The sequence below is a fragment of the Pygocentrus nattereri genome, chromosome 23 (assembly GCF_015220715.1).
Source record: "Pygocentrus nattereri isolate fPygNat1 chromosome 23, fPygNat1.pri, whole genome shotgun sequence".
Classification (NCBI taxonomy): Eukaryota; Metazoa; Chordata; class Actinopteri; order Characiformes; family Serrasalmidae; genus Pygocentrus; species Pygocentrus nattereri.
This window is the reverse complement of record NC_051233.1, coordinates 28,144,427-28,216,515: the sequence shown is the minus strand read 5'-3', so window position 1 is coordinate 28,216,515 and position 72,089 is coordinate 28,144,427. Positions and strand designations below refer to the sequence as shown.

At 40.6% G+C, this 72,089-nt stretch overlaps 3 long non-coding RNA genes across 5 annotated transcripts; all 3 read right to left on the bottom strand.

Moving 5' to 3' along the window:
- Positions 1-29,657: 29,657 nt before the first annotated feature.
- Positions 29,658-45,099, bottom strand: LOC108414580. 3 transcript variants are annotated; one of them, XR_005129487.1, is made up of 4 exons: positions 45,025-45,088; positions 39,279-39,404; positions 32,240-32,377; positions 29,658-30,470 (listed from the first exon to the last, which is right to left on the bottom strand). It is a non-coding gene; the product is annotated as an uncharacterized LOC108414580 (long non-coding RNA). The 3 variants fall into 3 exon arrangements; XR_005129488.1 differs by lacking the exon at positions 39,279-39,404 and having other exon boundaries at positions 45,025-45,099; XR_001856880.2 differs by lacking the exons at positions 39,279-39,404; positions 45,025-45,088 and adding an exon at positions 32,513-32,591.
- A 3,932-nt stretch (positions 45,100-49,031) lies between these two features.
- On the bottom strand, positions 49,032-51,386 carry LOC119262293. The gene is made up of 2 exons (XR_005129527.1): positions 51,204-51,386; positions 49,032-49,743 (listed from the first exon to the last, which is right to left on the bottom strand). It is a non-coding gene; the product is annotated as an uncharacterized LOC119262293 (long non-coding RNA).
- A 14,204-nt stretch (positions 51,387-65,590) lies between these two features.
- On the bottom strand, positions 65,591-67,267 carry LOC119262294. The gene is made up of 3 exons (XR_005129528.1): positions 67,120-67,267; positions 66,804-66,862; positions 65,591-66,270 (listed from the first exon to the last, which is right to left on the bottom strand). It is a non-coding gene; the product is annotated as an uncharacterized LOC119262294 (long non-coding RNA).
- Between the last annotated feature and the right edge of the window lie 4,822 nt (positions 67,268-72,089).

The following is a 72,089-nucleotide window of genomic DNA, read 5'->3' as shown; positions in this document are numbered from 1 at the left end:
CTGTATTATTAACAACATTGGATTATTATTATATTATTTATTTATATTATTATGATTAATTATTATTATTATTGCATTATTAGTGTAACATTGGATTATTAACTGCCTTCAGCTAGTCTCACCCCTATTACATAAAAGTATGTTTGACTGATTGAAGAGGCCAAAAATTAGAGTGTAAATAATAGATCAGCCCTGCGATGGACTGGCGACCTGTCCAGGGTGTATCCTGCCTTCCGCCCGAAGACTGCTGGGATAGGCTCCAGCATCCCCCCGCGACCCTGACGGAGAAGCGGCTTAGAAAATGGATGGATGGATGGATAATAGAACAGTCTGAGTGAGGGAGCCCATAAAAGATGTTTCTACATTTAATCACACAAAACCATGACCTTTTCCTCAAACCTTGAGGACTCAGGGGAAAAATGACTTTTGTTTTTTAAACTATTTACAAGGTTTAGGTCTGGGGGAGGTGATTAGGGGCCACCTTATCAAAGTCCCCAGAATGCTTATAGAGTTATACCAGGTTTTGGGTTACACACTTCAAGTTAGTGCACTAACTTTTTTCATAGAAGTGCTGCTTTGAGATTCACTGTAACAAAAAACAGTTTTAACTAAAAAGAGTAAATAACCAGACTGCCTTTGAGTTGCTTGAACTTCTGTAAGCTAATAGAACATCAATCTCTGTTTTACATTCCTTTAACTTAATATTTGAACTCAGGCTGGCTGTTGAACTTTTTCACTTCATCACTACTTCATGGTACTTCTTGTCGGAGAGAAAAGTTCAGTCGTTTAATTTTTTTAATGCACTTTATGAATTACATTGAGGGATCTAACCATTCACTGAGGTACAGCTTATCAAAAACAAACACAAAAAAATGTAAAAAGAAATTATGTCAATGTCAAATATGTCAAATACGTCAAGATCCAACTACATTACTAAAAGTGACTGACATCCAATATAAATAACAAACACTGGGCTTCTGTAACTATAAATGCCATTTAATTAAATAATGAAATAATGTACCTGTCAGTCATAAACGTAACTCATCAATTTTATCAATGGAAGTTTAAACAGGTAGAATATTCAAGCCAAGTTGCTTTAATTTCCCAGCAAACAAAATGCTGAGACGATTCATATTGTAAGTTATTAGAATCCTAAACAGGTGTTCATTAGAATCCAACAATCAGCAATACACAAATTAGCCTTTTCACATTATTCAAACCACATGTGTCAGGGTCCAGACCTCGCAGGCCAAAACTCTGAAGACTTTGAAGCACATTGCTTCAATAAATACACCTGATTCAGCTCATCAAACATACCTGTCCTGCAGACTATCAACATTTGATGCTGAGTGTTTTTGCAGCTCAGCTCATTTGCTCACTAGTGGAAAAATAGTGAGTTTTATACATAGAAGATCCACGTTAAGAATTTCCACTTGTGTTTGTAGATGTTGTAGATGTTCGTGGATCTGGATAAGCTTCCATGTAATATGTTAATTCAGCACTATGTAAATATACAAGGCACAAATGAGATGACACCTCACTGAGGTTGTATTTAAAGTCTTTCTCAGCCAGCGTTCAGTACTTACTCTTTGCACTGGTAAGTTCTCTTTATTTTTCTTTTTACTTCCATACGTTTTTTTAGTTCCTTGTAATTTTTTTATGAAGTTAAAAATATTTTTTTGAAAATGTAGTCCTTGTTATAATATAATATAATAAAATGTAACATAATTTAATATAATGTAATTGTCCTTGTTATTATAAGTATTATGACAAAATGACTCTTGAATTGCTGATTTTGTGTCCCGTGCAAAAATTCTGGTAGAAGTATATGAGACGTGCATATATATATATATAATTTTATATAAAATATATCTTGATGAATTAACCAAGAAAATGGTCCCAAACTACTTGTTACATTGACTTTCATTCAAAGTTAAGAACTTTTTTTTGTCCCTTCTCCTGTAAAGTTACAGTTTTGGAGATATGAGGTTTTGTTATGGACAGTATAGATTGTGGAATTCTATTTCTAATATGTATACATCTACAGCGCTGATCCATAACTCTGGTTTTATTTTTTACCCAGAACACACCTTATTTTTGAGGAACAGCAGAAATGGCTTCACTGAGTGCAAAGTTCCTCCTGGTCACCGTGCTGGTGCACCTTGGTCTCGTCATCCTGGCCGTGCATGCAGAGAAAGAGGTCAGAGACTTACCAGTAAACCGTCATCTGATCTAGAACTCCACAGTTTACTCAGGCAGAGCAGGTTACCTATTTCCCAGTGGATCACAGTTTTAAATATGATGTGAGAAAGTGCTCATGTGCTCTGTGGGCTTGATTCTGTATAAAAGAAGTGGCTTGACTGCTCCACAACCTTTACCTTCTTTTCTTCTCATCCAGGAGGAAACAGAACTGGAAAACCGTGGGTTTAAGACTATGAAAAAGATAAAGTGCAAACTGGTGAGTTTCTGAATTTTACATAATGTTTTGTGGAATATCAATATATGAACACATGTAAAAATAACCATATCTTTGGCACCATGGAACTTCTGATATATTTATTTGGACAAATAAAATTCTTGTCAGAATAAAACTTTGCATCTCCATTTTTGCCTTTTTTTTGGAATTTGAAAAATGGCAGCAGCCCTTGAATGAACCAATAAAAATGCTTCAAATGTATTTGGAAAAAAAACGTTTTCCATTAACTTTTAATCAAATAGGAGGTTTTGTCACAGTGAAGATAACCTGACTTAATGATCTAGTGTTATACATATGCTTCTAGGATTTCACAGTTTTATCTTATTGTCTTTTTCATCTTCTAAGGGTCTCTGCAAGGGCAAGAAAGGTGAAGCTGCTGCTCCTCCTCCTGCTGAAGCTGCTCCTGCTGCTGATGCTGCTCCGCCTGCTGAAGGAGCTGCAGCATGAGAACCTCACTTTACTTGTTGCATCTTCTTTGTCCTCTTTCTACGTCAGTTCTTAATAAAGACAAACATCTTGTGCATAAGTTCTGCTCTTTCATTTGAAAACGTCTCATTATTTATTATATTATATTATATTATATTATATTATATTATATTATATTATATTATATTATATTATATTATATTGTTTTGCAGGCGCCTGCTGCTTTCACTAATTTACAAAAACAAAATATTCATCAGAAATATTCAGTCAGAATAACTTTTAACTGCCCAAATATTTTGTGTACATGGTGGTTTTTGTACATGTGATGCTACTTTTCACAAAAACACAATACAAGGTCAAGGATTACAGTAACATGGATACACATTAACAGTAAATTAAGATTGATTATAGATGCAAAAATACGCAGTGTGATTATATGCTGTAGGCTATGCAGTACAAATATGGAAGAGCAGGTACCAAGGGCTCTGCCTGGTCTGGGCTTCTGGGGTCACAGCCCTAAATATTCTTTAACCAGCTCCTAACATTGTAACATCAACATGTACATGTTTTATTCCAGCTTGCTTTGGTTTGGTTTGTTTTAGCAAATTTTATATTTATATAAAAATATATAGCTTTGCATTATAACTACTACTATTAACTGTACTGCTGTTCTACTGCTGGAAGAAAACCTCTTATCACCAAAATGATAACTTTGCAGGAGAAGGATAGAACATCCTGTACTGTTAATGTAAGTCAGTGGAACCAGAGTGTCTCCCAGTCATTTTGGGTCATTTCTTTTAGTCCATTCATCACGGAATTTACACACAATGTAAATGGTACCAGGTGTTTTGAAGTTGATACAAGGTTTTTTTTATACAGCCATATATAGTTTGGTCTAAGAAAGTCGTACTGATTGGCTATTCAGCATTTTGAAGTATCCATGAAAGACACCAAATCTCTAGACAAATAGTTTTTCTTAGCAGGACATTTGAGAGGAGATGTGTGGGAGAGATGGTAAATGTGGAGAGAGGTAAACGACACTACTGGTTATTAGAAGCAGCTCATTTTTTAGGGCCTATAATGTATAAAAATAAAATCATGTTCTATACAAATGCAACACATTAACACTCAGGAGGCTTGTAACAACTCATAAAAACAGAAGGTGTGAGTATATAACATTTATGAGTGAGTCTATTGCGTCTTCCAACAAATGTCCTGCTTTTGGACAGTTTCCTCTATGTTAATGTATTTGTGATCAACATACGTGTGAGTGCAGTTATCTTACAGCTGTGGCTAATCTTGTCAGATATGTTTTATTAGTTTTGTAAAATCTCTCACATTGCAGTTTTCTGAACTTCAGAAGTACAAACAGAACTCAGAAAACCGACTCCTACCATAAATTCCTCTTATTTTTCTAATATCCTACATGAATCTATTAAAAAGATGTAAACAAAATCATTCGTGTTGGTTTGATGTGAAATGTGAGGTGATGTGAAACTTACCCGTTCTAATTTCTTTACAGTGGTGCTGATGGGGACCAGGGGTTGTGATGTATCCAGTTTAATTACTATTCAAAATGACCAGTAAACCAACACCTGTCCTTTTATATGTAATGCTGATAATGGTAGAAGTTTGTATGAGATCTTAACCGTTTAATTACGCAGAATTTTGCTTTAAACACCACAGACGCAGGAAACAGTGGAGTGAATAAAATACTAGTTATGAACTGTATCAAAAGATTTACGCTCACCGGCCACTATATTAGGAACACCTTGCTAGTAAAAGGTTGGACCCCGTTTTGCCTTCAGAACTGCTTTAATTCTTCGTGGCAGACTTTCAACAAGGTGTTGGAAACGTTCCTCAGGGATTCTGGTTGGTTATTTGAGTTTCTATCATCTGGAACCAGACTGCCCATTCTCCTCTGACCTCTCACACCAACAAGGCATTTCCGTCCACACAACTGACCGCTCACTGGATATTTCCTCTTTTTCGGACCGTTCTCTGTAAACCCTAGAGATGGATGTGTGTGAAAATCCCAGTAGATCAGCAGTTTCTGAAATACTCAGACCAGCCCGTCTGACACCAACAACCACGCCACGTTCAAAGTCCCTTAAATCCCCTTTCTTCTCTGTTCTGATGCTCGGTCTGCACTTCAGCAAGTCGTCTTGACCACCTCTACATGCCTCAATGCAGTGAGTTGCAGCCGTGTGATTGGCTGATTAGCTATTAGTGTTAACAAGCAATTTATTGTACCTAATAAAGTGGCCGGTGAGTGTATATGGTGTGAACGAGAATAAATGCAGTCATTCTGATATGCATGTATTTTATTAGTTTCATTATTTGGTACAAATATATAAAATATGATGTTTTAAAAGAAATGACATAAAAGACATGAAACCAACTGTAACTCCAACTGTTCCCAAATGAGTTGGGATGAGCTAAAAAATCTCCATCTAACCTTTCTTTGACCTTTTATTGGCCTGCAGGTGGAGGTCCATAATGCACTGGACGGTAGTTTTGATCACATGCCACAAAAATTGGTTGTGTCTTCTTTTCTCCTCTGTAGTTACATTTGGGTGGTCTACTGTTTTTTTTTAAAAGGCATTTAACTATTTTAAATTTGCGATTACTTTGAAAATAATTATCTCTCAAATTGATGCCGTTAGTGCAAACCTGCCTGACAGTTTTAATACCAGCTAGTATGAAAGTATTAACTGGCTTGCATATGGTTTTGTTGGCTCTTCGTGACATGTGACGGTTTAGTCTGGCCATCTCTGAGTTACATTTCCGTGGAGTCATGTAAGGTTTTACATGCTTTCTCCTGAAGGCTCTCTCTGTTTGACCATCAGTGGGCAGCACAGCACACAGAACCAGCAGCAGGACTAGAGTGAAATGCGTCTCCATGATGATGTCTGTGGAGAGAGAAACGAGTGCTGTGCAGGGAGGTGCTGTGTCAGTATCAAGTTTCCAATAGTTTCCAATTTCATATGAGTTATTAGTGGGAAGAAATACAGAACATCAGTGCAGGATTACAGTCCACGTTCTCTTTTCATAAAAAAGCATAACTATAAAGATCCTGTACAGTATCTTAAGGAATAATTACAGAGTTGAGTCCTTTTGTGATACTATAAGGAATAAATGGTATCGGCATCCAAAGAAATTCTTATAAAATACTAAAACTTACGCTTTATGTGACAGCAGGAATTGCCCAGTTGAATTTTCAAAGTATATGAGAGCAGCTTCAGTGCTGACCTGTCTAGAAAATAGAAAGTTTTCCATAAAAAAACATGTAGTGCAGTAATACTGAACTGCTGTTATCAGATTTGCTGGCTATAGCTGCAGGAAGGGCTACTGTCCACCCGGTCAGTGGAGGAAAACAGGAAAACAAATATTTTTGGAACGCTGGATAAAAGTCTAAAGAAAATCAGTGCTATGAAATATTGGGTTTGAAACTTGGCTGGACAGTGTGAGAAAAATGATCTCAACAACTCTTCGACCTCATTTACTCCTGCTTACTTCATGCATCTTAAGTATTAGGATTATATCTGGAGACTAAGCCACATCAAAATGCAGGTGTAAAAGCCCCAAAACACATTTAAAATGGATACAGATCTGATTGCTGAAGCCACTTCATGGCTCTGATTATAAACAAACGCGTCTCTGTCAGAGTCAGAGCCTCTGAAGTGAGTCTTTAGGGACGCTTTTTCTCTTCTTTTTAGTGTTACTAAAGTAAAACATAAACATATATAATAAATGAAAAATCAATCTTACCTGGTTTGAGTTTGCACTGCTGTGCTGGATTATTGTGCCAATCCAAATCCCATAAGAGTCCTGTTGAAGGCTTTAGACTCAATAACACCTCACAGACCCTACACTGCCTTTTATATTGTTTTAGTCTTGCCTCAACAAGTGAGCCTGAGAAAGAAAGAGAGCTAAAGAGATAAAAGAGGCCACTTTACGACGGCCTCTTTCAGCCCTGACCACAGTGTCACTGATAGATAGATAGCTAGATACACTGAAATGTCAAATGTCCACCCTGGTAGTTCCGCCTGGACTGTGGTGTGAAAACATCTTCACAAGTCAACAAACTCTACTTTAAGCCTCTATTAAACATTAAGAAGTAAACGAAGAGATGTGTGAGTGTTGAGGCCTGTGTGATAATGAAACAACAGACAAATACAATTAAGAACTGCATTATACAAAACTGGCAGAGCTAAGACTGGTTTGGGCTTTAGGTTCAGTCAAAACAACAAACAGAACCCAACACTACTACACAGATTACTTGACCTCCACAATACAAGACATACAGTTTCCCTGACTAACCATTCACAGGCTAAACCCACAACCCCAACAAAAAAACACAGTCAAACGTGTAAGCAATAACTCACCGGCCACTTTATTAGGTATTGAATTGCTTGTTAACACTAATAGCTAATCAGCCAATCACACGGCTACAGCTCAATGCATTTAGGCATGTAGGGGTGGTCAAGACAACTTGCTGAAGTGCAGACCGAGCATCAGAACGGGGAAGAAAGGGGATTTAAGTGACTGTGAACGTGGCGTGGTTGTTGGTGCCAGACGGGCTGGTCTGAGTATTTCAGAAACTGCTGATCTGCTGGGATTTTCACACACAACCATCTCTAGGGTTCACAGAGAACGGTCCGAAAAAGAGGAAATATCCAGTGAGCGGTCAGTCGTGTGGACGAAAATGCCTTGTTGATGTGAGAGGTCAGAGGAGAATGGGCAGACTGGTTCCAGATGATAGAAAGGCAGCAGGAACTCAAAAAACCCACCAGAATCTCTGAGGAACGTTTCCAACACCTTGTTGAAAGTGAGCCACGAAGAATTAAGGCAGTTCTGAAGGCAAAAGGGGGTCCAGCCTTTTACTAGCAAGGTGTACCTAATAAAGTGGCAGGTGAGCATACATAAAGCTAAATCTCAGTGTAATTATACACAGCATACCTCTTTTGTTCATAACTGCCAGGTGATCAGAGGTGAGTGAATGAGCCAAAATTGCCCTCAAGTACAAATATTATGAGCTTCATTTAAACTTACTGAAGTAGAAGTAACGTAGTGAAGTCATTACTTAGTAATCATATAGTTTTTATTTGAAGTATATTTAAGTGAGAATAAGGAAGTGTCTTAACACTTTAGTTGGAGGTTGTAGTGATAGTTTTTTTAGCTGGCATTAGGTGCTGTCATAACACTTTCTTAGGTGAAATAATAACAGTACATGAAGAAAATTGACTTTCAATATAAAATCACATTCAACACAAATGTAACACCTAAACCTGTAGGAGGTTTGGAACAACATAACATGTGTGAGTATATAGCATTAATGTGTGAACCTGTTGCATCTACCAATAAATGTCCCAGTTTAGGATAGTTTACTCTATCTTAACATATTTTAGATAAATATATCGCTGCTGTCAACAATGACTGTTTCATTTCATCATATCATTTACAAAATGATAACTTTACAGGAGAAGGAAAAAACTCACTTTACTTTTAATGTAAGTCAATGGAACCAGACTTTTTTCAGAGTTCCTCTCCAGAGAAATCCCTTCTGCACACTTTGGCACCGTAACTGTTTACAGAATTTACAGGTAAAAACATGAACTGACATTGAAACATAAAAGGTGGCCTGTACAAAAGTCATGACACAATGTGAAATTACTGGAAAATGCGACAAAAATCAACAAAACTTGTAATCTGACCAGGGTGCTTAACAGGTGGGGCAGAGAGCCCCCGCCCGTGGCCTTGCCACCTGCCACTCCAGCTCTGCATCTTATTAACATTACGCAAATGTGTACAACATATTAAGTTAAATGCAACAAGTCTGCACTCCAACAGCACATGAAGCAGACGTCTGGCTGTCTCCGATTCCTGAGAGGCGGCTCTCTGCCTCCCTCTAGTGTTGGCTTTAGGTCTTACCACAGGCTGAGTGACCGTGACCCCTGCCTGCGGCAGACCGAGAGTGAACCCTCACTGAGATGGATCATGGTCTCACAAGGCCCCTGGACACAAGCATCTCTGAAGACCCCCCATCCCCTCCCTCTGACATTAACACAAGAAATAGTGTGAACCACAGCTGTATACAAAAGTATAGTCACCCCTAATGTATTAGGGAACAATATAAAACATAAAACGTGGCCTATGCAAAAGTAATTAACATATATTTTAATATTTACATCTTTTCACAATATGTTAAACAAATATATAGAAATTGTGCACTAAAAATTCCAAAAACTGGCTGTAGAAGATGCGTGAACTTATTTTCACTTACAAAATCAACAAAACATGCAGCTTGACCAGCGACGCTCAAATGTTTGCACACAACTGTATTTTTTGCAGATATTGTTTGAAGACGGCAGCGCGGTAGCAGGACGGTCAGAAACACCTGTAGATGTTTAAGATCTAAAGTCATAGTGGGGCCTGATTTTCTCCTCTCTCTCAAAGATGAAAGCTTTATATTTACTGTTCATCTAATGGAGACAGCTTCTTTCTACATCTAGCATCCGTTCTTTATACATCCATCATCTCTTCTTAATACATTCAGCACCTCTCCCACCCCCCTCAGACACAATAACTCACATTACATACAGCTGCAGTGGCTTGGTGTGAAATGCCCTGTTCTAAAGTCATAATTGTTCACTGTGGTGGTGATGGGAACCAGATGTCTGAATAGTTTAATGCTCTAAAAGCTCCTTCACGGCAAGTTATTACATTACATGGTTATGAATACACAGCCTGATCACTGGGACATGAGTTTGAAGGCCAGCAAAGCCACAGCTCTCTATCCAAGCCCAAGAGGAGGACATGTCTAAAAGGTCTATGTGATGGAAAGTATGTGAGAAAACTGAGTGAAAGACACCAATTCTATAATGTTCATCTAGCTCAGATACAGAGCTAGAAAAAGGAGTTGGAAGTGGAGGGTCCTCAAGTTGAGTTACCTCAAGAATAATGCATAATCAGTTATATAATCACTTTAGTTGTTCAAGTAACTGATCAGTTAAGCGGACTTCTCACTTTTTACAGTGAGCTCACTTATTGGGTAGGTTTAAATATTTCCACTCTAAAAATTTCTAAAAAGTCTCCTACAGCTCAACTTGTGAAGTGTGATGTTCCACTGTTTCAGCATTACATCTGGCCTTACCCATAGAGTAGGCTGTAACATTTCCACTATATATATATATAACAGACCTATAGGGTACATTGTAACATTTGTACTCCACAAGGTTAAACGTAACAATGTCTGTTACAGTTGACGTCACCTATGAAGAACGTTGTAACAGTTCCATCCCGAAAGTTATTAATGTTCTCAAATATTTTGAGCTTCAGTTGATTTATTTTACTTCGTCATTGTCATATTAGTGTTTTACAGTGATCAAGTTGACGCGATGAATTAATGTGGCTCAGAAAGTGAGCGTTAAGTGTCTACAGTACGTTCCACAGACTGTAGCTGTAGTGTGTTCAGAATGCAGCATGTATAGTTCAGTATAGTAGAACTTTTACAGGGTGTGTACGGTTTTACAGTTATACTCATTTGAATGTGTACATCAAACGTACAGGCTTAGACCTACAAGTGAGGTGTTTTGAATATGTTATGTCCCAATAATATTATCTTTATATACCACCTTAGCCTTTGTCAGCCAGTGAGTTTTGGTTCTCCTTTTATATTTGCAGCAATAAAACATTTACATTTACAGCCTTTAGCAGACGCTCTTATCCAGAGCGACTTACAAGAAGTGCTTTGTCAATCTAGAGAAAGTATCTTTGCTAGTTACCAATAGCTTAGAGAAAGACAGTCCTGAGCTCAGATACTGCTAGAAACAAATTTCACTGCAGACACCGAGAGAAAAAGAAACAGAGTTGAGCACAGAAGGAATGTGCCATTCAATGCAATACAATAACAATAAACTACAGTACAATAAACTACAATACACAGTGCAGTACAATAAAATATAATATATAAGTGCAGCTTATAATTCAAAAATGGCCTTCGGACAATTTAAACTCAACACATGATCGATATGTTGACTGTACATCAGTGCTTGCTGAGTAAAATGTGCTGATATGTGGGACAAGCTGAGGTTTGATACCGGGAGCTGGTCTTATAATACTATACAGTAAAAGGAAGTATTACATTCCCCTATTAGGCCTATTAGTGTCTTTTAACTCCAGCAGCACCGTTGAGTCAGGTCCACTCATACCAGCGTAACACACACTAACACGCCACCACCATGGGGCCCATAGATTCCAATGGCCTCTCAGTTCCCAGGGCCTTCAGAGGGCCTCAGACAAAAAGCCCTGGGGTGGCTCACAGACTCAGGACACATCATTGCAGATGCAAAAATTAAATGAACGATTAGCTTATGAACATGTGATGATTAAATAATTTATAATAAGGCTCCTCAGATCATATTCAGCCCCCTATTGCATATTAATTGAGAATTGGTCATTTGGTTTGCATTACATTTTTCTTCAGTGCTGTTTCAAGCACACATAAACACAAGCTGTTTATTAAAGACTTATTTTTCAGGCCTGTTGTCTGTTTTTTCATTTCATAGTATGGCGGTAGGCTGGCCTCCAAAGATACTCATGTCCAGGGATATTGTATGATCTGTCCCTGGCTCAATTCCAATTTTCTGCTCATATTCGGCTTAGGAAACGTGTGTGTGTGTGTGTGTGTGTGTGTATGTGTGTATTCTGCTTTTCTACTCTAATAGCCTACAACTCAGATTTTTTTAAACAGATTAATATTTTGCATTCACACACCTCAAAAAACATCAGATCAGTGTCACAATAAGGCAAAATATCAGTAATAATATGAATGTAGGCTTAATCAATGGTTACAAGGACCAGGTTATGCTGAAGGAATCTCATTTTTTTTTTAAACCACATACCAAATGCTTGTTATTGGTGCATTTCCACATCGAACTATACATAGATAAGCATTGGGATGAACCTCCTAATTAATGAGTTCAGGTGTTTCAGACACATCCATTGTTAACAGGTGGATAAGATAAAACTTATACCCTTGCAGTCTCGATAGACAAACACTGGCTGAAGAATAGGTCATAGTGACGAGCTCAGTGACTTTAAACATGGCACTTTCATAGGATCCCACCTCTACCACAAGCCAGTGTGTGAAATTCCTGTCCTGCTAGATTTGCCCCTGTCAACTATGTCATTATTATGAAATGGAAATGTCTAGAAATAACAACAGCTCAGCCATGAAGCCACGCAAACTCACAGAGTGGAGCCAGCAAGTGCTGAAGTGCACAGTGCCTATGCTCTGCTGAATCACTCACTAAAGAGTTCCAAATTGCTTCTGGAAGCAGCACCTGCAAAAGAATTTCATTTTAGGAGCTTCATGAAACGAGTTTCCATGGACAAGCAGCTATACACAAGACTAAGATCAAAATGCACAATGCCAAACAGATGGTTGGATGGGTGCAAAGTAGTGTAAAGCATGCCAACATCGGACTCTGGAGCAGTGGAATCGCATTCTGTGGAGTGACGAGTCACACTTCTCTATCTGGCAGTCTGATGGATGAGTCTAAGTTTGGCAAATGCCAGGAGAACATAACCTGCCTGACTGCATTGTGCCAAGTGTAAAGTTTGGTGGAGGAGGGATAATGATAAGGGGCTGTTTATTAGGGGTTGGCCTAGAACCCTTAGTTCCAGTGAAATTTTAATGCTTCAGCAGACCAAGACATTTTGGACAACTGTGTGCTTCAAACTTTGTGGGCACAGTTTGGGGATGGCCCTGTACTGTTCCAGCATGGCTGAGCCCCAGTGCACAAGGCAAGGTCTGGGTGTGGAAGAACGTGGCTGTCCCTCACAGAGCCCTGACCTCAACTCCAACAAATAGCTTTGGGATACTTTAAAATAGATTGTGAGCCAGATCCTCTCGTCCAACATCAGTGACCTCACAAATGCTCTTCTAGATGAACGGCCTGAAAGTCCCAAAGGCACTCTCCAAAATCTTGTAGAAAGCTTCCCAGAAGAGTGGAGACTGTTATAGCTGCAAAGGGGACCAACTCCATATGACTTGGATTCTATGGATTTAGAATGGGATGTCATACAAGCTCCTGTAGGTGTCCTAGCACTTTTGTCCATATAGTGTGCCTTAAAATATTTAAACTTCACACTTGAATCTAAATAGAACCTTTTTGAAAATTGTTCTATATAGCAGTAAAAAGGTTCTTCTAAGCTTGACATGATAACAATAGCAGATACCTTTTGGGTGCTACATGGAACCATTTTCACAAAGGTTCTATATAGAAACATATACGACACATTCTCCATCAAATGAAATCCTGAATCCTCCATCCTGAAAGAGCTTTCTGGCATACCAACACATTTCCACCACTGCAATTTATCAAAAGCTTAGCTGACACTCTAACTGTTCAGTAAGTGACTGAGAGCACTTATCACACCACATTTCAAAACTGACCAGACTCACAGTTAGAAACTTTATTGCCACTGCTCTCATTGCCTCTGATAAATTAACGGCTATGGACGAGTTGCCTTTTGTTCCGCAGACTATTCAAATTTTACACTCTTACGTTTGTCATTCATTCATAGCCTTGTGTGCAGCTGCTCAGTCATGGAAGCACAATCCATGAAGCTCCCAAGGATCAGTTCTTGTGCTGACATCGCTTCCAGAGGTAGTTCAAACTTAATAGTGTGTTCTGCATCTGAGGTTAGATGTTTTTAGAGCTACATATTTCAGTGCTTGGCAGCCTTGTTCTGTGAGCTTGTTTGGCTGACCTCTTCACTGCTGAGGCGTTTTTCCTCCAAGATCAGGGGTGCACAACTCTGGTCCTGGAGGGCCAGCACAGTTTGGCAAACACACCTGAATAAACTCATCTGTTAATTGTCTGGTGTAGTGGATTCAGTGGAACTACCAAACTCTTCTGGACACCAGCCCTCTAGGATCTCACGTTTACACACCTGCCTTAGATGTTTTCACTTCACAATAACACCATATACCGTTTACCAGGGCAACCCTAGCATGCTACAGATTTGATCATCCTGCAGCAATGCCATCTCAAAAGTTAGTGAGGCTTTCAATAAAACCCATTCTACTGTCAGAGTTTGTCTAAGGAGCGACTGCATGGCTGTATGTTTGGTTAGATACACCTGTTAGAAATGATGGGGATATAATAGTTGAACATGCTGATTAGAAGGGATGTCCATGTACAATTTAACTGTAATCATATACAAATAATTCATGTTTGAAGACATTATGACCAGTTTCTCATATATTGGCCATATTAATATCATGTGTAAAATGTATTGTAACTTTTGTTGTAATAAAAATTAGACTATCGTCAGTGTTTATGAATGACAAGACAAGCATATCTTCAAGTTAGATGATTGGAAAACCCAGCTGTGTATGAAATTTGAATGATCAGATCACAGAACAGTAGACACTTGGGAATGCTTTATTACTGGTTAATTTATATATATATATATATAATCTTTCGCTTGTAGTTTCATTTGTGGTTCAAATTTCACTCATCTGATCAAAGAGAATTCAGCTCAGAACAATGTCAACTTCATATTTGTCATTGCACGTACATACACATAGTCTTTGCCATGGGGCATCAGATAGTAAACAATTACTGTACATACTGCAAAAATCCAACAGACAAAAGATAGATGTGCTGTTTGGTATCATTATATAAGTACCTGCAGTGTCTGAATCTAGTTAGGGCGCTTTCACCACCACTAAACCTCAGGTACACCGAAGTGCATGTTTATCACGTTCATGCTTAGAGTTTGCACAGAGCTGCTCATTGGCTGATTGCTGATTAAACTGGCCTATATAAGGAGGACATGAGAGCAGATGTTTTCATTCCAGACCTTTGAGAAGAAAAGGTGAGTATTCTTTCTGTCTTCTTACATCTACACCAATCCAAACCTGGATTGATATATTACTTTAGTACTGCTCCTTTTTTGCAAAGTAATTTTAGCATTATTTATATTTATACATGTTTTATTTCTATTTCAACTTTAGAGTGTTGAAAGGGTTTAAACTAATTTCAGCATTCTAACTTATAAATTATTTATAAACTAATCCTGTCTATTCGGCAGCCAGTGTGACTTTAAATTCCAATCAGCAACTGCTTTTCAGGTTATTTATTAGAACTGTGACAACAAAGGCTTTTGTCCAATAAACGGCGCAGCAAACATCATTTTTATCATTTTGCCTCAAACCAAAGACACAAGTATTTTTGCTGGACAGCCTAAAAGAGGCATTTTCTCTCACTGACTGAATCACTTTTTCAAACATTGATGCACAAGTAGTGTAGAAATGTAGACACATTTTAATCTAATACTAGTCAGAATCAGGGACAGGAGCAGAGACCAGACATAGGTTAGCTGAAGTTATGTTGTTTCATGTGGGGGTGTGTATTGAGGTTGTACAACATTTTGACTGCATTTTTTAGAATTTCCAACAGACGATTTATTATTTGAATGAATTTTCAGTCAGAAACTAGGATTCATTATTAGTGGCATAGTGAAAAAAAAAAAAAAAGAAGTTATTTCGAACTTGTAATTGTTTCATGGCTGATCATAATCTGGATGCTCCTTATATCTTTCCTAGGGGCCACTTCACTTTCTGCCATTCAAATTGAAGAAGGTTGCGTCGTTCTTGTCGGTTTTGATCTGTGGGCTCTCTACTTCTGCTCATAAAGTCATCAGAGGTAAGATATAAATAGTCCATAATCATATACCATGCCCAACATGGTAGTGTGCATTAGCTTAGACTGCTTGATGGTTCGGGTTTTTACGTTTTCTGTGTTTTCTGTCCTTAATATGTTTGTTCCAACTGTCTAGTTTTAATTCATGTCATCTTCATGTTTTGCTTGTCAAGAGCATGCTTTATAGGGAAGTGTTGCATTGTTTGTTGGGTTTGTATTAACCTGTTTTCTTTTGATGTGTGCATAATCTTGCTATTGTTTTGATTGATTGGGAAAAAATATGATGTGCTCAACACTGCGGTTGGTAGGCTGCCATCTGAAGAATCCACACCCCGTCACAAACAAGAGAGCTAGCTGTATGTCTGGACAATAAAATGTAAATTTTTGCACGCAGGTGCCAGACACTTAGCCAGACCCCTAAAACAATAGACTTACGCAGTTTTATAGCTGCACTGATGCCAGGTGACAGTTGTGACAGACGTGACCACATAGCGATAAGCAAAACTAGTCAGAACAGAATGTTCTAAATAAAATCACAGTACAGACAGACACATTTCTGAATATAATGACATATAACCGCATTAAATACATTACACAGCTATACATTCCTTCACATCGTATAGCCCTCGTATAATCTGCTGTGATATCATCCAAAAATCCATGACCACCAATAAAGAGCCAGGTAGGGGCTTACCAAACATTTGAGCTCAAGTGACCGTTGATGACTCTAATTTCACCTTTAAATAATCTACTGATCCTAAAGGTTCATGTACTTTAGCTACTCACAGATATGTAATATCAGATAATTTTCCTTAATAAATAATTGACCAGGTCTAATATTTTTGTCTCAACTGTTAAATTAATTCTCTTTATCTACTATTAGGACTTGTGTGAAAATCTGATCAGGTTTTAGGTGAAATATATGCAGAAAAAATGAGTCCATAAACTTTCAAGCACCACTGTAACTATTCATTTAAAAAAGAAAGAAAAAATGATCCAGAGTCCGCCTAAGAGTTGACCGCCTAAGAGTTGACCGCCTAAGAGCTGACAGCCTAAGAGTTGACAGCCTAAGAGTTGACCGCCTAAGAGTTGACCGCCTAAGAGTTGACCGCCTAAGAGTTGACAGCCTAAGAGTTGACAACCTAAGAGTTGACCGCCTAAGAGTTGACAGCCTAAGAGTTGACAGCCTAAGAGTTGACAACATAAGAGTTGACCGCCTAAGAGTTGACCGCCTAAGAGTTGACCGCCTAAGAGTTGACCGCCTAAGAGCTGACAGCCTAAGAGTTGACAGCCTAAGAGTTGACAGCCTAAGAGTTGACCGCCTAAGAGTTGACAGCCTAAGAGTTGACCGCCTAAGAGTTGACTGCCTAAGAACGCTGTTTCAGGTTTGTGTAACTTTAGAATCACAAACGTTGACGTTACCCTGATGTGAGTTTACTGACCAGCCAACAAACTAGATTAACATACACAGGTTTAGAGTTATCCGTTCTCAGTTGTGGTGACACGACTTCGTGTCCACCAGGCTTCAATGTAACTCATTTCCACCAAATTTGTTTTGTTATAATTTTCAGACAGTTCTGCATATTGCTGATTATTTAAATAATGTCCACCTGTCCACACTGGTATTTACAAGTGATCAGATCGTATTTGTGTGTCCAGACATCCCAAACCCGTCTGCGTGGGTTGTGGTGGTACCGGCGTAGGCACCAGTAACTGCATAGCTACCCTGGTGTTGTGGATTTCAAACGCAGATGCAGGAGGTTGTTTGTTGCATTGAGAGTGAATGCAAAAGACACTTTTCCAATTTGAGGGTCCAAACTGTCCAGACTGAGACGTATTTGTAAAACCCCACCGTCTTCGTCCTTTGTTTTCTTATTCTTCAGTTGTCTTATTTTTATATTTAGCAAATAAATGATTGCATTTTTGCCCCCTGCTGTCGACAGTCAGTGTCACTGTCACTCTATCTGGCTCTTTAAGGTTGATGAATTATACAGGACAGCAAAAAATACTGCAGTAATGCATTAAGGAGCTGGTTCTGTATGACTGTGCTGTAAAAATCTATTATACAATCATGTCCATGTAATATCCCTGCAGTACTGTCTGTAATTGAAATTATTATATGTGTGCAGTCTTAATATGCGGTATTTTGTCTGCTATATATGTCTTCCTGTATTTGTTTATTTCTCCAGAGACATTATCATGAAGGTCCATCAGTTTGCTGTAGGATTCCTGGTGGCACTGTGTGCTACACTGCCTTCAAGTGTTCGACTACAGGAGACTCTCCATGAACACTTTCTCAGGCACCATGTAATCCGGAGCATGGCGCCGAATCAGTGTACTGAAAAGATAAGTAGTTTAAACATCTATGAACACAAGGGCCGATGCAAACCAACCAATACTTTCATCCTGGCGACTGCGGATGATGTGAATGCAGTGTGCACTACCGCGGGCCGCAATGTGCGTGAAAATATCTTTGAGAGTAACAACCCTTTTAATGTGATTGATTGCACTTTAGAGCAAGAAACAGAACCACGAAAATGTGTGTATAACGATAATGAACATGTAGTTCCACCCCAGCCCAGGCGTATTACAGTGAGGTGTGAGAAAGGTGTCCCAGTGCATTATGCAGATAATTAATGTGTGTTATAAACCACCTTTAATGCTAAATTAATATTTCATTACTCAGTGATTTTCTTCTGGTGAATACTCTGCCAAATAGAGGATTTTGAGGGGTGGATTCAGTGGATTTCTGAGGGGGCTGGGCTACAGTGGCTTTTCCAGTTTGCTATTTTATTCATTTAAATTAACGTACTATTTGTTGTTATAGTTTTACCACTATTTCCACATTTTTCATGGATAGGTTGATGTGTGGGATATCCTGTTAACTGTGGCAAAATATTGGCTTTTCTTCAGAACACAATTAATACATTTATTGAACAGTAAAAAGAAGATGGTACTGCTCTAAATAATAATTGTATTTGTGTGAAACTGTAAGATTCTGCTTCTTTGTACTGATAAAACTGGAAATTCACTGTAATAATAAACGTTTTCTTGAGCATGAGCGTAATTCTATTTGTGCAGTTCCTTAAAAACTTTAAAGAATTATAACAGGTTTGACTAATCTTATCATATTCATAAATAATAAATATTTTATGCAGCATGAAGGTGATAAACTACTCAAACAGTTATGAAATCAGTCTACACCCAACTGTATGCCTTGATTAGGATTAAGCGTAACAGAGAAAATGACAAACAAACTGAATATTTAGTGCTGAATGATCCCAAAATACATATTCATGTCTCCAGAACATCAAATAACTACACAAATATTATTTACACTGTTCATTTTCAGCCTTTTAGTCTTTTATTCTAGACATTTGTGTTTGATCATGTGAGGTACATGTTAAAATTTTGGTCTTTTGGTCAGGCTCACAGCACAGAAACCACTTACCAAACCTCTTTAATGTGTGTGACCCAGGATGTCCAGTTTGTTACGGTCATATGCATAACAGTATGAAAGACATATGATTTACACTTAAGTCCAACAAAGTTGTCTAAGACATTGTATTCTCTTTCTTCTTCTTTAAAAATCCCATTTTTGTTCATAATTTATTTTAAAATAATAAACTTCCATAACTTCATATTTTTCTTTTTCAGTTTCAGATAAAAGTGTCTGCAATATTTATTTAGTCACACATGACTCTCTTTTATTCATTAATTTCATTATTCATTAATTTATAACCAAAAAAATTATTCTTTTTTACGAAACTCATTATACCTTAGCAAAAAACACTGGACACAGTGTGGATAGAGAAGACATGAGGGTAATAGTGACTCACAACAGGTGGTGTTGGACATAAGGGTAATAGTCATACACAACAGGTGGTGTTGGACATAAGGGTAATAGTGACTCACAACAGGTGGTGTTGGACATAAGGGTAATAGTGACTCACAACAGGTGGTGTTAGACATGAGGGTAATAGTGACTCACAACAGGTGGTGTTGGACATAAGGGTAATAGTGACTCACAACAGGTGGTGTTGGACATAAGGGTAATAGTGACTCACAACAGGTGGTGTTGGACATAAGGGTAATAGTCATTCACAACAGGTGGTGTTGGACATAAGGGTAATAGTCATTCACAACAGGTGGTGTTGGACATAAGGGTAATAGTCATTCACAACAGGTGGTGTTGGACATAAGGGTAATAGTGACTCTCAACAGGTGGTGTGAAAAAAACAACAGAATAAATGAATAAATAAGCAAACAAAAATAAAATTAGGTAATCATATAGCAATACTAAATTTATAGATGATTACTATACACAACACCTTTGCTTGATGTGTGTGTGTTTGCGTTTGGGGGGTGGGGTGGGGGGTTGGCTGTTCATAGAGTGGTTGTATATGTATGAATAAACTAAATCTATTTAGTCCTTAGGCAATACCGATCTTAATAACTTTGTATTTTGCAGGAAATCTTTGTCATTGGTTTCCCAAACTAAACACACTTGACATTTAAGTTTAGTCTTCATACTAGTTGCACTAATGAATAGTAGCAGATAGCTACTCAAGGTGGTACAGAAAATCTGAGCAGTCCATGAATACACAAAAAAAGTACGTTTTTAAACCACAGCATCAAATCACCTGCACTTTAGCCACTTCACAGACTAATGTACGTTCTGTAGTGGAGCTATTGCTATACATTATAATCATTCACGCTTCCTGGATCTGGGCCTTTCAAGTCATCTGGAGCAGTGTGCTCCTGGTAGGGTCTTCCAAGGCAAACAGGTCTGGATTGAAGACCCAGAATAACTTGATCCAAAATCCCCTGTGATTATGGAACACAAGAGATCCCTGGTCCAGATGACTTAGCGCTGAAGATCACTAGACCACACAGCCCTTCTGCTGTGAAAAAGCCCATATCCAGGGAGCGTGAATGATGATCTGGACCTACCCCTTGAGTCAGGCCTGTTGTTAGTGTTTCCTAGCAATTGCCTGGTGGCCGAGCAGCTCACATTACCCGGCTGGGATCAGCCTGAAAAGGCAACATGGGGGGACCATGTGTGCCAACTACTCGCAAGGTCCAGCATGGCGGCATGGACCCCTGGCTCTTCCTGGCCGCCTCCTGGCAGAGGTTTACCAGGCATGGCCTACTGGGACGAGACCTAAAAGTCGTCCTATCTCCAAGTTGGCCTGGGAGCAGTTTAAGATGATGATGATAATGAGGGTAGTGATGATGTTGATGATGATAATCATTAGACAGGCTGCCTGGTGCCACTAATGGTTTCTACCCAGCAGAAATATGTTATGATTCAATAAAAGTGACCATGCATAACAGACCACACTGTTTCAGATGGACTCAGTGGCATACATGTTTTCAGTGGGGGAAACACTGTTTGCTGTCTGTTTTGGCACGTAGGGTGTTTTTCTCTTTTCTCCTTATTTTTGTGCACTAAAAATGGTTTCAGTCAAACTTGTTAACCACAAAAAATCCCAGGCTTATTATGTACTTATTATTCAGTAACTACAGTGTTTTCCATGCAAACTAGTGTATAGTGAATATTTGAATATATGAATAATAAGTGCGTCATAAAACCCCTTTTAAAGGGTTAGTCTGTGTTTTACGTGATTTTTTAGATGTATGTGACATCAGACTTTCAGTGCTTGTGTGTAAACATGGAGAAGTGACTGGTGGCTGCAGGCATCAGGTAGATTTAACTGTTTGAATTCCCAGATGTCTATTATCATGACATATCCAGTTGATATCTAGTTACAGGCACATGCACAGATAGGCTTCAGGGGTGCTTCCCCTCAGACCATACGAGTATCCTCTTAGTTGGTGTCTAGCAAGTAGCAAGTAGTAGCAAGTAGTCTGTTTTTGCCACCAGTACTTTCCATTGGCCCTGGGTTCCTCTGCAGTTCATTCTCTCTTAAACCGCTGAAAGTCCTTTGCTTTTTCTGGTTTAAATTGATCTGGATCTATGACTTTTGGAAACAGACTTCCTCAAAGTCCTCCACATACAATCACTACACTCATCCACAATAGGTCAGAAAACCATTAAAATAAACTGTAAGCAAAGCTGCTACTGGCTTTACCATGTTGAATGGCTGTAGTTACCACCATGCTTGACTGTAGACAAGAGACAGTTGTCTTGGTACTCCTCACCAGGGCACCGCCACACATGCTGGACACCATCTGAGCCAAACAAGTTTATCTTGGTCTCACCAGACCACAGCACATGGTTCCCGTAATCCATGTTCTCTGACCTCCCACTTCTTCAACCTCTGCAGCAATGCTGGCAGCACTCATGCATCTATTTTTTTAAGCCAACCTCTGGATATGACGCTGAACATGTGGCCTCAACTTCTTTGGTCAACCCTGGAGAGGCCTGTTCTGAGTGGAACCTGTCCTGAGTGGAACAGAGCCTTGTGTTCAGAGCCTGTTTTAGGACCTATATTGTTTACAATATATATGCTACCACTGGGCACCATTATCAGTAAACACGGCATAAATTTCCAGTCATGCCGATGAAGCTCAGTTATAAATATATCAAGTGAACTGGATGATAAAATTAACCATAGCAAGATTGAGGACTGTATAAAGGACATAAAACACTGGATGTTGAGTAACTTTCTCCTACTTAACTCAGATAAACAGAGGCTCTGCTTCTTGGTCCAAAAGCTGCTAGAAACAAACTGTCTAATTTTACACTTAAACTTAATAATTTCTCAGTTGCATCAAGTTCATCTGTAAAAAATCTTGGTGTCATGATGGACCCTGATCGGTCCTTCGACACACATGTTACTAATATTACTAGAACAGCTTTCCTGCATCTCCACAATATTGCTAAATTTAAAAATGCATTATCTCTACAGGAGCAGAAAGGTTAGTCCATGCATTTATTACCTCAAGGCTAGATTACTGTACTGCCCTGCTGTCTGGATGTTCCAGCAAAAGCCTTAACAAGCTTCAGTTAGTCCAGAATGCTGCAGCCCAACAAATGCTCCCTAGAACCAGAAAGTTTGACCATATTAGCCCAGTTTTATCAACCCTGCACTGGTTACCAGTTAAATTTTGTATTGATTATAAAATTCTATTACTAACTTATAAAGCTCTAAACGGACTCGCCCCTCAGTACCTGAGGGAACTTTTCTCCTACTATGAACCATCACGCCCACTTAGATCACAAAGTGCTGGTTTACTACAGGTACTTAGAATGAACAAAGTTACATCAGAGGGGAGAGCTTTCTCATACAAAGCCCCCCAGCTCTCGAATAATCTTCCTGTTAATGTTCGGGAATCAGACACAGCCTGAGTTTTTAAATCTAGGCTAAAAACTCACTTGTATAGTCAAGCCTTTGGCAATTAGTTTTCCCTATCAGATCTAGACCTGACAGAGTCTCTGTTGCTCTGTTAACACGGTTATCTGTGACAAGCTGCACATTAACTACTATAAGTTATATCCAAGTTTCATTTCTATAATGTTATAAAAAGATATAATAAAATATTTGCAGAAATGTGAGGTGTGCACTCACTTTTGTGAGATATTGCACGTTTTGGCATCATACTGTGTGCTACCCTCCAGACTACTTCTTTTTCACTGAAGGCCTTAATTATTTCAGCAAGACAAGGCCAAGCTATATTGTGCATGTATTACAAACAGCAGAGTCTTGTTTGTGGAACCAGTGTGGGATGAAATGTGCTTTATGTCATTGGTATTAATCTGCTGGAGGTTACTGGGGTTGTGGGTGTGATGTTTCTGAAATAGAAAGCCGTCATTTTTTCCCATGAGATGCTAATTTGTATGTGTTATTTCGTTGTTGATGATGGATGATCTGTGATCCCACATTTACCACATGTTTACGCGAGAATACATGCGGCTTTTAGACACGTCACTTATGAAATAAGTTTAAGGCTCCTAAGTAAAGTCATAGTTTAAACCCATTTATCTGAAAAGTGTTTGCCAATAAAAATACAGTAAAAATAAGAAATGTTGCATTTTGAAAAGAGTAGTTTATATCTTGTGAGCAATTTTCTGATTCAACATAAGTGAATAAGATTGGTGGCTCCAGTATTATTCAGTGTGATTTCAGTGAAAAACTGCAGTATATCAAGTAAAGAATATGTTACATACATATCTCACAAGCCTCAAACATCAGTGCTTACACTAGATATGTATAAAGCATTAACTTGGAATGAATCACTGTTAGCTTGGCACTAACAGAACTGCCCTTAAATGATGTGCAACTGCTTAAAACTGATTCAAATTGCAGCTTAACTGAACAACAATCTGCCTTACACTCACTGTCTGATTGTCAGGGTGAGGGGCCTCAGAAGATTATTGTGTCCAGAGCCCTTGTAGACCGTGATCCAGCCCAGTGAGGGGTCACTCTTGGTCTGCCACAGGCAGGGATCACTGTCACCCAGCCTGTGGTAAGACCCCATTGCAACACTAGAGGGAGGCAGAGAGCCACTTCTGGATAATCAGAGACGACTGAACACGCCTGTGTTGGGCTCTGCTTAAGGGTGGCTCCTTATTTGTCCTGTTCTCAGTCATGACTTTGTATGTTATGTGCAAGTCCTTCCTGACAAAACAGGGCTGGGTAATTCCTCTTAAACTGTCTGTAAACTTTACTCTGCACTCACTCTTGACAAATTTGTGAGTATAAACAAAAGTTTGTTTTGAAAAGGAAAAAAAGAATAAATTATGATGCAAAGGAGAAAAATGCACACCAGTCTCTGAACTGCTAAACCACATGTCTCAGGCTCCAGGCTCCTGGACCAAAACACTGCAGACTTCAACTCACTGCCTCATTAAACACATCTGATTCAGCTCATCAGCTAAATAGAAAGGCCTTCAGGAACTGAATCCAGAGTGCTAGATGAGGGTGAACGCTGATCTCTGCAGCACTTTAGCCTGGAACATCCCCAGTTTCACATGACTGCTCTTAGGTCAATCCTGTAGTGGTGTGATTTCTTGAATTATCGTCTCTAGATTAATTGTAGTCAAGGCTTCTTCTTGTAGTTTGGGCCAGCATTTCTAATCTTTCTTTAGTAAGGTTTTTAGAACTTCACCTTGGCATAGATTGTACAAGTTTATGGAACTGCACTGGAGAGAGAGAACCATGTTATTCAGAAAGATATTCCTCAGTTGGTGTTTTGATGATGTCGGTTCATAATCTACCAAAGGCGTTCTACTAGGTTGAGAACTGGTGAGTGAGAAGGCCATAGCATATGATATACCTCAGGCACATCAGTGTGTCGGGGGGTCATTGAGGCCTGTTCCGTTCTCTTGGTTTATGCTACACATGCTCTCACTCTCATGAGCTGAACATGATGAAGAATGACTCATCTGACCACGTCACTTTTTTCCACATCTCTGTAGACCAGTCCTGATGGTTTTGCACCACTAAGCTATCAAATGTACTCACATGTAAATGTTCTTGTTGTCACAGTCTGATCACATCATGCACTGACAGCCTGGCTATTACATATCACACTAATACATGAGTATCACAGCCATTGTGCACTTTTGACAGCGTAGTGATGTCTTTCACATAGATCTAAAGGCAAAGATCCCTTTAGTCACTGTTCCAACTGAAACAGTAGCTGGTTGAGCAGTTTTTGGGACTGAAGCTGCTGCCGTCTGCTCAGGAATAAACCCTCTATTAAAGGCACTTTTCCTTTTTCTTTTGCTCTGCCATCTTGATCACAAATTGAACTCGAATTATTCTTGCTTGTCACAGAGCATCAGCGTAGAAACAGTTCAAGAATAACGTTTCTGAACATAAACTAGCAAAGATCTTTGCTTTTCATCATCTATGGTGGGCGGCACGGTGGCGTGGTGGGTAGCGCTGTCGCCTCAGAGCGAGGAGGGCCTGGGTTCGATTCCCCAGCCGGGCAACCAGGGTCTTCTCTGCGTGGAGTTTGCATGTTCTCCCCGTATCTGCGTGGGTTTCCTCCCACAGTCCAAAGACATGCAGTCAGGCCAATTGGAAATGCTAAATTGCCCCTAGGTGTGAGTGACTGTCTGTGTCTGCCCTGCGATGGACTGGCGACCTGTCCAGGGTGTATCCTGCCTTCCGCCCGAAGACTGCTGGGATAGGCTCCAGCACCCCCCCGCGACCCTGGCAGAGAAGCGGCTTAGAAAATGGATGGATGGATCATCTATGGTACATAATGTCATTAAAAGATTCAGAGATTCTGGAGAAATCTCTGTGTGAAAGGGACAAGGCCAAAACCAGTATTTGCTGGCTGTGACCTTTGGGCCCTCAGGCGGCACTGCATTAAAAGCAGGCATGATTCTGTAGTGGAAATCATTGCATGGGCTCAGGAACACTTCTGAAAAAATGTGTAACTTCACAGTGTTTTACTTTACCATGTAGTCTTCCTTCTTAACATTATTAACCAATTTAAAGAATTTAACTGATGGAGCTGATTAGTAACATTAACCTACATACAAACACTATTATTTAGCTAAGTTCAAATGCATGCGTTTGAATACATTTAGCAATGGCACGCTTTGGCAGAAAGACTAACCTGAGGGTCCAATCTGACCTGGCACTCGACAGCACATTTCAAGTTCGAACCTAACCCGAGCCCAACAAAATTCAGTCCAAGCCCAACCAGGGTCGGAACTGTGGCAAGTCCAGTGGTGGAAAGTGTGACTATGCCGTGTTCCCAGTATACTGTCGTGGTTTATTCCTGATCTGTTAATAGGCATAAGTCTTTAAACAACATTTGTGTCAATAAATTACACTTATTTTAAACTGATTGTGCGTGTGCAGCACACGCTTTCTAAGCCGCTTCTACCTCAGGGTCGCTGGAGCCTATCCCAGCAGTCATCGAGCGGAAGGCAGGATACACCCTGGACAGGTCGCCAGTCCATCACGGAGCTGAAAGACATACACAATCACACACCTAAGGGCAAAGTAGCATGTACAATTGGCCTAACTGCACATCTTTGGACTGTGGGAGGAAACCGACACAGACACAGGGAAAACATGCAAACTCCACACAGACAGGACCCCGGTTGCCCAACTGGGGAATCGAACCGAGGCCCTCCTTGCTGTGAGGCGACAGCGCTACCCACCGTGCCGCCAACATCGCACACAAACACTCAAAATGTAGGTTCAAATGAGGTGTAGGTTTTGGTTTTGGATGTTTGTAGGAATCAATCAAATATTATGAGGTTAGAAAACCAAATGGAAAATGAACAGTTTCACAGGAAAATGTGTTGTTTTGCAGAATGAATGGAGAACGACTGATTGGCAAGTCACCTTTTTAAAATGTGAAGACTGCAAATTGAAAAGGCAAATTGAAATGTTTACCAAAACAGCCACAGATCTACACCATGGAAATCTAAGCTTACTAACAGACAACATGGTAAGTTGTTTATTGTAGGAGTAAAGTAAGAGAGACACAGGCCCTGTTCCATTAACTGGCACCATCACACATATCAGAGGTCAAAACAAAGGCAGAGTTAACACTGGTAAATACAAATATAACACTCTAGCCCAGGTCCAAAGAGGTCTAAAACAGGACCAGGAAAGGTCTATTTTTCCTTTCTGTGCACTGCGGGAGTAAAGTCAGAGTCTCATCTCTTAAACTGGTGTGGGATGAAATGTGCTTTATGTCATTGGTATTAACCTGCTGGAGGTTACTGGGGTTGTGGGTGTGATGTTTCTGAAATAGAAAGCTGTCATTTTTCCCGTGAGATGCTAATTTGTAGGTGTTATTTAGTTGTTGATGATGGATGATCTGTGATCCCACATTTACCACATGTTTATACGAGAATACATGCGGCTTTTAGACACGTCACTTATGAAATATGTGCAGAAGTTTAAAGTAAAGTCATAGTTTAAACCCATTTATCTGAAAAGTGTTTGCCAGTAAAATTTATCATTAGAATAAATGTAAATACACATAAATACAGTAAAAATAAGAAATGTTGCATTTTGAAAAGAGTAGTTTATATCTTGTGAGCAATTTTCTGATTCAACATAAGTAAATAAGATTGGTGGCTCCAGTATTATTCAGTGTGATTTCAGTGAAAAACTGCAGTATATCAAGTAAAGAATATGTTACATACATATCTCACAAGCCTCAAACATCAGTGCTTACACTAGATATGTATAAAGCATTAACTTGGAATGAATCACTGTTAGCTTGGCACTAACAGAACTGCCCTAAAATGATGTGCAACTGCTTAAAACTGATTCAAATTGCAGCTTAATTGAACAACAATCTGCCTTACACTCACTGTCTGATTGTCAGGGTGAGGGGCCTCAGAAGATTATTGTGTCCAGAGCCCTTGTAGACCGTGATCCAGCCCAGTGAGGGGTCACTCTTGGTCTGCCACAGGCAGGGATCACTGTCACCCAGCCTGTGGTAAGACCCCATTGCAACACTAGAGGGAGGCAGAGAGCCACTTCTGGATAATCAGAGACGACTGAACACGCCTGTGTTGGGCTCTGCTTAAGGGTGGCTCTTTATTTGTCCTGTTCTCAGTCATGACTTTGTATGTTATGTGCAAGTCCTTCCTGACAAAACAGGGCTGGGTAATTCCTCTTAAACTGTCTGTAAACTTTACTCTGCACTCACTCTTGACAAATTTGTGAGTATAAACAAAAGTTTGTTTTGAAAAGAACTGGCCACCTTAACCCTTTCCCATAATTGGATTCACCTGGGTATGTAGGTCAAGGGTCACTGAGCTTACAAAACAAATTTTGTGTTCCAGTAATTTGTGCTAAATATATTCAAATCAATAAAACAACAAGGGCGCCCAAACGTATGCACCTGCCTAGTTTTGTTTAAATAATTATTGCAAACTTTCTGTGAACCCTATAAACTTCATTTCGCTTCTCAAATATCACTGTGTTCGTCGGCTATATGATATATTTAACTGACATTGCTGATCCAAACAATCAATGATTTATAAAGGCAAATCATGAAAATTATCAGGGGTACCCAAACTTTTGCATACCACTGTATGTCCATTTGGCAACCTTCAATGCCTTGGACATGACTAAAAGTGATTTGCTGACATCTTGTGCTCAGTTTTGTTTCTGAACCAGCTGCATCATCATAGCTCTGATCTCTAATGACGATTCAGAAATTTTTATATGTAGGCTGCCTATTTTGCATATAATTTGCATAAAGCTATAACTGCTTTCTCTCTCTCTCTCTCTCTCTCTCTCTGTCTCTCTCTCTCTGTCTCTCTCTCTGTCTCTCTCTCTGTCTCTCTCTCTCTGTCTCTCTCTCTCTCTGTCTCTCTCTCTCTCTCTCTCTCTCTGTCTCTCTCTCTCTGTCTCTCTCTCTCTCTCTGTCTCTCTCTCTCTCTCTCTCTCTCTCTCTCTCGACTGAATTGAGCTGCTCAGCTTGTTTTCCTTAATTTTTCCATTCTTTTAATTAAGTTTCTTTGTGGTCCTGTAATCCTCAAAACACTTTTTTTTAATTGGATAATCTAATTTATTTTTGAAATTCAATGTGTGGTCTTCTCTTTTTAGTTTTTGAGGTATATTGCATCACAAATTATAGATGGGTGTTTTTTCATACACGTCTAGATTTTTATTTTATTCATGCTGTGGTAAACTTCCCTACAAGGAAGCAAGTCTTTCTATAAAATATTTTTATACTCTGTGGCTGAGAGAAACCTTTTTGTATTTGATCAGCCCATAGAAATTTGAAAGAAACAGCGAGGGGAAAGTTTGCACTGGTAACATAATGACTTTGAGAGTTTTACCAAATCCTTTGTTCTGTCATCTGATCATTCAAATGTCCTACACAGCTGTGGTATGTCTGATGATAGTCTCATCTTGCCATTTGTTCAAGTTTTTTGTTTTAGCTTGAGTTACATTGAAGAGAATCCTCATTATTAGTGTAGATGAGTGTCAAGGGGGATTAGGAAAATAATAGCTACAATAGAAAACTTGTAAAAACAATAAAACCTAATGATAAAATGATAAGAATTATTTTAATTTGAAATAACTTTAGTGATCAAGTCCTATGAAAGAAATGACAACATAATACATATATAGTACAAAATGTTCTCATGTGTTTATTTATAGTACAGACATTCGGCAGTCGTTAAATTCTCTACATCATAACTTTAAACCATCATATTTTATAAAGACGTTTGATAATAAAAGCAGTGAACATCTGAATCCTCATTCTTTAATGTGCGATGTTCTTCTTAGAATATAATTGACCTTATTTGATTTAGCAGAGACTTTTATCCAGCAGTGAAAAGCATGAAAGAAGAGGCACGTCTGTGGCGTAAAGAAGACGAGTAAAGGAACAAAAAGGGTTTTTGTGTAAGTGCAGAATGAATGATTTATGGGTAACGGCATACAATCCTGTTGTGTGGTTCCTCTTTGGTCTGAGTATGGAAGTGTACAGGCAGACATGTGTTTTCAACCCTCCCACAGCCAACAATCACATGCAAACGGTTGTCGTTGTTAGTTTCACTAATTTTCTTTATTTTGCAACCACTTTTAATTCTCTTGCTTTCAACTATGAAAAGATTGAATCTCTCCTGACTGATGCACAGATTTCCATCACTATATTTAAAGCCTTGACCGTTACAGATGTTTTTAACTGCATTTTCATCAGCTTTCCTAAAGAAAGTCTGCAAAGGTACTCTTCCACAGAGCCTTTCTTTATTTAGGTATTGCATTTGTTTTTGCAGGAGCTTAATCCAGTTGTCTTCTGAGTTCTTAAATCCTTTTGGTAGAATGTGCTTTGCAGAGAATTCGTTGTAGGAATCATCACTATAATTTCCTCTACAGGGCAGGTCATAGCTGCAAGCCAGAGCCAAGAGGAACATTAGAAGGAGAGAAAGCCTCATCCTGAAACAGATGGGGAGAGGAGCATAAATAGACATAATCAGAGAGGCAATAGATAGAGAGACAGGTGTATATATAAAATTTAAAAAATACAATTGTACAGTGGGGTCTGAAAGTCTGTGACCACATCGGTGAAAATCTGGGATTTAAACCAGGAAATAAACAAGGAAACATAGGACTTTGAAAATTTAAAACAAGGAGAAGTCAAGATGAGTAAAATGACGCCGAAATATTCAAGCTCCTGCACTATTTCTGGGTCACTATTTTTTTCCTCACATCTCTTCCATTAAAGCTTGTCTGCAGATGACTCCCATATGGATTTGATCTGCTCATCAGAGGCCTTTGGTCAAACTTGTGGAGTTCAAGCCAGATCAAGCGCACAGTCGTTAAAGTGAAATACTGAGAAATTCTAATACGGAAGTAAACATTTTTAATGAAAAAATTACATTAAATTTGATAAAAACTGAGGCATTTTGAATGGTGGTCTCAGGACTCCATTGTAAATGTATACTGGTGAGCAATCAGCTCCTAACGTCTTTGTTGTTGACAAAGACCCCCCACCCCCCCCAGTGGGACACAGCAATCTTTGGTCTAAAAAGCATAACGGGGTGTGAGCAGGGAGACCAGAGGCTCTGCATTAAGTGAAATGGGAGTAAATGGAGAACATGCCTGAGTGCCTTGAACAAACTGCTGTTTTGTGGATCACAGTATAATAAATCGACTGACCTATCGTACATCTTCAACAGTTCGTATGTATCACATCCATTTTTAACAAGCCACAATGTGTATAATATGAAAAAACAAAGGTTTTCTGAGACAAGTAACAGCAATATGGATTTGCAACAATTAGGGTTGATTTATGGTACCGTGCCAGCGGTTCAGATAACTGGCGTTCGTAAATCGTCAAGCGGAGATGGTATGATCAACAAAAGATGAAATACTGTAGAAAAGTATCTTTTAAACAGTAAAATAACTGAAAATGATATGGCATGTGTTTCTCAGACATCAGCTCATCAAAAGCACTTAAGTGATCCAAACAGCGCACGAAATATCAAAGATTTAACTCGTCAAATCCACTTTACTGAGAGTAATTCCACTGTTTTATACCAGACATATGAGCACACATTTAACAAACCCAGCAAACATCCAAACTGCTCTTTTCCCATTCATTTCCAATTCAATTTCACAATATTCAGACAATAAAAGCCATGTTCACGTTACATAGCAGCCTCTATCAGACAGTATCCGAGGCAGTGACCCAGAAAATGCCTCTAACTGCAGGTCTAAATATCAAGTTCAATTACAGCAGCAGTACAAACGCTTTTTTTCTGCAGTGCATGTACTCTATGAGCAAACCTAAACAGCTGTAGTTTGTAACCATCACTATTTCAGTGAATTAGGAAAGCAGTGATCATTTGTCATTTCTTATAATCTTTGGTACAACCAACCAGCACTTTTGTATTCTGTCTTTGTTCTGCCCATAGCCCTACTGTATTGGTTGAAATGTAGACCATGTGTCGAGTAAATCCAATCCAACATGTTTTTTGGTGTTTGTGCGCCTGCCTTTGCTTCACAGTGAGAGGAAAAGTGAGAACATGTTGAGGTTCGACAACAGCGTTAGTAAAAAGCACAATGCGCTCCGTAATATCATTTCACTCACTGTAGCCAGACAAGCGTGACTTGTACATGCAGCTCAATCCCTACACAAAACATCGTGTGTTTAATGAGAGTGAGGTTTCTTTGTGTGGTAGAAGACATGCTGTGAGACGTACCTGCACTGGTTCCATCGGATCTTGAACATGCTTTTAACATGCTTCAGTGGATGAAAACTATGCCGATAAGCCTCCAGAAGTATTCAGCCCCAAATATTGGTTATCAGTGTCCTTGCTAACTAATAGTCGGTATTGGCCCTGAAAAAAACAAATCGGTCAATCCCAACTAAGAAGCAGCCCTACAGTTCTGTAAGTTAGTTCTGTATTATTCTGTCCTGTCCTGTGTTATTCTCTCCTTTTTTCTCTTTCAGAAATCTAATAAATGACGTTTACCTGGTAAGATGTTTGCAGTGATGTGAATGAGGGAGTCTCTTGCTCAATTACTGTGCAGTTGTGCTCATTTGAGGAAGAGCCCTGCTGAATGTTTCCAACTCAGTAACAGCTCAGTGTGGGGAGAGGGAGAGAGAGAGAGAGAGAGACAGAGAGAGAGCGCGAGAGAGAGAGAGCGCGAGAGAGCGCGAGAGAGAGAGCGCGAGAGAGAGCGCGCGAGAGAGAGAGAGAGAGAGAGAGAGAGAGACAGAGAGAGAGAGAGAGAGAGATGAAGAGATAAGAGAGGCCCCTTTACTCGAGCCTCCTTCAGCCCTGACTGAAGTGTGATAGATAGATATATAATTGCAAACAAAGTGCCTTATGTCTGTACAGTATAGATTGTGCATGTACATATGCATGTGTTAATGGGTTGGTTAAGCTGTCTTAACCAGGGCTAGCAGTGTGTGTGACATAGTTGAGGCTATCTGTATTAAATTCAGTGTGTTAAATTCAGCATTTTTATGTAGAGGATGTGTTAACAATAAACATGTAATTTGAAAAGGGGTGCCCAATATTTTGCATTCAACTGTATAGTCAGAAAATAGAAGAGTGAATAATTAAAGAAAAGACCAGTAACTAAAGGGAAAAAAGGAAAGCCCAACGTAAAGTGTTTTAGTGAGGTGCAGGGCCATCATAAGCTGCCAGAACAGCTTCAATGCACCTTGGCATAGATTGTACAAGTTTATGGAACTGCACTGGAGAGAGAGAACCATGTTATTCAGAAAGATATTCCTCAGTTGGTGTTTTGATGATGTCGGTTCATAATCTACCAAAGGCGTTCTACTAGGTTGAGAACTGGTGAGTGAGAAGGCCATAGCATATGATATACCTCAGGCACATCAGTGTGTCGGGGGGTCATTGAGGCCTGTTCCGTTCTCTTGGTTTATGCTACACATGCTCTCACTCTCATGAGCTGAACATGATGAAGAATGACTCATCTGACCACGTCACTTTTTTCCACATCTCTGTAGACCAGTCCTGATGGTTTTGCACCACTAAGCTATCAAATGTACTCACATGTAAATGTTCTTGTTGTCTGATCACATCATGCACTGACAGCCTGGCTATTACATATCACACTAATACATGAGTATCACAGCCATTGTGCACTTTTGACAGCGTAGTGATGTCTTTCACATAGATCTAAAGGCAAAGATCCCTTTAGTCACTGTTCCAACTGAAACAGTAGCTGGTTGAGCAGTTTTTGGGACTGAAGCTGCTGCCGTCTGCCCAGGAATAAACCCTCCATCAAAGTCGCTTATAAATTTTCCTTTGCCAGCTTGATCCAAAATTGAGCTCAACGTATTTATGCTTGCCACAGAGCATCAGCATAGAAACTATTGTATGTGGACGGGTTGTACATTTTGTTTTGTATGTACTGTGCTCTAAAACACATCACTTTTTGTCAAAAAACACTTTTTTGATCACCCATACATTTTAAATACTCAAATAGCCATTTCTCTGTTTTTCAATCAATTTTAACATTGTCAAGTAGAATAACAATAGTCAGAGATTTAAATATTCACACTGAAAATCCTCAAGACGCACCAAGTAAGGCATTTATATCTGTCAGACGCCATAAGTTTCACCCAAATTATAAAGGGGCCCACACACTACCACAACAATCAGCTGTCCATTTAATCCTACCAAGTTAGATATTATGACCAGGTTCTTAGCGGATACTTTTCGATCTACTCTAGATAGTGTGGCTTCATTAAAAAGTAGCCACGGAACAAATAATCTGTTTATGTGAGTTCTATTATCCATCCATCCATTTTCTAAGCCGCTTCTCCGTCAGGGTTGCGGGGGGGATGCTGGAGCCTATCCCAGCAGTCTTCGGGCGAAAGGCAGGATACACCCTGGACAGGTCGCCAGTCCATTGCAGGGCAGACACAGACAGTCACTCACACCCAGGGGCAATTTAGCTTGTCCAATTGGCCTGACTGCATGTCTTTGGACTGTGGGAGGAAACCAGAGAACCCGGAGGAAACCCACACAGACACGGGGAGAACATGCAGACTCCACACAGAGAGGATCCTGGTCACCCGGCTGGGGAATCAAACCCAGGCCCTCCTTGCTGTGAGGCGACAGCGCTACCCACCACGCCACCGTGCTGCCCCTGAGTTCTACTAACAAACCAAATATTCTTTAGCTGGACCATGACTGGTGTGTGGATGGGTGTCGGCCTTTTTTTGGGATGTCATATACATGGTGAAAACTGTGATTTCAGTTGGGTTTTTTCTACTCATCCTGCTCTTTGCTTTCATGTTTTACTGAGCCAGTGTGTGACTTTATACTCTAACAAGCCTCCCAGACACTGCTTTTGAAAATGATCTCAAGAACATGATTCTGCCACCACCATGCTTCACTTTAGAGATGAAACTGTCAGGGTTATGTGCATCGCCTGGTTTTGTTCAAATGTATTGCCTGCCATTCAGACAAAGAGTTCAATCTTGGTTTCATCAGACTATAGATTCTTGTTTGACATGGACTATCAGTCCTTTATGCCCATTTTTTCCAAGCAGCTATCATGTGTCTTTTACTGAAGAATGCTGTAAAGGGGGCTGCCCTTTTGGCAGGTTTTTCCATCTCTATACATGACCTCTGTAGTTCCGTCAGAGTTACCTTGTGTCCTTGGCCACCTCTTCAACTCAAGCACTTCTGGCCAATTTGCTCAGTTTGGCTGGGCAACTAATTCTAATAGTGATGAAAGTTGTACTCTTTTATTCATACTCCTCTCCAGACCAGCAACATTGTGTCAAAGTTCTTTGAACAATTCCTTTGACTTCATGGCTTATTCATTCTTTTTTCTTTTGCTCTGACATGCACAGTCCACTGTGTAGTCGGAGCTGCACCTTTCTGAGACGCTGAAACAATGTAAGCCAGTTACAGCTGAGTGAGTCATCACCGACTTTCTTCTTTTTTAGCACCATCAGAGAGAGAGAGAGAGAGAAAGAGAGAGAATGGAAATATCTCAACCATTATCTGGCCTATTTTAGATGGCAGTGTGGGAAAATATCTTCACAATTCTTCTGATGAACAAGATAAACCACGCTTTGGATTAACTTCACCTGACAGAGCTGACCGAAGTGCTGTATCTCAACTCTGATCTACTTCATTCCTGTTTGAGGTGTGAAAACATCTTCACAAGCCCTCAGATCATCAAGATAAACTACACTTTGTGGTTAACTTCAACCACTACTGATGCACTTAGAAGTAAATTAAGAAGATAGAACATTAGTTATTATAAGATAATAATACCAGCGTAAATGAAGTTGTGTTTACTTTAATATGTTATGACCTGGTCTGTGGTCAGTCTGTAAGAGAATGGTGTGAGATGCATGATTATGCTTTGTGAGTGATAATGTTATAAGTGGACCTTAGGGGGGAAATAAAATACAAGAAAAATGAGATATGGGCCATTTAAGTATTTTAAAGTGTTCTATTGCTATGGCTTATAAACAGCTTGTCTGCCATTGTTTTCTGGTCTGTAAAGGGAAGTGTGTCTGATTACAATGACTGTGGATAAGTTCTGCTACTGAAGTTATGTTGACTTCATTCCTTGACCCTCTGAGGACTCATCTAATAACATTCACTTCTGCGAATAAAATAACAGAACGGATCCTAAGACGCTGTTGTAGTTTTAATAAAAGGGGAAATGATGGGGTCGAGTTAATGAGGGTAGAGCAGGGCAGCTGTACTAAAACAGGCAGATGGACTGCAGTGAGTAGTGTGCAGAGTAGGTTGGGTCGGCCCCACACAAATTCATGGCTGAGCCTGTGAAAATTTTATGCCCATGTTCAACCTATCCCACCAGACGGGGGCAGCTGTGGTACAGGAGTTGCCAGAGTTGGAACTGGGTCTTTCCATAACTGGAAGACAAGTGACCATTTAGCAATCTTTAACTCACTGGGCCTGCCTGAGAGCGACTTGCTGACATCTTTAAGATGCGCCTGAGGGGCAACATCCTTGTTGATTGGATCTCACTAATGACACTGTGTTCAGATTTGTTTCTGAGCTGAGGGCTGTGCTTTAATAGTTTTCATCTGTCATGAAGAATCAGCAAGCAGAGGGAATTGAGTGAAAGTGAGTTTAGATAATACAAATATATCATAATAAAGAAATAATACACTGAATATTCAAAGTCCAGCACGTGTGGCAGGTTTAGTGGGGGAGAGTAAAGTGAGTCATTGCTGCCACCTGGTGAGACTGGAATGAAGTCACCTCGATTATCTATACATGTATTAACAGGACACATACAGCATTCATTAATATTGATGTTGATTTGTATGAAAATGTCAAAGTTAATATAAAGTTGCAAATAAATATACAAAAAAATATTTAAATAACTTAATGTTTCCTTTTTTTTAACGAGCAAATTCATCAACCTTTATCTAATTACTCAACACCTGAGTGTTGAGCTACTGCTGGCCGAGACTGAGATTAGTCTTTGTAGGTTGCTGGGCCATCTGACCTTTGAGGGAGGTGCTATGTAACTTCTTTATCTAAATAGTGTTTACCAGTAAGAAAGAAGACACACAACTCATTTACAAGTGGTTGTACATTATTAAAGGGCTGTAGTCAGCCACAGCCATGCTCTACAATAAGCAGGGTTTTAGGCTAACAGCTAGTTCTACACTCACCTCACCTCTGCCTGCTCTTGCTTCCAAGCTCCCACTTACTCAGAAGTTCTTGTTTTAATGCATAAGCATAGCTAAAAAATGCATTCCTGCTGTCGCAATAGTATTCTTGGTCAGAATAAACCCAAAGATTAACTGTTGGAGAACAATATCCCAGAATAAGCATGCAGAAAACTTCAAACACACTACAATATAACTTTTTATCCATGTATTTTTATATCCACTCGCTGCCCCACACTACATACACATTCCCTTATTAGCAGGTTTTTTTTTTAGCATTTTTCATTTTTGGAGAGTCATAGCCTCCCTTTTCCCTCTTTAGATAGACTGTATTTTTAAATAATTTATACTTTACTGAACATAGTACATAACTCATTTTGAAGCTTAGAAAAGAGAGAAAATCAACAACAGCCACTGCACAAGCATTAATCATAGCCTAGACAACAATTTGGAATGACCTGAAAAAGAAGAAATCACTGGCGTAATAATAACCAGATATCACGCAGGTTGGCCAAGGAAAACAGCAGTTGATGAAAGAAACACTGTGAGAGCTGTAAAGAAAAACTCAAAAACAACAGTCAGTGAAGTCAGCAACAACCTCCCCAGGGCAGAGGTGAACGAATCCCAATCCTAGAGTCAATGACCAGACTCCAACCCAATCAAGTATGCACATCACCACCTGAAGAGGAGACTGATGGGAAAACTCCCCGAAACAACAACTTAAAGAAGCTGCAGTAAAAACCTGGAAAAGCATCACAGAAGAAGAACCCAACAGTTTGGTGATGTCAGTGGGTCACCAGCTTGATGCAAGTATTGCAAGCAATGGACATGTAACCAAGTATTAAGTGTTAATTTAATTTGACTGTCGGAAACTATCTGGGCAGTAAGTGTGATTTTGCTTGTAAAAACATGAAATGTCACATTTGTATGTGAGCTCAGTCTTGGGGCATTAACTTGACCTGTTTATGTCCAAGTGTTGATAACAGTAATGACTGACCACACCACACCAGGGGCAGACTGAAATCCAATATGAAGGGCAAACTGAAGAGTACTACATATGAAATTTGAGTAGTCGTACTACAAAAGACAAAAGTTCATAGTCGTTCTTTTATGGGTGTAAATTAGAACAGGGATAGAGGGCATACGGTCTCCTTTTGAAAGTGCTGCTTTGACTCTCACAGCCTGAATTTAGTTTGTATAGCCTTAAAGTTTGTAAACCACAGTCTCCACACTGAGTTTTGAAAAAAAAAAAAAAGAATGTGGTAACCCAACGGCTCATTTGACATGATACACAGTGTTGCAGCGATCCTTGCAGCCTTAAATCCAAGTAAAAGCTATGACTATAAACACACTTCTGGATGCGGACCTCGTATTGTAAAGTAGCAGAACCGTTTTTGGTGCCATTTTCAAAAAAGGTTCTATATAGAAGCAACACATTCTCCATCAGTCAGAGGAACAAGAGTGGTTCACCTGTTCACCCGTTTTCTTATCTCTCTCTCTTCCACGCCTCTGGCAGCGCTGATTGGACAGAGAACCCTATAAAAGTGTGGAGTCGAGTCATTCAGATTGTACTGGTTCAGGACTCTTCTTGGACGCGAGACCATCCATTTAGGACTGCACAATACTCCAGCGTGAGACGCTCCCACTCACAGCACTGCAAACTTCTGACCAGGTAAAGTTTTTATTACATTTGTAAAAGTTAGACTTACTTACTATATATGTATATAATGTGTGTGTATATGACTTGTTTTGATCTATTTGTTTTGCTGCTGGAGGAGAACAGAGAGAATTTTAGATTAACTGAAGTTAAAGCAGCCTTTTCTTCTAATTTCATGTTTGGGGAATCCAAGAGTGACTTGACAAGTTGAGATTGTAATGATCTTTCTGACTATTGAAATCGAATTCTGATGTTCAAATTGATTTTATTGCAAGTGGTTTTACCTTAGAATTCTATTTTTCAACTTACACATATGAATATAAAAAAGTGACAGTTCATTTCTTACTTGATATTCAATATCTGTATTTTGCACATGCAAATCATATTCCTGACATCAACTAATGAGTAAGCATTGATGCCGACACCGACACACCTTGTCTCTTTCAGGATGAAGCTTTCTGTTCTGCTGTTCCTCTCAGCTCTGGCTCTCAGCTCTGGATCACGCTGTACGGGGAGCGGTAACAACAATGGCTACAGCAACTTCGAAACGAAGCACATTCTGAAAGAGACATTCGATTTTAATTCAAAGGAAGCATGGAAATCATACCTAGAACATACAAAATTCAGCAATAAAACGCTCTGTGGAAGAGTACTACTGCAGACTTTCTTTGAAAGCTCTAGCGAGTCTGAAGTTAAAAAGATCTGTAACGGTCAAGGTTTTGAACAAAACGGAGGCAAAGGCAACCTGTGCGTCAGTAAGCAGAGGTTTCCTGTTCATATGATCATAAGCGAAAAAAAGGATAGTAAGTGCATAATAAAGAAAATTACACATGATACTCTGTATGTGATTGTGGCCTGTGACAAGGTTATCAACCAGTGTCTGCCTGTGCACTTTGAAAATCAGACCTGCACGGCTCCAAACAACAATGCTCCAGTCTGTCAACCATAACTCGCCTCATTCATTCTACACAGGCACGCAAAACCTTCTCTGCGCTTCTGAAATAGAAACACTCATTCTGCTTGAGTGTGGGGTCTAGACTGAGTCATTTTGAGTGTATTCTTCATGCATGTGCTGCTTTACAGTACAAATGCTGCAGAGTGTTTTCTTTAGTCTTCTTATTTACACCAGCGCAGTGCCTCTTTCTCAATACGCCACAGTGTTGGATAAAAATCTTTACTGAATTCGTGAGTAAATTATAATTATAGTCTTTTAAGAAAGTAGAACTTCTTAAAAAAGTCAAATTAAAGTTTTCTAGATTGTATTTGTGATATTACATGTTTGGTCCTGTGAATGTTTTAAGATGTGGGGCAGAGAAAGCAGCTACTGAATGTCTGTACTCAAGATGTTTGTAAAGGCTTGAGAAAACATTCTTCACTCAAGAAACTGGTGGAAGATTTGCTTCATCATCTGTTCTTTTTCTTTATGCTGTAGCATTAAAAATATTAATCCACAAAAAATGTTTGTGTCTTGTTTGGTTGGTGATAATCATTAACACTGAAGAAGGTGCCTCTGCTATAGGCAGTGAAGCGTTGACCAAATGTACAAAACAGAGTTATGGGTTTCTTAAAGCGTAGGAGGAGGACTACATCTACAACTCCACCTCCCTCCTCTCTAACCTCCCACCACCTTTCCTACCTCTGCATGTCCCACTTCATCAGAGCTGTGTTTAATGGCTTGTAAGCTGCCAGAGCTCCAGCACAAGTCTTCTCTGCTTCTACAGTCAACCAATCTCTCCTCATCCTGCAGATACATTATGAGTGAATGGTTTGAACTTGACAAATGGTGATTGCACTATGAAACTAGTAGCCAGTAGTTAGCATGCATGCTTTTGTGTATGTTTTCTGTGCATGGAGCCAGGTTGACTCCAGCTTCATGCCCTTGCAGAACTTGCAGATGTACGGCCAGTTGCTTCCTCCCTCTGTTTTTTTCTCAAAGTTAATCTTCTTTGTCAGAGTTATGAGGAAGAGGAATCTTTTGAAAAATCTATGTTAATGTAATAGTAAATCACCCCACTGAGGATGTGAACCCAGGCTGTCTGAGTTATATTGCAGGGCCAACCAGGTGAGCCACCACAGGTTTTAGGGACACAGGACCCAAGTGCCAAGCTTAGGTACAGCAGATGGATGAGCTGAGCTAAAGAACTTCACTACTGCGTGAAAATCCCAGCAGATCAGCAGTTTCTGAAATACTCAGACCAGCCTGTCTGGCACCAACAGCCACGCCACGTTCAAAGCCACTTACATCCCCTTTCTTCCCCGTTCTGATGCTCGGTCTGCACTTCAGTAAGTTGTCTTGACCACCTCTACACGCCTAAATGCACTGAGTTGCAGCCGTGTGATTGGCTGATTAGCTATGTGTGTTAACAAGTCATTGTACCTAATAAAGTGGCCGGTGAGTGTAGGTGCACTTTGTAGTTCTACAGTTACAGACTGTAGTCCATCTGTTTCTCTGATACTTTGTTACCCTGTTCTTCAGTGGTCAGGACCCCCATGGACCCTCACAGAGCAGGTACTATTTGGGTGGTGGATCATTTTCAGCACTGCAGTAACGCTGACGTGGTGGTGGTGGGTTAGTGTGTGTTGTTCTGGTCTGAGGGGATCAGACACAGCAGTGCTGCTGGAGATTTCAAACACCTCAGTGTCACTGCTGGACTGAGAACAGTCCATCAACCATAAAATATCCAGCTGCCAGTGTCCTGTGGGCGGCGTCCTGTGACCACTGATGAAGGACTAGAGGATGATTAGCTCATACTGTACAGCAAGAGATGAGCTGTCGTCTCTGGCTTTACATCTACAAGGTGGACCAACAACGCAGGTGCATCTAATAGAGGGGACAGGGAGTGGACAGTGCGAAACGAATGGACCACAGTCTGTAACTGTAGAACTACAAAGTGCACCTATAAAGTAGGTGGAGCTGATAAAATGGACAATGAGCATAGAAACAAGGAGGTGGTCATAATGTTATGCCTGACTGGTGTAAATCACAAAACAACAGCAAAATGACCCTGTTTTAATCGGGAGGAGGAGATTAACTTGTCGCCCGATTAACTTGCTGAATCTTGAGAATAACAGCAGTCCATATAGTAAGGAGAACTGCCCCGATATGCTATTGGTTTATGTAAGGTGTGCTGAGAATCTTTGTGTTTCTGTATATTTGCAATTGCCTGGTCTGTTATTCTATCTCATGGTGCTGTATGAGGTTTGAGAGCCATCTATTGGTTTAACTGAGTAATGACACCTATATTGTTGTATTTCATGTTAACTCATTAATGTTTATTATTGTATATGTTTTCTATTGCTGTGTAGGAAACCACACCCCCGTGTTTATTGTACGTTAGAGTCCAGAAGTTCCCTTATTGAAGTTGTGTGGTAGTGGCAAACCCATCAAAAAAATGGATCAAGTTTATACTTGGACTTGTGATTCTGACCAATCACCTGTGGTGGGCTAGCACATCCTGAACCCGGCACATTAGCTGTAATTGGAGTAGCCAGAGTCAGCTATTCCTTCATTTCACCTTCTTTTCCCCTTACTCAGGCTTATTATTGGGTTCCTACATGGACGTAACTGCAAACTGCCTGAGCTGTTCTCCATATCAATCATTTGAACACAGATCCAAAGACCAAGAGCATTTCTGCTTAAAATAAAGCAAATAATACTAGTGTGCTGTACCAATAGGGCCGAATCTGGGTTTTCACATGTTCTGTAGAGTTTGACATGTTCTGTAGAGTTTAGGGTACCAAAAAGTGCATCCATAACATGTCTTGTATTTTCTGAATTAAAGGATGAAGTTCTGAATCAAAACTACCATTCTGCACCATAAAAAGTGAAATAAAGATCACTTAAACGTGTTTTATTAGCCTTCACTCTTTGATATGTTCATATATAAGGAAATATGTCAATAGGTCATGTGCAGCACTTCTTGGCTACGAGTTCTCATCGTCTAATGGCTACAGACAGCATGATAATGCAACATGTCACAAAGCACAACTGGTCTTAAACTTTTTTTATGAACATGACAATGAGTTCAGTGCTCAGCGGCCTTCCCAGTCACCAGATCCCACAGGACACCTTTGGAATGTGGGAGAACAGGAGATTCACAATATGAGAGTGCACTGGAAAAATCTGCAGGAATTGTGTGATTTACTCCTAGGAGACAACTAATCTAAACCCATCAACTAAAGAAGTAAGCTGACTGCCGTTTGAGTCGTTTGATAGACTGATTACATTATTTATATATATATAGCTGTTGTCAGAACAAAAACTCAATTTTTGTTGATTTTTAGATTTTGACATAATTGGAAAATGCACGTTGGCTTTTATGCTGTGTGTAAATTTCATGTTGGATGGATCAAAATAAATAGCCAAAAATTACTTGGAATAAAGTCTGGTTCCATTGACTCCCATTGAAAGTAACATATGTTTTTTCCTTCTCCTGTAAAGTTACAATTTTGGAGATATGAGGTTCCGACAGCAGCGATATATTTAGGAGAGGAGTGTATATGTGTATATATATATATATATATATATATATATATATATATATATATATACATACATACATACATACATACATACATACATACATACACATACACACACACACACACACACACACACACACACACACACACATTGGCCACTGTATTAGGTACAACTTGCTAGTAAAAGGTTGGACCCCCTTTCAACAAGGTGTTGGAAATGTTCCTCAGAGATTTTGGTTGGCTATTTGAGTTCCTGTTGCCTTTCTATTATCTGGAACCAGACTGCCCATTCTCCTCTGACCTCTCACACCAACTGCCGCTCAGTGGATATTTCCTCTTTTGGTTGTGTGTGAAAATCCCACTAGATCAGCAGTTTCTGAAATACTCAGACCAGCCCGTCTGGCACCAACAACCACGCCACGTTCAAAGTCCCTTAAAACCCCTTTCTTCCCCGTTCTGATGCTCGGTCAGCACTTCAGTAAGTTGTCTTGACCACCTCTACATGCCTAAATGCATTGAGTTGCAGCCGTGTGATTGGCTGATTAGCTTTTAGTGTTAACAAGCATCTGAACGGCACATACCTAATAAAGTGGCCAGTGAATACAATACATACACATATATATTCTTGTTCTTAACTGCCAGGTGATCAGAGCTGTGATGTAGATAAAAATGTACTTCAGTACAAATGTTGTTACACTGATTGAGGAATTATTCACATTGAAGTAAGTAAAGTCACCTTAAGCAGTTTCAGAAGAGTGAAAAAGTCTTCAACAAAAAATCCCTGAAGCAGCAGGTTACTTCATACATGTCCCAAAGCCTGTGATATCAGCACAGAGACGGAAAAACAGGGGTGGCTGTTTTCTGCTGCAAAAAGTGCTCTCTATTTCACACATCAGCAGAAAAAACACACAGTACTGAGAAAATGGGGAGGTCACCAGGGGCGTTGCCTGGGTATGTAAAGATCCGGGGCAGATATATATATATATATATATATATATATATATATATATATATTTTTTTTTTTTTTTTTTTTTACAATACGTACCCTGATATATAATGTTTAACACTAATATGGAGTTATATTTTTTTATTCAACAGATTTAAAATTTAACAAAGGGTGCACAAATTCTGCAGAATGACTGTTGGTGACCTAAAGATAGTGAGCTTTTACTAAAGGACATGTTTATTAGCTGATCAGTTGGCTCCAGTGGAAAACACACAATTTTAGGGCAGTGACCAGGGTTAAGAAACTGCTTTAAACTACCATCATAAAGTATTGTACTAAATTCTGGCTATCCACAACGTCCACCTTCTAGCTAACTACTTAACTGCTAGTTAGCTAAATGGATTTTCATTCATTATAGCTTACAGTCCTACAATCCCAAATTATTGAACACAATTTGAAAATGAAATAGTTATTAGCTTATCAGGGCATGTTGAACATACTAACTATAACTAGCTATAACATAACTAGCTATATATGTTTTTTTTTCTCAAACCTTCACTACCTAAGCTATCTAGGTTAACTAGCTAGATAGGTTAGCTAACTAATTCCGAAGCTGACTAGTGACAAGCTGCATTTTATTAAGCACACAGTGGGTTTGATCTGTGTGTTTTGATTCGGAGACGTGTGTTTTTAACCAGCTATCAGATCCACAAACAATGTCATCACAGTTTACATAGTTAACTACCGTTACCTTTCTCCTTGAAAAAACGCCGTATATCCATTTTCTTTCACCGTCAGCTTCCTGCAACCTGCTGCCAAAAATGGCTAGAGCACATGTGCGCTCCCCCACGGGGGTGCGGGTGGGGGTTGGGGTGGGCTCTCCTCCGCGCCCGAAAAACCAGCAAGCTGATTGGCTGTTTCTCCTGAAAGGCGGAACTTTATCCTTGAAGCGGCACTATGATTGGCGTAAAGAGATTTCCTATTCTCACAGCAGCATTGGCCTCCTCATTAATAGTACAGCTGAGCGAAAAGGTTCGGGGCTACTGGATAATCATTCGGGGCTGAAGCCCCGGAAGCCCACCCCAGGCGACGCCCCTGGAGGTCACCACTAGCCACATGCTTCACACGGACAGTGGCCAACCCAAAACATATAACCCACAACCTGGCACAGCACAACACAAGTAACACACACACGTAACTGAAAGACAACATAAACCAACACGATAAGTCCTCTTGTCAGAGGGCACGTGCATATCATGAGCCTTTGAGCATAGTCATCTGCATCGCCATGCCTCCAGAGTCTCCAGGAAGTAGCGCCAACCAGTAGCAGGATGCTAAAGTACATAAATGCAACAACCAAATCTAAATAATATGATTAATCTTTGGGCAATAACCAGAAACATGAAGTGCCAACAGGTAGCAAAGCATGAAGGTTAAAGCTAGGCCTTCCGTTTGGAGCATAACTGGAGCAGCCCATGATAATGCTGAAGTCTGCAGGCCTCCCTATGAGATTCTAGCAGTGCGTCAGAGCTAATAGCAACTCACGTTAATATTAGTTGGCTGTTTTAGATTCAGCCTGGACAATTGAAGCTTATAACAGATGAAGTAAGTTTTATTTAACACTTGTAACCAATTCATTAACATATATTTTCTCGTATGTAGAAGTTTTACAGTGACTCCTTTACAGTGTGTAAGAATAACTCTGTTTCAATTCAGAACCTTGTAGAAGTTTTTATACATCTGTCTGATGAAAAGACGGATAACACCATGTATTATGAGTACAATATGAATACATGAATACAACAGCATTACAAAACTTCATGTAAAGCCTTTTGGAAATCTTTAAATCCGATTTGCTGATACACTCAATGTTTTTTAAATACGCTGAAAAATAAAATGAGGCAGAATTAAAGAGAAAAATATAAAGTTAACCTTATTATATTAACCTTTGGATTTAAATAAGAGAATTATGCCAAAGATAGATACACCACTAAGCAGCCAGTGTTACTTCAGGAGATAAAAGGATCTATAAAGGAGTGATATGGCATCACTTGACCCCTGAAAGCTTGGAGTTGGGCCAAATCTTAGAAACATACCACTACATTTATCCTAGATACTGAATTCTGAAAAAGCCCAAAACACTCCAGAGCTCTTAACAAATAATGATGTTCAATTGGATCAACCTGTCCAAGAAAGTCAAGAAATAAAATAAAACCCACCTCATGAATGTAAAAACTATATTATATACAAGTTTTTTTCAAAACAATAAAAGAAAGAAGTGTTCTGAATATTTTCCTTAATAAATCCTGATACTCTCCGGTTTATTTTGTATGTTCCCTTTTTAAGTTTTATTGAAAATATATGAGCTGATACTTTGTAAAACTTTATATAGTAAGGGGTTTCCCGCTATCCAAAACAAATGGCTGGAATGTTTATAGGACTCTAGATAAATGCCATCACTGGTGAATCTAATCTCCCATGTCCAAACAAATTTCCATATTACACACTTAACCTCGGAGAACAGTGATTTACAAAGAGAGTCATTGAAGCTAAAGGCTTTTGTTTTGTCATTTGTTGATTATTTATTATTCTACCATTTATTGACAGATTATGGACTGATTTTTACCCCCTGGGCTTTATATAAATAACATTGACCTAATTGAGATTGAACTAAATTGTTTTTCTTTTCTCAGCACATTTGCTCCTCCTTATTTACTCCTAGGAGACAACTAATCTAAGCACTTTACTCCATCAACTAAAGAAGTAAGCTGAAAGTAAAGGGTTGGGTCTTTTGAAAGACTAATTACATTTTCAGCAACCAATGAATATATATATGTGTGTGTGTGTGTGTATGTATATGTATATATATATTATATATTATATATAACGTGTATATATATGTAACTTCCTGATTCGTGGCCCCCTTGTAACCTTCGGGACACGAACCCCTTGTAACCCCCTGGTTGCAGGTCCTTCAGTAAATCACGTCACGACAAGTTGGTTCTGAGCTTTTACTGGAGTTCATCTGCTGGAGCCTGTTTGAGTATAGTCAGAGGGAATTCAGCAGCTAGTCAGTATCGTACTTCTCCAATCTCACAGCTATGAGGCACCAAAGAAATTGCATCAGTTCGCTATAGCATTCGGACCACATGGTGTACAGAGCTAGCATAACTAGCTGTGACTGAAAACCGGTTACAATTCGGGCTTAGCGACTTTCTTCTACGATGCAACAGAGCAACATTAACAAAAACTAAAATGTACATACTGTGTTAATTCAACGCACCAATTCTTTTCCTGAAAGTACAACAGTAAAACTCATAGTACTTCAACAGAGAGGAGAAGACGTCTGAACCTACCACATCCCTTCAGTGGCAGAACCGAACTGAACTGGATACGGTAGGGGGCTGCTTTATAAGATACGCAATACTCCCTCCAACCAGCGTGTGTCGCTGTTTACTCGTAGAACCATATATTCTGTTGTATTTCCTTTTTTTAGAACAAATTTTGGCGAATTCTACTAAAATAAGTCTACTTAAAATAAAGTTATTTATTATTCTGTTACATATACACTATATTGCCAACAATATTTGTCGTCTACCTTCACACGCATACGAACTTGAGTGACATCCCATTATTAATCCATAGGGTTTAATATGATGTCGGCCCACCCTTTGCAGTTATAACTCTTCTGGGAAGGTTTTCCTCAGGTTTAAGACTGTTTATCTGAATTTTTGACGATACTTCCAGAAGCTCATTTATGAGGTCAGACAATGATGTTGGGCAAGAAGGCCTGGCTCACAGTCCCCGTTCATCCCAAAGGTGTTCTAATGGGTTGAGGTCAGGCCGGTAAAGTTCTTCCACACCACACTGGCTCATCCATGTCTTTATGGACCTGCTTTGTGCACTGGTGCGCAGTCATGTTGGAACAGGAAGGGGCCGTCCCCAAACTGTTCCCACAAAGTTGTGAGCATAAAATTGTGCAAAATCTCTTGGTGCTGAATCATTAAAAGCTTCTTTCACTGGAACTAAGGGGCCGAGCCCAAGTCCTGACAAACAACCCTGCACCATAATCCCCCCTCCACCAAACTGTACACTTGGCACAATGCAGTCAGACAAGTACCGTCTCCTGGCAACCGCCAAACCCAGACTCGTCCATCGGATTGCCAGTATGATTCATCACTCCAGAGAACACGTGTCCACTGCTCTAGAGTCCAGTGGCGGCGCTTTACACCACTGCATTCAACGCTTTGCATTGCGCTTGGTGATGTAAGGATTCAATGCAGCTGCTCGGCCATGGAAATGATCAGAGTACCACGCTGGAATTCACTGCGCTCCTGAGAGCGACCCATTCTTTCACTAATGTTTGTAGAAGCAGTCTGGTTTTATACACCTGTGGCCATGGAAGTGACTGAAACACCTGAATTCAATGATTTGAATGGGTGAGTGAATACTTTTGGAAATATAATGTATATGTACGTATTTTTTCCATCCATCCCAAGGATAAAGAAAAAAAAACAGCTGCCATCTGCTGGTCAAAGATGGTGTGTGTGTGTGTTTGTGTGTGTGTACAGATAGATAGATAGATAGATAGATAGATAGATAGATAGATAGATAGATAGATTTATAGATAGATAGATAGATAGATAGATAGATAGATAGATAGATAGATAGATAGATAGATAACACTGATTTACATGTGAATTTAGTCAGAGACATTTATCCAACACTGGAGAAAGGTGTAAATAAGAAGACTAGAGATGAACACTGCAGCATTGATATTGTAAAACAGCACGTGCATGAAGAGTACACACAAAATTAGAAAGCCAAAACAAACAAGTTTGACAGAATTGAAGACAAAAAAATCTAAACCCAACACTCAAGCAGAATGAGGGTGTTGTTCCTATTTCAGTAATACAGAGAACGTCTGGAGTGTGAGGCTGGAACCAGGGAGCTGAGCTATGGTTTACAGAGTTGAGTAGTTTTCTTTGGTTTGTTTTCTTTCTGACCATGAAAGTGTACAGGCAGACATCTGTTGTCAACATTTCCACAGCCAACAATCACATACATTTGATCAGACGTAATACGCTCTACTTTGCACACACCGTTCTCTGTGGTGCTTTTGACCATATGAACAGTGATCTTGCGATTACTGGTGCACAGGTCGCCTTCACCGCCTTCTAATTCAAAGCCTGCACCATTACAGATTTTTTCAATGTCAGGTGTGCTATCTTTCTCAAAGAAAGTTTGTAAGTTGTTTGGGGTGTTTCTTCCACAGAGCATTTCATTTCTGAATTTTGTACGTTCTAGGTATGATTTCCACGCTTCGTCTGATTTCAAATTGAATGTCTCTTTCAGAATGTGCTTCGTTTTGAAGTTGATGTAGCCATTGTTGTTACTGCTTCCCGTACAGCGTGATCCAGAGCTGAGAGCCAGAGCTGAGAGGAACGGTAGGAGAACAGAAAGCTTCATCCTGAAAGAGAAAGAGAGAAAGAGAGAGAGAGAGAGAGAGAGAGAGAGAGAGAGAGAGAGAGAGAGAGAGATAGAAAACCTACACTTGTCTATCAGTTAGCTACTTAAGCTGTCAACCTGTAACCTGCACTTTACCCCTATAAAACAGTTTTGTCAGTTCTGGAGGTAAATAACTGTATATGGCTGTGATACGAGAATCTAGTCTAAAAAACTCTTTTGTTTCACTGAACACAAAACAGACATCACCTCACATGAATAAGGAGACATTAGAGACATCTGGGCAACCCCACCCCCCACCACAGAGTTTATAAAGTAGTGTACAGTAATAATAAGATCTGGAGTTTGACAAAAAAATACACTTACCCCTCAATCTCACCTTACAGATGACATTACATCATCATTTATCCTGCCAGTTCATCTCCCTCTCTCTCTCTCTCTCTCTCTCTCTCTCTCTCTCTCTCTCTCTGTCTCTCTCTCTCTCTCTCTCTCTCTCTCTCTCTCTCTCTCTCGTCTATAACTGTGTGAGAGGCTGCTTAGCTTTTTAACTGTCAACTAAGCTAAAAGTTCTATAATAAGTAAGAAAATCGACACTGGATAAGTTGCTGTTGTTACTAATGCTATTCAGATATTAGTGATTTTATATAGTTTAAAGACTCCAGTGTAATGTTTGCTGTTTATAGAGGCTGAAGCCTATTAATATAAGACAATGTTCAGGGAGCTGATGGGCGCTGGGACATTTTAGCAGTCGACTCATAAAGGCCAAACCAAAAAACAGACTTAATTAAACAGTAACAAACTGCGCACAGCCTTTCAGAAACTCTAAACTACTTTGTTGGAAACAGGTCCTTGTGTAGTCGTCTAACCATGAAATATACAGCAGTTAAATTCAAAGCTTCAAAATATAAGACAACTTACATGGATTTTCAGGTATTTAGCAGGTTCTCTAATCCAGAGCAATTAAGATTAATAGGTGAGTGCTTTTACTCCCGCGAGGCAGTGCTGCTTGGAAATCAAACCTCCAAGCTTTACTTCTTCTTCCTTTGGCTATAAGACCTTGTGTTGTCAAACACAAATTCTACCAACTCGATGAAAAGTCTTATAACCACTGTGCTTACCTGCCACTGTAAGATGCTCTGTATTTTTGTGTAGAATATGTATTGGCTGTAGATCAAATTCCCAATGGTCACCAACCCTTTTCCAAGAGTTCCATCAACATGCAGAGTCTGGTTCCAACATCTGCCAAATGATTAACTTCTTCAGATGTCAATGAATGACCGAGTCAGATGCATTAGTGTCAATATGTCAGATGCAGGATGGAACGAAACTCTGCTAGAAAGTGGAGGAAGAGGAGAGGAGAAGACTCCAGAGGAGGGTTGGTGATCACTGCTTTAGAGCCTAATGCTCCACTGATCTTTGTATTCTTTTAGTCTATCTTTCCCAAACCTAATAAAGGAAGCTTACCTGGTTAGACGTTTGCAGATCTGTTTGTACTTGACTCTCGTGTTGAGTTATTGTGCAGTTTTGTATCCCAGATGAGCCCTGTTGAACTGTAGCTTCAGACACAATAACAGCTGAGTGAGTCTACAGTGACTTTTATAGGGTTTTTTTTGCCCCAACAGCCCAGCCTGAGGTGAGGGACATAAGAGAGGCTTCTTCACATTGGCCTCTTTAAGGAGTGACCGAGGTGTTTTTGACAAACAGACGGAAGTGTTTTCTCCACCCTGGTCTAGTTCAGTCCTGACTGAGGTGTGAAAACATCTTCACAAGTTGAGAAACAAGAGAAACTCTACTTTCAGCCTCTATTGAAACTTTGTGAAGTATTTAGGACGTAAAACATGAATGCTTTGTCTGTGTTTTTGTGTTTGTGATGAAAAAACAGGCAAATATTTAAAAGTATTATAAATATATATTTACAAATGTGTATAACACAAACATGAAAGTGCTCATACCAGTTTGAACTTCAGGTTTGGCAAAGACTAAAACAGTAAAGAGAACCCAGCACTAATACAGAAATTACTTCACCATTGACAGAAAATGGACAAACAGACTGGTTCCACATTGGCAAATGAGTCAGACAAGACTGCCCACTATCCCCATGCTTGTTCAACCTTTACGCAGAACATATAATGAGAGAAGGAGGTTTGGAGGAAGATCTAAGGATCCAAGATTGATGGAAGAAACATCAATAATATTCCATAGGCAGATAATACAAAACTCAAAGCAGGAAATCAGGAAGACCTGAAGGCCCTGAGTGAAAACTAACAGTTATTGAGGGTAGAGGCCATCATTTCATGACCTATGCACTACATAGGGGATAGGGATCCATTTGAGATTCTGCCATAGATGCACAATCTCTACGTGTATCATAGAGAAAGCAATAATAGTAAACCATGTGTGATATCTGCTGCTTTATGACTGGTTACATTCATGCAAAACCAATCAGGCCACTGATGCAGTACGTTCCATGGCCCGTGCGCCAAAATCAGATGCATTGCTTCTTTTATTTTGATCTGCAGTTATTAGAAGCAGTTCATACTTTAGAACCAGTATGAGCATCTATCAAGAGTCAGACATTAAAATAAGCAGATGTGGACAACACAGTGTTAGCAATGTTTTGTGTGTTGCTGGAGTTTACTGTGCATACCAACAGCTTTTTTAAATATGTAGACACGCAAAAATAAACAGCAAATAAAAAAATACTAAAAAAAAAACAAGCAAACAACAAAAAACACTCAGCTGTCAACTGGTGTCACATCAGCCCCTCCTACTGCATGGTTCCACAGAAGTATGGGAATAGAAGAGCCTCCTACAGGACTGTAATATTACAGAGCAGTGCAGTAGTAAAGAGGACAAATCACTGTTAAAGGTCTGGACTTACTGGGACAAATATTTACTGATATAATTATAAATAAACAGTGTATTTCATTTTTTCAGGTATAAGAAAAACTAGAAAGTCCCTGATGTGCTGCCAGAAGAAGTGGAAAGTGTACCCTAGTGCTGAGTTCCAACACAAAAGCATGTTTCCTCCAGCAGTGAACTGAACCAGGGTTCGTTTGGAAGCGGTTCGAGACCTGTGATCTTTGTTGGACCGCGGTTTGGTTGTTTGGTGCAGACCCAAGTACGGGTGGAGCCAGGGCTTTCCCCAGTATTCTGCCCAGCTCGGTTTGGGCTACAGACCTCTAACAAAGTTGAACAGGACCCAACACTGCCATACCATTTCTTATCCTTGATATGAGTTTTTGTCTCTGCTTCTGTTTATGCATTACATTACATTACATTACATTACAATTTAGCAGACGCTTTTATCCAAAGCGACTTACAAATAGTGTGGTACATAGAACAAACATAGTCAGGCCTTAAAGGAGGCCAAGGGGTAAAAGCGGGGTAGAGAAGGGAAGGAGGGCAAGAAGGAGATGAGGTTGGTAGTGGCTAGATTTGCAAGAGGCGATTAGAGCAAGTGCTCCCTGAAGAGCTCTGTCTTCAGGAGTTTCTTAAAAATAGTGAGGGACGCCCCTGCTCTGACAGCGGAAGGTAGCTTGTTCCACCATTGGGGAAGCAAGTATGAGAACAGTCTCGATTGCTTTGTGTGAATGTTTGGCAAAGCTAAGCGACGTTCATTGGAGGATCACAGCGGCCGGGCGGTGCTGTAAGCCTTTAGGAGCGAGTGCAGGTACGAAGGAGCCTGCTCTGTTAACACCTTGTAGGCAATTGTAAGAGTTTTAAATTTGATACGAGCAGCAACCGGTAACCAGTGGAGCTCAATGAGCAGTGGGGTGACATGCACCCATTTTGGTTGGTTAAAGACCAGACGCGCTGCAGCATTCTGAACCATCTTCAGAGGTTTTACAACACAGGCCGGGAGGCCCGTCAGTATGGCATTGCAGTAGTCGAGGCGTGAGATGACCACTGCTTGTACCAAGAGTTGGGTGGCTTGTTGTGTTAGAAACGGCCGTATCTGTCTGATGTTGTACAGCACAAAGCGGCAGGACCGAGTCACCGAGGAAACATGGTGCGTAAAGGAGAGTTGGTCATCTACCATAACCCCCAGGTTCCTAGCAACCTTTGTCGGGGAGAGTGAGAGTGAGTCGATGGTTATGGTGAAGTTGTGTTGAATGGATTGTTTAGCTGGTATAACCAGAAGTTCAGACTTGGACAGGTTTAGTTGAAGGTGGTGTTCCTTCATCCATGCGGATATGTCCGAGAGGCACTGCGATATCTGCACAGAGATCGACGGGTCATCAGGCGGGAATGACAGATAGAGCTGGGTGTCGTCAGCATAGCAATGGTACGAGAAGCCATGTGAGCGGATAACCCGGCCTAGAGAGGTGGTGTAAATAGAAAAGAGAAGGGGTCCCAGTACCGATCCCTGGGGAACCCCAGTGGATAGCGAGTGGGCTGAGGAGAGCTCTCCATGCCACGATACCTTGAATGAGCGCCCAGTGAGGTACGATCTGAACCATAGTAGCGCATTGTCTGAGATACCCATGTTTGATAGAGTAGACAGGAGAAATTCATGATTGACTGTGTCAAAAGCGGTTGAGAGGTCCAGCAGAATGAGTACTGAGGACTGTCCTGTAGCTCTGGCAGTTTTTAGTGCCTCAATCACAGATAAAAGAGCCGTTTCAGTGGAGTGCCCTTTTTTAAAACCTGATTGATTTGGGTCCAGGAGGTCATTCTGGGAGAGGAAACCAGAGACCTGACTGTAGACTGCTCTTTCTATAGTTTTGGAAAGAAAGGGTAGTAGTGAGACTGGCCTGTAGTTATCAACCTGGGCAGGGATGCAGGAAGGCTTTTTAAGCAATGGTGTGACTTGGGCTTGTTTAAAGATAGTTGGAAACACACCAGTAGTTATGGAGGCATTGATGGTGTGTGTGATAGCTGGGATGATAGCAGATGCAATGGTTTGTAGTAGGTTGGCAGGAATCGGATCAAGTGGACATGTAGTAGGACGGCTACATGTTACAAGAGTCAGTGCCTCGCTCTCAGTGAGAGGAGTAAACGAGGAGAAGATGGCACCTTTGGTCGAGGGATACAGAGGAGCAGAGCATGTGGTAGGACCGCTACACGTTGCATCAGTGAACTGGCTGCTTATGGCCGCCACTTTCCCAGTGAAAAAAGAGGCAAGGGCTTCAGCTGTAAGGCAGGTAGCCGGAGGTGGGGTTGGAGGATTGAGCAACGTATTAAACGTTGCAAATAGTTTTCGGGAGTCAGTGAGAGAGTTGATTTTGCTGTGATAGAATTCAGCTTTTGCAGTAGTGAGGCAGGTTGAGAACGAAGCCAGGAGCAGTTGGTAGTTCTGTAGGTCTGCATGTATACGTTTTCCCCGCCATTTTCTTTCAGCAGCCCGGAGCCTGGAGCGCAGTTCCCTGACTGTCTCATTTTTAAGCCATGGCTGTGGTTTATTTGACCGCATGACTCTAGTAGTTAGGGGACAGAGGTCGTCCAGACATGAGCTTAGCGTTGAGCAGAGTGCATCAGTGGCATCATTTACATTGTGTAGCTGCCATCGAAGTCAGAATAAATAAATAAATAATAGATTAATAAATATTAGGTTAAAAAATATAGAGTTCATAAATACATACATTTCTAGTAAAATAGTTAAATATTACAAGCATAATTTCATATATTTCATGTATATTGTTTGTTTTGATAGGGGGGAACCAAAGTTTGCTGCCGCGGTTTGATAGGGTGTTACTTTTGAGGGTTATACTTGTAACATGCTGGACCAAGCTAGCAGGCAGACACCTCGCTGATTCCTCTGCCTAAGATCAGCAATGATTAAGGAAGATTGGATAAAGTGCATAGTGCGTTTAAGGACTGAAGATTTCTAATTTTCTCTCAAGGGAAAGCGGCCAATGAGGTACATTTAATGTTTTCTGTTACTGTAATTTTGTAAGAGTGTAAAGATGTAATGTGACGAATTTCATGTAACAGTACGGTCGTGTTGTTCCTTTGAAGTCTTTATGTGGAAATAAGTTGTTTTTTTTGTTTTATCTTTCTGTATGTCTAACAGTTCTCACGGCACACTATCATGCTTTGTGTGATTAAAGCCCGTAATACAAAGAACGACTTGGTTTCGTGATCTCGACTTGAGAGTGAATTACAGTGAGAACTCAGCCACCGCGACACGATTGGAGAGCGTGAACAGCAGCCAGCAAGGAGCCTGCGCGCGCGTGCATCTCTCGTCGTCGGAGCTGTGAAGATGTGCGAGGTTTCGGCGGAGCCACTCGTCAAAGGACAGTATGCAACCTGCCGGTAACCTAAGCGAGTTGTGTGGTTATGCCAACGAGAAGCACGTTTGAGCTAAGTTAAATGTGAACACGAGTGGTAGCCTCTACAACTGCTTATAGCACTCTTTGAGTTTGAAGATTCAGTCGGACCGATTGCACTCGCCATAAAGATATTTTCAAGGACTTGCATATTTCATTAAGGAATGCTTGCTAAGTTTGAAGTGTAACTAAGGTTTAATATGATAACGTTTCTGATTATTCTATATTTGTTGCCTTTGATGTTCGCATGTGTATAGGTTAATGTTTAGCAACATTAAGTAATTCTGAGAAGTATTATTTTAAAGGAGTACTATGGTATTTGCCTATTTGCAGTGATTCTAAGTTTAAAGAGTGCTCTCATTTAATATTCATCTGACACAAGTCTACGTGTATCTTGCCATATAGGGCATTTAATCTATCACTTTACATTCAAGCTGGTGTGATCTAACTGCAATATTATTATTTCATTTATTATTTGCCTATAGTTATTAGCCTTATTACTACATTATTAATACTTTACATTTTTTATACTTTTACATTTTAATTTCACAGAATAGCCTTTGAACATAGGCCACTGAAGGATAACGCGTGTAACTGATTTTGAAAATAGTTTCAAGGGTGAAACTTACCTTGATTTACAAGCTAATTTAATTTAAGCTATTTAAGGCTCCTTAAGGTTACATATTAAACTCAGTTTAATTCTTAAAATACTAAAATGGCTGATAAGGACATTGCAACTGAAATGCAAGACCCAGAAGTTCCTCATGAAGAAGAAGAGGAGTCTGTTCATGATGAACCTTTAGAAGAAAACCCTGCACAGGAAGTTGAAGTGAATACAGAAACTGATGTTACTGAGGACAAGAGAAAAAGAAGATTTACTGAAAAGGGTCAGGAGCTGCACAATGAAAAATTAAAGAAATTTCAACGCAATTTTGACAAAACATACGAGAAATGGAAAGCTCTTGCCAAAGAGGCTAAAAAAGCACTCTCCTTACCCAACACAACTAAGGTTCTACATGAACACCAAATTCAAATTCACGCTGCTGATCTTGAAGTAAAGGAACGCTATGAGGATGTTCGCAAATGCAGTGTCCCGGACGCAGACACCCGACGTCGGGTAGACACCTGTGATGCTGTATCAAAACAGCTGATTGAACGACTACATGTTCTACAGGTTGAAGACACAGATAAGCATTTACCCACTGTACGAGCACCATGGGGTAACACTGGCTCAGTGTTTTCATGTCAAGAAGACCAAGTGTCCATGTTGAGCCGCCCAGTCTATGGACGTGTTTCAAAACGCTCAAGCGTGTCCTCCACAAAGAAGCAGGAGGCAGAAGCAGAGCTTGCTGCAACTAAAGCTACCTTGAAGGTTCTAGCAGAAATGGAACAGGAAGAAAAGGAGCTTGAAAGGCTTGAGGCTGAGAATAGAAGGCAGCTAGCACAGCAAGAAGCAGAAAATGCTGAAAGACATAAGTTACTGGAAGAGAAGCGCAGACAGTTAAAACGTTTGGAAGCAACTAAAAGAATGAATGCTGCAAAGGCAAGACTTCAAGTCTACGAACAAGACGTAGGCTCAGATGAAGAAATATCAGATCTTCTTCATAACCATAACCTGCCTCCACTTAAAGCTAATGCCCTTCCAAGGTACAGCATGCCTTCACAGTCTGCCAGTAAGCTCCCCACCACGACCTATGAAGTCCCAAAGCCTACTTTTCAAGTTGCTCGCCCCACTTTTCACGATAACAGCACAACAATGCTTGCTGAAGCGATAGCAGAGTCCATAAATACAAGCCGTCTTCCAGTGCCAGAGCCACCGATCTTTAGCGGAGACCCAATAAGATACAAGGACTGGAAAATGTCATTCCTAACCCTTATAGGCCGGAAGAACATTCCCGTAAATGAAAAGATTTACTACCTCCGCAAGTATGTCACAGGAGCGGCGAAGAAAGCAATTGAGAGTTATTTCCTGGTGGGCACTGAGGAAGCCTATTATTCCGCATGGGAAATATTAGAAGAACGATACGGCAACTCCTTTGTGGTCGCTAAGGCTTTCCGCGACAAGCTGAATTCGTGGACAAAGATTGGACCCAAAGACAGTGTTGAGCTGAGAGAATTTGCAGACTTTCTGCGAGGCTGTCAAGCAGCTATGAGTCATATTAAGAGTCTCGAAGTCCTAAACGACTGCAGTGAAAATCAAAGAATCCTTAGCAAGCTCCCTGACTGGCTCACTGCCAGGTGGAACAGAAAGGTAATGGAATTCGAAGAAGAAACACAAGACTTTCCTAGTTTCCACACCTTTGTTGAATTTGTGTCTAGAGAAGCCAAGATAGCTTGCAATCCGATGACTTCGCTTCATGCTCTGAAGAGTGGTGATGCTGAAAGGGCAAAGCCGTCTAAGGTCCGCAATGTCGGTGCAAAGGTGCTAGCAAGTGCATCTGAAGAGAAGCCAGATGTTGAAGGACAAAGGGGCAATGCTAAGGGATGCATGTTTTGTGAGAAGACAAACCATGGCATTCAGACATGTCGGAAGTTAATAGAGAAGCCTATCAAAGAGCGAGTTAAGTATGTGCAAACAAAGAAATTGTGTTTTGCATGTCTAAGGCCAGGACACCACTCAAAGAGCTGCGAGAAGAGAAGTGTTTGCAATGTGTGCACGGGGAGGCATCCCACATGTCTGCATGAAGACCGTGCCAAGGCGGATGAAAAGGTCCAAGCTGATGGACAAAATGAGAGTGGGAAACCCTCGAAAGGAAAAGAAAAGCCTAAAGAGCAGAAACATGGTGACACAGAATCCACAACTACTGAAGTAACAAGCACAGCTATGTCTAACCAAGTCATGCACAATAGGAACAGCACATATGCATCCACAATAGTGCCAGTTTGGCTGTCAACAACAAGAAACCCAGATGCTGAAGTTCTGGTATACGCTCTTCTAGATAGTCAGAGCGATAGCACCTTCATCTTACAAGAAAGAGCAGAGACTCTCGATACACAGATGGAGCCCGTGCAATTAAAGCTTTGCACTCTAGTGTCCAAGCGGACTGTAATCCCAAGTCACAAGCTAGTTGGGTTGCAGGTCAGAGGGTTTTACTCCTCCAAGAAAATCCCTCTTCCTGTGACTTATTCGCGAGACTTTATCCCTGCTAGTCTAAGTCACATTCCCACACCCAAGACAGCAAGAGCATGGTCTCACTTAGAGCACCTTGCTGAAGAGATCGCTCCTCTGATAGACTGCGACGTTGGCCTGCTCATAGGGTACAATTGTTCTCAAGCCCTGTTGCCAAGAGAAATTGTATCAGGCAAAGATGACGAGCCGTTCGCAGTAAGGACAGATCTTGGCTGGAGCATCGTTGGCTGTGTCAATCCCTGTGTTGACTATGGAGATGCCATCGGAAGCAGCCACAGAATCATTGTGAAACAAGTCACACCAAGTCTACAGTCATCTAGTGACCTAACGAATCAAGTTCAGTACATATGCAGAACCCAAGTCAAGGAAGTCATTGTTCCGACTGATGTGCTGAAAGTGCTTGAATCCGACTTCAGCGAGAGAAACGTGGAAGATGCCCATTTCTCTCAGGATGACCTTCTCTTCATCACGAAAATGGAGAAGGGCATAAAGACACAAGCGAATGGACAGCGGGAAATGCCATTGCCATTTAAAGAAGACAAGCCGTGTCTGCCTAACAAACTGAAGTGTGCAGATCATCGTCTCCGGTGTCTGAAAAGGAGATTTGAGAAAGACAAGCAGTACCACAAGGACTACGTTGCATTCATGAGCGACAGCATATCCTGTGGAGATGCTCAAGAAGTCTTTTGGACGGACTCAAAGGTCGTCCTTGGATACGTGTACAACGATGCAAGAAAATTCCATGTGTTTGTGGCAAATCGCATCCAGCGGATTAAGGACAGCACCAGACCAGATCAGTGGAGACACGTGAGCTCAGAAGACAACCCCGCCGATCATGCATCGAGAGGCCTGCGGGCACAGGAGCTAATTGCCTCCAACTGGTTCTCTGGTCCTGATTTTCTCTGGTCTGAAGAACTTCCCAGTGGAAATGTTGAGGTGGAAGATGTAGCAGTAGAAGACCCTGAAGTACGCAATGTCTTCGTACACAAGGCTTCAGCTACAGAAGTTTTGCTTCTGGATCGCTTCCTTAAGTTCTCCTGCTGGACAAGATTAGTCAAGGCCATTGCTCGTCTCATGCGACTTACTGAGGAGCTGAAAGGTTCAATCCCAAGAACAAATGAAGCCACAAGTCTGGTGGAAAGGAGTGATGCTGAGGCTACCATCATCAGTCTTGTTCAGAGAGAAGCTTTCGCGGAAGAAATCCAAACCCTCCAACATAGGAAGGAGCTTGTTAAGACCAGTAAGCTACACAAACTGAACCCTTTCCTTGACGAACAGGGAATCCTCAGGGTGGGAGGTCGGCTGATGCATGCTGATTTGCACCATCACATCAAGCATCCAGCTGTTTTACCTGCCAAAGGTCACGTAACAAGACTGCTCATACAGCATTATCATCAACAAGTACAACATCAGGGACGTGGCATTACAGTCAACGAGCTACGAGCCAATGGATTTTGGATACTCGGATGTAGTCATGCCGTGTCATCCTGCATTAACAAGTGTGTCAAGTGCAGAAGGTTTAGAAGGTCTACAGAGAATCAGCTAATGGCAGACTTGCCGCGCGACCGCATGGAAGAAACACCTCCATTTACGTATTGCGGAATAGACTGCTTCGGACCGTTCTATGTTAAGGATGGAAGGAAGGAGTCGAAGCGTTACGGTCTGCTGTTTACTTGCTTATGCTCTCGTGCAGTTCATATAGAGCTTCTTGAAGAGATGACTACAGACTTTTTCATCATTGCTCTCCGTGCCTTCATAGCCATACGTGGTAACGTTCGACAACTCCGCTGCGATCAAGGCACCAATTTCGTCGGTGCCAGGCGCGAGTTCATAGAGGCCTTGAAGGAGATGGATCAAGAACGCCTAAAGATACTAGGCTGTGAGTTTGTCATGAATCCGCCGTCAGCAAGCCACATGGGTGGTGCCTGGGAAAGGCAGATTCGGACAATAAGAAGTGTGCTTACATCTATCCTGGATCAGTCCTCTAATCGACTCGATACTTCATCATTGAGGACATACTTCTATGTAGTAATGGCAATCGTTAACAGTCGACCATTAACGGCTCACTTACTGAACGATCCCATGGGACCACAGCCTCTTTCACCTAATCATATACTGACAATGAAGTCCTCTATCATTCTTCCACCACCTGGAAAGTTTGAAAGAGAAGACCTCTACCTTCGGAAGAGGTGGCGCAAGGTCCAATACTTAGCCAACGAGTTTTGGTCCAGATGGCGCAAAGAATATCTGCTGAACTTACAACCGCGTCAGAAATGGCAACGAAAGCGCAGAAATGCTAAGGTCAATGATATAGTGATCGTACAAGATGACACTGCCCCAAGAACCGAGTGGAAGTTGGCAAAGGTCACAAAGGTCTATCCTGCAGAAGATGGTTGCGTAAGGAAACTGCAACTGCTGATCAGTGATTCAACTTTGGATAAAGAAGGGAAACGCATTGGGAAGCCAGTGTACTTGGAGAGACCCATCCATAAGACGGTCACCCTGATTGAAGCCGAGTGATGCTGCCACGTTTTTCTTGTAATGTGTCTTGTCAGCTAGGGCTAGCCTAGTATGTAGGTTTGAGTAAAATCACAAGTGATTTGGTGGGAGTGTAGCTGCCATCGAAGTCAGAATAAATAAATAAATAATAGATTAATAAATATTAGGTTAAAAAATATAGAGTTCATAAATACATACATTTCTAGTAAAATAGTTAAATATTACAAGCATAATTTCATATATTTCATGTATATTGTTTGTTTTGATAGGGGGGAACCAAAGTTTGCTGCCGCGGTTTGATAGGGTGTTACTTTTGAGGGTTATACTTGTAACATGCTGGACCAAGCTAGCAGGCAGACACCTCGCTGATTCCTCTGCCTAAGATCAGCAATGATTAAGGAAGATTGGATAAAGTGCATAGTGCATTTAAGGACTGAAGATTTCTAATTTTCTCTCAAGGGAAAGCGGCCAATGAGGTACATTTAATGTTTTCTGTTACTGTAATTTTGTAAGAGCGTAAAGATGTAATGTGACGAATTTCATGTAACAGTACGGTCGTGTTGTTCCTTTGAAGTCTTTATGTGGAAATAAGTTGTTTTTTTTGTTTTATCTTTCTGTATGTCTAACAGTTCTCACGGCACACTATCATGCTTTGTGTGATTAAAGCCCGTAATACAAAGAACGACTTGGTTTCGTGATCTCGACTTGAGAGTGAATTACACATTGAGTGATGAAAAAGAGCCTAGTGGAGGCATATTATCAGTGACCAGTGAGGAGTACTGGTCTGCCGAGAGGTCTCTAAGATTGTGGCGGAACGAGACCATAGTTGGAGCAGCTTTTGTTTTTTTCTCAATACACACATTGAGTTGTATGAAATAGTGATCCGAGAGGTGCAGAGGAGTGACAGTTAGTGAGTCAGTGTCACATTTGCGAGTAAAAATTAAATCCAGATTTTTACCAGCTTTATGAGTCGGAGGGCTTGGAACCTGTTCCAGATCAAAAGAGTGCATGAGGGATATAAAGTCTGTGGAGCACGGACTGTCAAGGTGGATGTTCATATCACCTAGAATAAGCATGGGACAGTCTTGATCTGGGATAGAAGAAAGCAGCATATCAAGTTCATTTGTAAACTCGCCCATTTGCCCAGGAGGACGATAGATGACAATAATGCCAAGTTTAGCTGGAGTATTAACCAGCATGGCATGATACTCAAAAGAGGTGTACGTGTTTGTTGGTAGCAGTGGCGTGTGTTTCAAGCCATTTGCAATCAATAGGCCAGTCCCGCCTCCTCTTCCTGAGGGACAAGAGGTATGAGAGAAGGAGTAATTGTTTGATAGAGCCGCTGGAGTAGCAGTGTTTTCTGGTTTAATCCAGGTTTCAGTCAGAGCCAGTAGTTGTAATGATAAATGATTGGCATAAGAGGAGATAAAGTCAGCTTTGTTAACGGCTGACTGGCAGTTCCACAGCCCAACTGAGAAGCAGTGGGCGTGGTTTGCCGTAGTCGCCTTAGGTTAGAATGGTTCTGGCGCCTGTGTGTTATTTTGCGCCTTCTATGCAGACCGCAGATAACAGGGATGTGTTGGAAGCACATTTTGGGAGGCAGCAGGACTGGCAGGCTTGCCCGGTGGACTCGCGCAGGTAGACTCGCAGGTCGTTACCCGAGTTAGGTCTTTACCCAACAGCTGACGCCCACGGCTGACGCCTCAGCGACTGGGCGGGGTAAATAGGAGTGCAAATTGTAAACAGCTGTTAGCGTGTTAGGAGATCAGCGCGACCAGACTGCCTTTATATGCCGCGAGTGTGTACGTGAGGGGGTTTGCCACGCCCCCTCGACCGAAACTAGCCCCGGAACCGTCTGAAACAGCACTTAAGGTGCGTTTGGTTGGTGTGAGGTAGCAGCTGGACTTTAGCAAGAGCAGTCTGGCGCAGCTTAAAACGTTCCCGTGTGCTCCGTGTGAAAGCCCGTTCTTACTTATGCAGCAGCTGTATCTGTGCAAGTCAGTGTAGGTTAGCGTAAGTAGCTAGATTTCTAGCTTTTTGAGAACACTTTTAATTTCTTACCTTCATGGTTTCTGGATTAGAATCTGTCCGTAGACGGATGCTAATGTTAGCTAGTTTCTAACTTTTGCCTGAAGTTACAGTTTAGCTAACTAACGTTAGCTAGTTGCTGGCCCTCCCTTTCCTTTCCATTCTTGGCATTTCATTCCCAATATAAAATGTCTTATATTATCTAGTGCTAGCTAACACTGGTGCTCAGTCCTGAGCAGTGAGACAATGTAGAGGTACGATTTGACATCAATATGGAGGTTATTACTTTATTTTAATAGTATTTTGTGTGCTGTATTTAGTCTTTTGCCTGATGTTACAACCCCAATTCCAATGAAGTCGGGACGTTGTGTAAAGCATAAATAAAGCTAGAATACGATGATTTGCAAATCCTTTTCAACCTATATTCAATTGAATACACTACAAAGACAATATATTTAATGTTCAAACAGGTAAACTTTATTGTTTTTTGCAAATATTCACTCATTTTGAATTTGATGCCTCTTTGTAGTGTATTCAATTGAATATAGGTTGAAAAGGATTTGCAAATCATCGTATTCTGTTTTTATTTATGCTTTACACAACGTCCCAACTTCATTGGAATTGGGGTTGTAACATCAGGAGCTTCAGTACTGACCTGTCCAGGACATAGAAAATATATACATAAACATGTAGTGCGGTCATGTTGAACTGACATCATCAGATTTCCTGCTTGTGCACATCACCGCAGGAAGTAGGGCTACGGTGTGGGCTACGGTGTGGGCTACAGTGTGGGCTACTGAAACGCCTGTCAAAGCAAGAAAAAATATATGTGTGTGTGTGTGTGTGTGTTTAATGATGTATAAACAGCTTCTTGTATCTACGCTTCACTCACCAGCAGCACTGCTGTGTCTGATCCACTTGTACTAGCAAAACTCACACTAACATGCTGCCACCACGTCAGTGTCACTGCAGTGCTGAAAACAATACACCACCCAAGTAATACCTGCTCTGTGGTGGTCCTGTGGGGCACATACCCACTAAAGAACAGGGTAAAAGGGGGCTAACAGAGTACCAGAGAAACAGATGGTCTACAGTCTGTAACTGTAGAACTACAAAGTGCAGCTATACAGTAAGTGGAGCTGATAAACTGAACAAGGAGTGTAGAAACAACTTGAATCATCAGCTTGTTTTTCAATAAACTCATGCAATGATTGCTGACTAAAGAAATGACACAGACCACATTTTGCATTAATCATGAAGATGATTAAAACATTTTTAATGCTGTAGCTTTAAGCAAAAAGCACACAATGAAATAAATCCAGCAACATCTTTCAGTTTCTTGCATATAAAACATTCACACAGGCTTTTAAATTCACAATTCAGATCTTTAAACATAGTCACAACTTATTAAGAGGAACTTTATAATCACAATAACAGCAGGAAAATATGCAAGTGCTTATTCTTTAAATGTTTAGGCTCTTCTTGAACTACACTCACTGGCCACTTTATTAGGTACAAATTACACGTTGTGCATTCAGAGATGGTGTTCTGCACTCCTTGGTTTCTTACAAGTGGTTCTTTGAGTTACTGCTGCCTTTCTATCATCTGGAACCAGTCTGCCCATTCTCCTCTGACCTCTCACATCAACAAGGCATCTTCATCCACACAACTGACCGCTCACTGGATGTTTCCTCTTTTTCGGACCGTTCTCTGTAAACCCTCGAGATGGTTGTGTGTGAAAATCCCAGCAGATCAGCAGGTTCTGAAATACTCAGATCAGCCTGTCTGGCACCAACAACCACGCCACGTTCAAAGCCCCTTAAATCCCCTTTCTTCCCCGTTCTGATGCTCAGTCTGCACTTCAGCAAGTTGTCTTGACCACCTCTACACGCCTCAATGCAGTGAGTTGCAGCCGTGTGATTGGCTGATTAGCTATTTGTGCTAACAAGCAATTGTACCTAATAAAGTGGCCGGTGAGTGTATAATTAGCATAGATTTTTCTAGCAGAGACTTTTATCCAGCAGTGGGAAGCTTGGAAGAAGACAAATAGAACCAAAAGAAGGTTTTGTGTTTAGGTGCAGAATGAATGAGCTGCTTTGGTTTACAACGAACAGCATCTGGTTTTGGTGCCACAGAGGTCTGATTATGAAAGTGGACAGGCAGACATTTGTCTTTAATCTTTCCGCAGCCAACAACCACATACAGGGTCTCGATATTAACTCTATTTACTTTACAACCACTTTTGACTTTCCTGCTTTCCACCATGTAAACAGTGAACTTCTGCTCACTGATGCACAGATTTCCAGGACCGTCTACAAAGCCGCGACCATTACAGATGCTGTCAACTTTATTTCTGTCATTCTGTTTAAAGAAGGTCTGCAAATCTACTCTTCCACAGAGCTCTTGTTTTTGTAGGTATGTTTCAAATCTGTCCTTTAGTACTTTCAGTTTCAGGTTTCTTTCAATATTTATTGACAGAATGTGCTTTTCTGAGAATTTAGTGTAGCCTTTTTGGTTATTCCAATTTTCCTTACAACGTGAAGCAGAGCCAGAGCTGGGAGCCAGAGCCAAGAGGAACATCAGAAGAATAGAAAGCCTCATCCTGATAGAGAGAGAGAGAGACAGAGAGAGAGAGAGAGAGAGAGAGAGAGAGAAAGAAAGAGAGAGAGAGGTAAGAGAGACAGAGAGAGAGAGACAGAGAAGATAGAGAGAGACAGAGAAGAGAGAGAGAGAGAAGGAGACAGAGAGAGAGAGAGAGAGAGAGAGAGAGAGAGACAGAGAGAGAGACAGAGAGAGAGACAGAGAGAGAGACAGAGAAGAGAGAGAAGAGAGAGAGAGAGAGAGAAAGAGAGAAAGAGAGAGAGACAGAGAGAGAGACAGAGAGAGAGACAGAGAGAGAGACAGAGAAGATAGAGAGAGAGAGAAAGAAAGAGAGAGAGAAGTATGTATGAAGTCAAATATTATATTTGATGATTTATGAATAAATCTGCTGTTTTGTTTATTTTTTTGTTCAGTTTTTAGTTACTTGTAAAAGATTTTCAGTGAGGCAGGGATACTGGACGTTGCGTAATCTGTGTAGTACCTAAAAGAGCTTTAGTAATGTGATAACTGTAGTTTGTTAAATAATGTACTCACATTTACTCAGTTTCATGCACTCAAGCAGGAGTGTTTTGTCCTTTATGGCAGTGCTCCACCTGTTATCATGAGCAAAAAGAACAAATTTAACCTTATTTGTTATTTTAAAGAAGGAAAAAAATGAAAAAACAAATACAGCCAACTTAAAAAACTTTCCACAAATACTGTCCCCACCCCAACTGTTCCCGACATCTCTAACACTCTATACTCAGAAGCATCACTGCAGCTCTGTAAGTTAGATCTGTAAGTTCTGTGAGTTCTTTTCTCAGTTCTTCGCTCTAGTCTTACTTCCACATATCTAACAAATGAGGTTTACCTGGTTAGACGTTTGCAGCTGTGAGGGAGTCTCGTGCTGGATTATTGTGCCGTATTGCTTGGTTAAGTGATGAATCAGAGGAGAGTCCTGTTGAATGTCTCAGACTCAGTAACAGCTGAGTGACTCTGCACTGACTTTTATAGGCCGTGCAGCCTACAGGTGAAAAAAGAGAGAAAGTGTGTGTGAAAGAGAAGGAAGGAGGAAGAGAGAATTACAGATGAAAAGGTAACAGAGGTCTCATTCTGGCCACATTCAGCCCTGACCTTGCTGTGAAAGACCAATAGATTTATATATAGATAAATATATACAGTCAGGCCACTTTTTACTTTCACTCCACTACATTTCATAGTCAGATATCTGACTTTTTCCTGTCGTTACTTTTGGTTTCTGTGTGTATAAAAACGTAACATGTCAAAACAAAAATAATGCAAAGTGAGAACACCAATCAGGGCCCAACGGTCACTTTGTTCTGAGCTCATTTTGACCTGTTGGTCATACCGACCCAGTGCAAGTACGCGGTTCAACGTCAGTGCAGCAGTGTAAAGTTTTGGGAGCACATACGTCACCTAAATGATGAACTAACCTAACTTTGTGTTAAAGTTGGGCTCGGCCCCTTAGTTCCAGTGAAAGGAACTCTTGATGCTTCAGCAGACCAAGAGATTTTGGACAATTTCATGATCCCAACTTTGTGGGAACAGTTTGGGGACGGCCCCTTCCTGTTCCAACATGACTCTGCACCAGTGCACAAAGCAGGTCCATAAAGACACGTTTGAGCGAGTTTGGTGTGGGAGAACTTGACTGGCCTGCACAGAGTCCTGACCTCAACTCGATAGAACACATTTGGGATGAATTAGAGCGGAGACTGTGAGCCAGGCCTTCTTGTCCAACATCAGTCTCTGACCTCACAAATGCACTTCTGGAAGAACGGTCAAAAATTTCCATAACCACACTCCTAAACCTTTGTGGAAAGCCTTCCCAGAAGAGTTGATGCTGTTATAGCTGCAAAGGGTGGGCTGACATCATATTAAACCATATGGATTATGCTGGGGGAGAGCACTGTTGAGCATGTCTCATAGATTTCAACTGGGTTGAGATCTGGTGACTGAAAAGGCCAGAGCATCATTTTCCATCATTTTCATACTCATCAAAGCGATAACTGACCCCTCATGCTCTGTGGATGGGGGCATTCTCGACCAGGAAGATGTCAATGTAGAGGTCAGGTGTTCAGGCCTGTACCACTCTTTTGATGTACCCCACACATTCTCACACCCTCTTGTGCAGGATGTGGTGAATGATGACTCATCTGACCATATCACCTTTCTCCACATCTCTGCAGACCGGTGGTTTTGCACCTCTAAGATGCTCTCACTTTTCTCAAAAGTTCTCATGTTTGTAATGAGGGGTGACTGAATAGCGCTACAATAATATTCCTCTCTATGTAGTTGTAGATGGACTGTTCTTGGCAACACAGTCAGATCACAGTCTGATCACAGTTTGATCACAGTCTGATCACAGTCTGATGGCATCCTGCATTGACATTCTTAGTCATATGAAGAAGAGTTGCTCTTATATATTACTCATCATATCATGATCTATAAACGCAGAGGTCACTTTAGTCATGGTTCCTATTGAAACAGTTGAGCAGTCTCTGTGACTGACCCTCCTGTCATCCACCCAGTAATGAACCATCTTCCAGTGGGCTTAGACCTTTTCTTCTTGCCATCTTAATCCAAAAGGTCAAATCAACCTTTTCTGAGTAAGAAACAGACGGCTGTTCAGCTTTTTGCAGGATTATATTCACACTGCATACAATCTATAGAAGTTTTAGGTCAAGGGTATTTATATATCATATATACATTTCCAAAGAGGTGTGTATCAAGCATTTAACCTGGTTTTCCACGTTATCTGACAGTAAGCTCTTTTACTCAGCGTCTGTTCTCTGCTTTCCATAGTTGACTGGATATAAATTAAACTTTTGCTAATGTGAACTTGTCCGATTTTAATGCTGAAGAGAGCTAGTGTTAAGCAACAGTCCTGAACCATGGAATAAAAAAGCAAAGTCTCATGGGTGGTGGAGTTAATTAAGTTTTCGCACAAACCATCCCATCAAAAGCTTTCAGATTATGGGTGCAAAACGGTAACATGTGTAAAGTAATACATCAAGTCTTTTGATTTGGATGTTAAGGAGATTCAAGAATCATGTTACCAGTGTGAGTTTGTAATATTTGCTCTGTTTTTGTTAATATTCCTTGGAGAACTTCTGAAGATGTTTTCACACCTCATTCCAGGACTGAACTACAACCCCATTTTCAAAAAAGCTGAGATACAAAATGCACATTTTGAATTTGATGCCAGCAACACATTTCAACAGGGCTATGTTTACCACTGTGTTGCACCACCTCCTCTTTTAACAACACTCTGTAAGTGTTTGGGAACTGAGGAGACCAATTGCTGTAGTTTTAAAGGTGAAATGTTTTCCATTCTTGCTTGTTATAGGATTTCAGCTGCTCAACCGTTCAAAGGCTCTTCTTCTTTCATAATGCAGACAGGCCAGTTCAGCACCTGGACTATTTAACTATGCTACTCTTTTCCCTGCTGTTGTAATACATGCACAACGTGTAGTTTGGCATTGTCTTGCTAAAATAAGCAAGGCCTTCCCTGTCATTTCTCAAGTCACTCATGCCATGTGCACTAATGCACTCTCCTACCATCATGGATGCTGGCTTTTGAACTGTGCTCTGATAACAAGCCAGATATTCGCTCTCCTCTTTAACCCGGAGGAGTTCCAAAAAGAACTTCAAATTATGATTCATCAGACCACAGGATATTTTTACACTTTGCCACAGTCCATCTTAAGTATCTTCAGGCCCAGAGAAAGTGGCGGCGTTTCTGGATCCTGTTTAGATTCGGTTTCTTCTTTGCATGGTAGAGTTTTAACTTGCATTTGTGGATGCAGTGATGAACCATGTTCACAGACATTGGTTTGTTCCTGAGCCCATGCAGTGATTTCCACTACAGAATCCCGTTTTAGTGCAGCGCTGCCTAACAGCTGAAAATCACAGCCAACAAAAATAGGTTTTCAGCCTTGTGTCTTGCATGCAGAGATTTCTCTGGATTCCAGGAATCTTTTAATGATACTATGTAATGTAGATTATAAAATCCCCAAGTTCTTCACTGTTTTATATTGAGAAACATTATCCTTGAATTGTTGCACTCTAAAGGCTCAGGTTATAATATGCACTCGCACTAATATAACAACTGAATGGTTAATAAGATGCTGTTGTGGCTTTACTCAAAGGGGAAATGCTGAGGCCAAATTGATGAAGGTAGTACAGGGCAGTTGTAAAGAAACAGTCAGGTGGACTGGAGTGAGGAGTGGAGAGAGGAGGCAGAGCCTGTGAAAAATTCTGTTGTCAAAGCAGAAAATGATGGTAGGCACAATAGTTCACCATGCTAAAGAAAATGAATGTACCTCTTTAACACAAAGATTAGCCTGGGATGTCAGAGGTGGGGAACCCTGTTTTTCTGTGGTTGTTAAATATGTGGGAATCAACCTGTAATCATTTTTCTATATATTTACACTAGTTTACTGTGAATTTACATCCATCCATCCATTTTCTAAGCCACTTCTCCGTCAGGGTCGCGGGGGGGTGCTGGAGCCTATCCCAGGCTTCGGGCAAAAGGCAGGATACACGCTGGACAGGTCGCCAGTCCATCACAGGGCAGACAGACAGACACTCACACCTATGGGCAATTTAGCATGTCCAATTGGCCTGACTGCATGTCTTTGGACTGTGGGAGGAAACCCACGCAGACACAGGAAGAACATGCAAACTCCACGTAGAAAGGACCCTGATCACCCGGCCGGGGAATCGAACCCAGGCCCTTCTTGCTGTGAGGCAACAGCGCTACCCACCACGCCACCGTGCCACCTCTGTGAATTTATAGGTAATTCTAAATGTAAATTGTGTCATCTGGTATGTTACTGTAAACCAATGGGCCACTCCACATCCCCAGTCGTTTACAGTATGAGCAGTAAAAAACACATTTTACTGTAAAATATATTTATTACCATTAAGTATTCCTACTTACCACCACTAACCAATTTAAACAATTGAACTGATGGAGCAGATTAGTCTACAAATACTACTAGCTAGCTAGCTAAGTTCAAATGTATGCATTTAAGTACATTTAGCAACAGCAGGCAGCAGATGGCATTCCAGTGAACCCAAGATGCCAGAGAAGGTTGGGTTTGAACTGGATGCAGGCCCACCAACCTCACCAAGGTTGTTGCAGCAGAGGTCTTTTGGATGTTTGTAGGAATTGATCAAATAATAATTTAAGGTTAGAAAAGCGAAAACAAGATGAACAATTTCGCAGGAAAATGTGTTGCTTTGCAGAAAGAACGGAGGAAGTGTTTTGCATTTTAATATCATGGCAAATTGGGAAGGCAAACTGCAGAGTCTACCAAACACGATGTTCAGGGTGTAAATCTGAGACACTGACAGCATTGGTCTATATTGTAAGAGTGAAGTATGAGAGGCACAGGCTCTGTTCCATCACTCACAGCAGAAGACAAAACACGAGCAGAGTTAACACTGAGAAATTCATACTGGAAATGCAGATACAGGGCAAAAGTGAAAAAACTAGCCAACACTCAAACCCAGGTCTAACATTAGGAGCAATAAATGTGTATTTCAGCTTCAGAAAACTTTGAGTTGAGATATCAGTGCTGTGTACGGCACTGAAGTAAAGTCAGAGTCTTGTTAGTGGAACCAGTGTGGGATGAAAAGTTGCTTATTGTCATTGGTATTAACCTGCTGGAGGTTACTGGGTTTGTGGGTGTGATGTTTCTGAAGAAGAAAGCCGTCATTTTTTCCTTTTTTTGTTTCCATTTTGTTGTTGATGATGGATGATCTGTGTTCACGCATTTACCGCATGTTAACTTGTGAACCCACATGGTTTTCAGA